The 72,089-nt window shown below is 33.8% G+C and overlaps 4 protein-coding genes across 5 annotated transcripts; 1 reads left to right on the top strand and 3 right to left on the bottom strand.

The window, feature by feature from the left end:
• The first annotated feature begins 28,153 nt into the window (after positions 1 to 28,153).
• On the top strand, positions 28,154 to 47,595 carry LOC114265460 (alcohol dehydrogenase 1). Of its 2 annotated transcripts, none has more exons than XM_028206283.2 (10): positions 28,154 to 28,511; positions 44,277 to 44,413; positions 45,184 to 45,230; positions 45,321 to 45,646; positions 45,737 to 45,819; positions 45,921 to 45,996; positions 46,098 to 46,159; positions 46,647 to 46,742; positions 46,850 to 47,011; positions 47,154 to 47,595. In XM_028206283.2, the coding sequence occupies exons 4-10, from the start codon at positions 45,436 to 45,438 to the stop codon at positions 47,268 to 47,270; spliced, it is 807 nt and encodes a 268-aa protein (XP_028062084.2). In that variant the 5' UTR covers positions 28,154 to 28,511; positions 44,277 to 44,413; positions 45,184 to 45,230; positions 45,321 to 45,435; the 3' UTR covers positions 47,271 to 47,595. The 2 variants fall into 2 exon arrangements, with proteins under 2 accessions (XP_028062084.2, XP_028062085.2); XM_028206284.2 differs by lacking the exon at positions 28,154 to 28,511 and adding an exon at positions 42,750 to 43,182.
• Positions 47,596 to 48,809: 1,214 nt separating this feature from the next.
• Positions 48,810 to 50,167, bottom strand: LOC114265472 (uncharacterized). The gene has a single exon (XM_028206294.2). It carries the CDS (start codon positions 49,496 to 49,498, stop codon positions 48,980 to 48,982), a length of 519 nt encoding a protein of 172 aa, XP_028062095.2. The 5' UTR covers positions 49,499 to 50,167; the 3' UTR covers positions 48,810 to 48,979.
• A 1,886-nt stretch (positions 50,168 to 52,053) lies between these two features.
• LOC114265459 (Pentatricopeptide repeat (PPR) superfamily protein) lies at positions 52,054 to 56,371 on the bottom strand. Its single transcript, XM_028206282.2, has one exon. The coding sequence runs from the start codon at positions 56,161 to 56,163 to the stop codon at positions 53,062 to 53,064; it is 3,102 nt and encodes a 1,033-aa protein (XP_028062083.2). The 5' UTR covers positions 56,164 to 56,371; the 3' UTR covers positions 52,054 to 53,061.
• A 2,244-nt stretch (positions 56,372 to 58,615) lies between these two features.
• Positions 58,616 to 63,970, bottom strand: LOC114265484 (serine carboxypeptidase-like 42). The gene is made up of 10 exons (XM_028206304.2): positions 63,269 to 63,970; positions 62,162 to 62,269; positions 61,970 to 62,062; positions 60,896 to 60,988; positions 60,276 to 60,361; positions 59,885 to 60,163; positions 59,669 to 59,802; positions 59,379 to 59,471; positions 59,166 to 59,283; positions 58,616 to 59,041 (listed from the first exon to the last, which is right to left on the bottom strand). Exons 1-10 carry the CDS (start codon positions 63,498 to 63,500, stop codon positions 58,874 to 58,876), a joined length of 1,404 nt encoding a protein of 467 aa, XP_028062105.2. The 5' UTR covers positions 63,501 to 63,970; the 3' UTR covers positions 58,616 to 58,873.
• Positions 63,971 to 72,089: the final 8,119 nt, after the last annotated feature.

The following is a 72,089-nucleotide window of genomic DNA, read 5'->3' as shown; positions in this document are numbered from 1 at the left end:
CACATAAGCAGACAAAGATCCTGCAAAGTTATTGTACTGCATATCAACCATTAATGAAGTCCCTTACAGCATTTATTGCGATAAGCCCTCCCTGTCGAGACAGAACAACCTCACCATAAACAAGACAAGTTAGAGCATAGACTTTCGGCCATGGCGACAGGTCGGAAGGAACAACGAAATGATTACCAGAAGATATAAGTAGACGTCAAAAACAAGAAGAAGGTTAACCTCTTTATCTCTAATCTGTCTCTACATTCCACTTCTTTTTCTAACTTGCTCGTCGGAGGGTTCACCGGGGGACTCTCTGTTCCCCGTTGAACTCTTGTGCAGGTCTTCTGGTGGGCTTGGTCATTCAAACACTGGTTTGGGAAGCGTGGATCAGTTCGACCCGTTCCCTCTAGAACACACTGTATCATCAAATCTCACTATATATATGCAAAAATTACTAGAGTACTAGTCATATTTGCATGTGGAATTCACCCTTCATATATTGTTTTACTATTGATTGGTGATATATTATGTCAATAATGACGTGATATTACTATTATATGAAATTTTTACTCAAATTTTGTAAAAATTTGATTTATCTTACCATTATATAATTTATTTTAAGACTTAAATATATGACTTTTTTACATTGTCCATGATACGCTAGTTACACGCAATACTTTCTTTTCAATTTTACTCGAAGTTAATTGCAAAATTTTATGTGAAATACTTTTGTAATAATTTATTTAAGTTTTTGTACTTAATATTACTTCAAAAATTATTATTATCTTCTTATTATTGGTTATGGAAAAAAAAAAATTAAAGTTGTAATCAATAGGTGTCCTTTCTGATTTAGTTTTCTGACTCTGCCACTGTTTGTAAATGTGTTATTGTACAATGACATAATTAATTTTAAATAATCATTTAAACAATTATTGTGAGAAATATTTTGTATCCATATTATAAATGATGGCAAGTTTTTAAAAATTAGGGTAAATTACATTTACCTCCCCTGAGGTTTCTGACAAATACAGGGACCTCTCCTGTGGTTTAAATAATTATAGTAACCTCCCTGTTTTACCTGACAATGTCAAGATTCCCCCCCTTTGTCAAATTGTTCCAAACGATGTTACTTTTTCTATAGTAAATTACCTTATTGCCCTTTCTTTTAAAATATTAAAAAATATTTTTGGATTGGAGGACAGGTTTGGAAGAAACAAACAATGTTTGAAACAGTATTTTTTTATTTTAAATATATAATTTTATTTAAATTTTTTATTTTATTTTGTAAATATTTTAATTTTTTTAACTTTAATATTTTAAACTCAAAACACAACTTCACACTCGAATCGCAACCAAATACAAAACTCAATTCAAAAATTATTTTTAAATCTCATAACCAAACACATAACTCGACACTCTACACTACTTTCAAAACTCTATACTTAAATTGTAACCAAACGCATAACAAAAAAATTAAAACATTTAAAAATATATTTATTAAAAAAATAAAATATTTAAAATAAAAACCATATATTTAAAATAAAAAATAAAATTTTTAATATCTAAAAAATATATTTAAAATATTAAAAAGAAATACAACACATAGATGTATGAAATATAATGGACATTAAAATAAATAAATAAATATTTAAAATATAAAATATTTACCCTAAAAAAATAAATTCAAAAAAATTTCAAAATTTATAATCAAACAAATTTTTTCTTTTCAAAACTCAGAACTCAAAATACGACTCCACACTCAAATCATGATTCTAAAAATAATTTTAAAAAATAAAATAACTTTTTTTTGAAATTTTTTTTCTTTTAAAATAGAGTTCTTGAAAAAATTGGTTTTGAATTTTGAAAAGAGTTTTATAAATTTTGAAAATAATTTTTGAATTGAGTTTTGAGTAAAAACATGTTCTGAAAAAAGATTTTTTTTAGAAACATGTTTGGTTCTCTTTTTGAATCACAATTCCAATTAGAAATGTTCAAAAATCTTTTCAAAACTCATAGAGTCTCAACCAAATGCACTGTCACAACCCAAACCCGGTACCCGGAGGTTCAACGTTGCGACAAGATAATAACTGAAATCATAACAAATTAATAGTGCAACGAAGTAAAATAAAAGGATACCAAAATCTTTATTTAAATATAACAAAAATGTATACATTGGAGTTTCTATTCGATTGCAATACCCAAGTTGCACTATGACTACAAAGTGCCTTGTGCCTACCCCATGTACTGATTTCGACACGTCACCTGAAAGTGGTTAACAGTTATAAGCACGTAGCAGAGTGAGAAATATTATACAGTGAGTATGAGGGTACAAAAATTACCATGGATAATTATTTCAGCTAAAACATTAACATAACTTAATTTGAATAAATAACTTATTCAATGCGGCAGAAAACTAAAATATATCAATTATATAAATAAATAATCATAACCATGGTACAGAATAGAACAAAACAGAGGTCAATGGATCCATGACAAACAAAGGACCACAAAGTGGCTAAACAGAGGCCAATGGTTATTATTTAAATCTCCCAAGGCATGGGACTCCCGTGGTGATACTTACAGAAAATAATTGTTTACAAAATCATTGTCAAATAATTATTAAAAGCATATCCATGGGTTTCAATATAAACAAATAGAGTTCAAAAAATAATTAACGTAATTGAAATATAAATATAAGTTATAAAACATAACTCATATAAAATAAATTATAATAATTCAAAATATACGTAATATATTATAATGACCCAAGATATAATATAACTCATCTTAATATTAATATTTTTTTTTTTTACTATGCTGGCTTTACGAGACTCATTTTCCCTAATCCTTTTTCTTGTGAATTTTCTTTTGTATTTGTTGGCCTTTGATTCACCCCCCTTGTATCCTTGAGTTCTTTACATGGTGACTCACCCCTTTTTTATTATCTTCCTGGCTGATTCACTCATCTACATAATAGGATTCGCTCATTTACACAATAGGCTTAACAAGTGGCTTTTTGTTTAGGTGCCCAACGCGTAGTACACATTTCACCATATTTCCTTTTTGGCCCCAAATTTTATCATAATTTTATAATTGTGTTGTTTTGGCTCCAAATAATTATATTAATCATACTTTGAGGAAACCAATGCCGAATTAGATTACACCTTAGCACATACAGCTATGTAATTATTTATATTATATTATTCTTATTATTAAATACTTGCACAATAATTCATAATATAAATTAAATTCCACTTTATCGTATATCATCATAAAATTAATGTTTATTTTATTATTACAAACTATTATTATTATTTGCATTAATAAATTCTCACATGGTCCGATACTCGAAATTAAAATAATTCAATTAGTCAATTTTACCTTATTGAGAATTTTACAATTAAATTAGAATAAGAATTAAGTAAATGTAAAATATTATACGTGGCGCGGTCATGACATACACAACTCAAAACTCAATTCAAAAATTATTTTCAAAACTTATAACCAAGCACAAACTTAAAAAAATACAAACTTATGTTAAATATATTTTTAAAATATTAAAAAAATTTAAAAATTTTATTTTTTTAATTTTAAATATATAATTTTTATTTTAAATATATAGTTTTTATTTTAAATATTTTATTTTATTTTATAAATATATTTTTAAATATTTTAATTTTTTTTGTTATGATTTGGTTACGATTTGAGTTTAAAGTTTTCAAAGTAGTTGTTGGCTTTTTGGCTTTTCGAAGGGTATTTTTGTAAATGTGAGCGTGCCAGCAAAGATCAATCAGTCCTTACAGAAATTGTGATTGCCAACCAATTACCAGACGATTGTGTTTTAGTTCTTTCAGCCTCAATGAAGAGGACTTTTACTGGTGGCTTGACTTAGGGGAAATTAAGAGAAATAACAATTAATATGAAGAACAATGGAAGTATTTCATAAAAATAAAAAACTTACAATAGTCCAAACTCAGCCTCGAAGAGGTTTACAGCAACAGTCCACTTGAATCTACTTGAGACTACTCCTATGAATTGAAGTGCAGTGCAGATATGTAAAGTGCAGGTATTGAAAGTACAGGAATGTAAAACTGGAAAGTAAAATATGAAATAAAGACTGGTATGTATGATCTGAGTTCCGTCTTTTTTCCTGGGGGTCTCTCTGCTATTTATACTTGTCAAAGATGACCTTCGAACTGCTCTTCGAACCGTCGAACTGCTCCTCCATGATCGCTGATCATGTTGCCTTAGAAGTAGCTCCATTATGCCACCATTTGCAGTTAGGCTTCCCTCCTGTATTTGAATTTGAATATGAGTAACCGTTGAAGCCACATCACCTTGCGTTTCTTTACTGATCCAATGTTGCTCAGACCATGTGAGAACCAATTATCATCACCACGTGTACGATCAGGATTGGAGACTTGAATTATTTTCCAATAATACCCTTATTCTGCCACGTGTCGGATTGTAACTGGCTTTTACAAAATATATAGCTAACATTACCCCCCGCACTAATATACCCAATACTTGGTGATATTAGTGGACCAAGAAGCTTTTCCCGCGCTTTTGGATCGTGTATGGAATTCATCTCCAGGAAACATAACCGTCACCTATTTGATGATTATTTGCATTAATTCCCTTTTGATTCTGTTGGATATCCCAACACCTTAGTATTCGAACAGACCATGGCTAAACCAACTCCCCTTTCTACTGATCAAGCATACGAGGAGTCATTGGGTAATGCTGATCCCCCTCGAAAGAACCTCCACGCATTCATTAGCCACCTTTATCCACCTTCCTATATTCAGGTTATGGATGCCTTTGCAAATTATCATCCTTTGGACCACGAATATATTGCCCTTAAGACTTCGATTCGACAAACTACAGCCTTAGATACAAGAAGTTCTTCCTCTGATTCTTCCTTGTATTTCGAACAAACTGCTTTCGATCCCTCGATTCAGCAATTTGCAGCCATGGATTTAGGAAAAAATTCTGCATGGGATGAGGCTACAACTTCTTCATCTCCTGGGGCCTCTGGCTGGACCAACTGGTCAACACCTGAGACTTATGATTTGAGGGAGCGAATCAATCACCATTTCGTTGAATTCACTGACCCTTTGGAATTTCCTTCCTACGCTCGAAGTTCAGTGGTCTATCCTTATGTGCCCATTGACCAACGACGTAGCTTGGAGGAGAACTTGCTTGTGGCTTGGTATACATCTTCTATACCTGCGAAGATAATGCCTGCTATCCGGCGCTCAGAAGAAGCACAAGGGTACAACCCATCATTCTTAGCCAAGAAGGCGAAGATCTGCTCTTCTGACTGGCTTGCTTATATTAATGCCTTTGTTCCTTCCGCTCCCGCGCCATCTCCTATAATGGAAGCATCCACACCTTCTTCTCCATCCTTTGAAGCTGAAGCATCTACATCTTCTTCTTCACTGTTTGAAGCAGAACCATCCACTCCGTCTCCTCCTCCTACTTTGTCCTGGACGGAGAAACTAAGGCTTGCCCTTCCAATGGACAAAGTTTTCCCACCTTACCAACCTCCGTCACCCCTTTCTCCAGCCGAGCGAAAGCAAGCTCAACTTTTGCTCGCGGCTTTCTCCCACCTGCCCTTCAATGTTCTTGAGGATGACATTCCTCTTAAGAACTTTCGATGGGCTTGTGATGTCCTGACTAGGGGTTATGTCCTCAACCCTCTTGCCCAAGCAGAGCTTCATTTGTTTTGGACCAACTTCCAGTGCTCCTTTATTGGCATCGGAATTCCATGGTCACCATGCAATCTTTAGACCAACTTTCGTCTCTGCGAATTCAGGCCCAGTATGAAGCAGAAAACTTCACCGAAGAATTCGACGACTTCAAGAATAAAGATTCTGCATATTGGGATGATTTGATCGTAGATGAATTGGAACAAAGATTGAGGGATGAGGCTTTTGAAATAAAGGCTGAAGAGCTCTATTATGAAGTGAGAGCACATCAGCTCATGCAGCCAACTCTTGAAGAAATAGAAGATATAATAAAGAAAGAACAGAAATTCATTGACCATTGTTGGACTAAATTTCATGATCTTGTTATCTATTCTATTCCTTATTTTTATGAACTTGAGTTTGTACCCAAATGGGGTTATTCAATGTAATCTCTTTATCTTTAATACAAACAAAGTTCTTTTGCACTCGCCATTGCTCGACTCTGCTTCCTTTTATATTTTAAAACTAATTTAGAGCTTCGAATTGGACAACCTCATCCTTCGAATTATATATTCAATCATTTTCTTTTAATGATAATAATGAAACACTAGAAGGAACCAATCATGTCTTTTTCCAATTCATGGAGTAAAATTGACAATTCTGGCAGATATTATCTTAGTGCTTCGATTTCAACAACTTTACTCTTCAACACTAACTGTAACCAATATATGGTCATGGTTGATATAGCCAATCAATTTTAAACTGATCTCTTTGGCTTCGAAGGGCAACCTATGGCAATTCCTTCTTGCACATATAGGAACCAATGATTGGTTTTAGATGTTTCGAACAGTGCCCCTCTTCTTTAAAGAGTCCTAGGGTTTGCTTCGAATGTTGTCACTTTGACTGATAACCTTCAAGCAGGTCTTTGGACTTTTTGAAGTAGACCAATACTTTGAGCATTCAAGCATTTTTAAGCATGTAGTATGCTTCGAAGTCGGCTTCTGCATTTCGAAGCCGTTGTTGTTTGAAATTTTAGCGCCAAAATTTGGCTTCGAAGCTGGCATCAATGTGCTTTTCCCTCCAGAAATTATCGATGTTGAAAGAGATTCCTTGTATTCGCACGTTTTAGTACTTAACGACTTACGAGATATATCCCCGAACACAAAAGTTATTTAAAACCTTTTTACTCTGTGCTCCGGAATTGCTTACGCATTCAAACCCCCTTTAGATTTTCATTTCTCTCTACTCCCTTCTATATTTCCGAAAAAACTCACTATCAATGGCTTCTTCCTCATCAAAAGTTCCGACCATAGAGCGCGTAAGCTCATCTGTGGCTTTGAAACGACTTATTGATGCTGAATGTGAGAAATACAAGGGTGATGAGAAAAGTGTCATCGATGGGCGTATCTTTATCCCTCGTCGCCATGTGCAGCGAGAGTACGTGCTTGGGCCCATTTTCAAGGAGATCCCTTCTGAGCTTCCCGCCCTATATCCTCGTTTGGAGAATCAATGTCTTCTCAATTGGCTCAAGAGGAGACGGCCGCTAAGAAGGTAGAGGAGGAGCTCATTTTTGAATAGTCTGGACCCCAACCTAAAGAGGCCAAGAAGACAATGGAGGAGCGAATGATACCAATTCAAAGGAAAATGAGAAGAAAAATTACTGTTTCTCCTTCCGATTTTACTGAAGATTCTGATTCCGAGACAATTGCCCAAGTAATAGAAAAGAGGAGGAAGGTTACTGCTTTAGCTACCGGCTCGTTTGAAGACCCCATCCATAAGGCTGTAGAACAAGAATATTCCAAAGCCATAGTTGTCCTTGAAAGGGCTGAGGGGAGGCAGCAGCAACAATTCCTAAGAGAGAAGGTCGTTGCCGTTGATGCATTACCAAAGGAAATGGCAATAGAACAACAGACTATTGAACTATACACTGGAACAAGTAATTTTCTTCATGCCTTTATTCTTTTCTTGTCGAATCTTCAAGACTGAGACTTGACATTACCTCACATTTTCTTCTTTTTGCAGCAACGACCACTGCATTCATCTTTCCAGCGAGACCTTCCCCAATTTCAGTTGAAGTTGACCAGATGCAACGCGTGAAAACCATTCAAATCATGCTCCCACTTTCTAAGCCTATATTCAATACATCTTTTCCGAGTCCAAGTATCCCTGCATCTCTTTTCCTTGGCTTAGAGCCATACCTCCCTTTCTTGACTCTTGATCTGCCTCAGTTTGCTTCTTCGATCCTCGCTCTTCCTCCTACTGCTACTTCATCTCACATGGCAGTTGATTCTCCTTCAGAGGGTGCTGATAGTTCCCCAACTCTTGGTTCATCATCTTTACCCACTTCCAGCGCCTCTTCACTTGATTCATTGGTGATTAAGACCATAGAGGCTGCCAGAAATGCTCCACCTATTTCTCTTGTTCCCATGTAGTCCTCTATGCTTTTCACTACTACACTTTCTGCACCCCTCATGTCTATGGATGAGGTAGACATTTTCGAAGCCAAACTGGCTAGTTTCTCCGACACACCCTCTACCTCTCCATCATTTAATGCCGAAGCTGAGCCATCAGTCTTGGCTGACTCCTTGCTGGAAATTTTTGAGAGTTCTTCCTCTAGCAGCAAGCCTTCTGCACCTTTGATAGATATGGGCACATGCCTAGAACTGCTAATTTCTTTCTCAAGAATTCCCTTCGAGGCTCTGCAAAGGCCAATAATCAGAGATGGGTTCCTTCAATGTTGCAAAATCACTGAGCAGTCCGGCATGAAAGTTTCAAGTTATCTACCTCAGGCAGCAGCTAATGTTGACTTCTACCTCAACATTTGTCATGCTGCTAAGGCTGCAGACGAGAAACTGGCTAAGGATCATAGTTTTGTTTCTCAAGTGCATACTGAAGTATCAGATCTCAAGGAACAGCACTCTTCTGCTTCTCAATTTCGAATTCAGCTGCTGGAGAAGAAAGCCCAACTTGAAGAGGAGCTAGCTGCAGTAAACCAGGCCTTGGTTCGAACCGACACCAAATTGCACATCACCAATCAAGAGTTGACTGATCGAAAAGGAGACATGGCTGCAACTATCCAATTATTTCCGTTACTTAGCAATAGAAAGTCTACTGTACAAAAACAATTAAGACATTGTAATGATTTCTGGGCCAATCTATGGCACAACGTATTTAATTCTTTATAAAAGAACAAATCTTGTGCATCATTCGAATAGCCTTGTGTTTTTGTATTATCTTATTCCTTGTGTTTCCCAAATGGTTGGAAAATAAGGTTTCAGATACCTGCCATTAATCTTTTTGGGATGTACATAACCATTTAAATTTCTTAAATGATATGCTCCAAAAGGCAAAACTCTATGAATTTGATATGGCCCTTCCCAGTTAGGTGACCATTTGCCAAACTTATGGCTTTTAATTCCTATTGGGAGTATTGTTTTCCATACCAAATCACCTTCATCAAAGCCAATGTGTTTAACTTTCTTGTTGTAATTCTTGGCTGCTTTCTTCTTCTGTAAAAGAATGCTATTCAAAGCCAGGATTCTGGCTTCATCTATGCCTTCTAACTCCAGGCACATGCTTTGATGGTATTGCTCGGGATCTAACTGATCTTGGCATTTTACCCTCAAAGATTTAATATTAATTTCCACAGGTAACACTGCATCATGCCCATATACTAAGGCATAAGGAGTAATTCCTGTGCTTGATCTTGGGGAAGTTCTGTAAGCCCACAAAACATCCAACAGAAGGTTGTGCCAATCCCTAGGATTATCTTCCACAACCTTTTGTATACCTTTTTTCAAGGATTTATTGGATGATTCAGCTTGACCATTGGCTTGTGCATAATAAGGTGTGGAATTAACAAGACTAATTCCAAATTCTGCCACAAAAGATCTCACCATCTTCCCATCAAACACAGTCCCATTGTCTATAGTTATGGTTTGTGGGATGCCAAATCTATGGATCAAGTCTTTAATGAACCCAATGACCTCTGTTTGATCTACAGCCTTATATGGCTTGGCTTCAACCCACTTAGTGAAGTAATCAGTGGCCACCAGAATGAAACAATGATGTTTCGAAGAAGGTGGGTGTATTTTGCCAATCATATCCATGGCCCATCCTCTGAATGGCCAAGGCTTCACTACTGCATGTAAGTCAGTTATGGGCACATGCCTTATTGCGCCATGTTTTTGGCATGCCTGGCAACCTTTTGCATATTCGATGCAGTCCTTAAGAATGGTTGGCCAATAATAGGAATGCCTTCGAAGCAACCATCTCATCTTTACACCAGGCTGATGAGCGCCACAGATGCCTTCATGAACCTCAGTCATGGCTGTTAATGCTTCTTTTGGGCCCAAACACTCCAGCAATAAGCCATCTCCCCCTCTTTTGTAAAGAGCATTACCATATATCATATATTGCATGGACTGCAATTTGACCTTCCTGCTGGCCTTCGAAGATGGACCAGCTAAATATTGCATTATTAGATGCCTCCAATCTTGTTCTTGTAAGTCATTATGGTTGGCTTCCAAGACCATATTCCTTTTATTCAAAGGTTGTATTAATTTCTGGTATGTTGTCTGACTTATGTCCCTTTGAGAATTATCCTTTCTCTTGAAGTTCGAAGCCTTTTGAGCCACATCATTAGCTCTAATGTTCAAGAATCTTGGAACATGGGTTACATTTGCTATTTGAAACTGAGAAAGCAAATGTAATGCAGCAACATAATATGGCAAAATACTTATGCTTTGACACTTGAAAATCCCTTTCACTTGATTAACCACCAATTGAGAGTCTCCAAATATGTCAACTGCATGTACTTGTAGCCCAATAAGGATTTCTAATCCTACTATTAAAGCTTCATACTCAGCCTGATTATTAGAACAAGTGGCTTCATCTACTCTGAAACCATGTGTGGTTTCTACCCCTTGTGGAGATCTTATTACAACACCAATTCCAATTAAACCATTGGCTTTCGACCCATCAAACCACATCTGCCATGGCTCAACATTAGCCATACCAAGCTCCATTATCTCCTGGCTCTCTGTTTGAGATGGATGATCTGCCAAGAAATTGGCTAAAACCTGTCCTTTTACTGCCCTTTGAGGGACATATTCTAGATGAAATTCTGATAAGGCAAGTATCCACTTGCCAATTCTTCCCCTCAACATTGGTCTAGATAACATATATTTAACCAAATCTGTGGTTGCAATTACCAAGACAGTTGTAGGCAAAAGATAATATCTTAATTTTATTGCAGCAAAATACAAAGCAAGACACAGCTTTTCAACAGCTGAATATTTACATTCACAAGAATTTAAAAACCTACTAAGGTAATAAATAGCTTGCTCCTTGCCTTCTTCGTTGTCTTGGGCTAAGAAAGCTCCCAATGAATCCTCTGCTGCAGCTATGTACAACTTCAAGGGCTTGTTCCCCTTTGGTGGCATCAGCACTGGAGGGTTAGCTAAGTAGGCTTTGATACCTTCGAAAGCAATTTGATGCTCTGCTGACCACACGAATTCTTCTTCAGCTTTCAGCCTTAACACGGAAGAAAATACTTTAGTTTTTCCTGCAGTGTTAGAAATAAACCTTCGAAGAAAGTTAACCTGTCCAAGGAACTTCTACAATTCTTTCTTACTTGATGGAGGCCTGGCTGCAATGATGGTTTTGGCTTTGTTCTGGTCAATCTGTATTCCTTTCTTGTGTACCACATAACCCAAGAAGTTTCCAGATGATACGCCAAAGGCACATTTAAGAGGGTTGAGCTTTAATTTGAACCTTCTCATTCTTTCAAAGGCTGCTTCTAAGTGAAACAGGTGCTCTTCCATGGATTGGGATTTAACCACAATGTCATCAATATAACATTCTAAATACCCTCCAATGAGGTCATGAAAGATAGTGTTCATGGTTCTTTGATATGTAGCTCCAGCATTCTTTAGACCAAATGGCATTTTAACCCATTCAAAGGTGCCAATATTCCCAGGACATCTGAATGCTGTCTTGTGGATATCTTCCTCTGCAATGCAGATTTGGTTATAGCCGGAATGCCCATCCATCATTGACAAGACTTGGTGACCTGCTGAACTGTCTACCAGCAAGTCCACTATAGGCATAGGGTACTCATCTTTGGGAGTTGCCAGATTTAAGTTTCTGAAATCGATACATACCCTCATTTTGCCATTCTTCTTGACTACAGGCACAATATTAGATAGTCACTTGACATACCTGGCTGTTCTAATAAAACCTGCCTTGAGGAGTCTAAGGATCTCTTCCTTGACCTTCTGAATTACTTCTGGACTCATCCTCCTTGGTTTCTGCTTGTAAGGCTTGAAATTAGGCTTCATGGGGAGCCTATGTTCCACTAATGACCTATCCAATCCTGATAGTTCATTATAAGACCATGCAAAGCAATCTTTGTATTTCTTCAGAACAACCAATAGCTGGTTTCTGTCCAGAACATTCAAACAAGCACTTATATAAGTGGGTTGTTGTACAGAACCTTCCCCTAGATTTACTTCTTCTAAAGGGTCTTGTGCCTGAGGACTTACCAAAGCTTCTTCCTTGATTTTTTCAACCTTCGAAGTAGCCTTCTTGCTTTGTTCTGCTCCTAGGTTCTTTAGTTCAACATCCTTGCCCTCCTCCTCATAGACAAAATCTGTCCATAAGGCATCCTCCTCCTGTATCTCCTGGACTTTTGTCTCAATGTCCAATGCACAATATTTCCCAAGGGTCAAAATTCTGACCTGTTGTTGTTTCTGCTTGCAGCCGAGTATCATGGCCTCCCTTTCTTGCTCCTGTACTCTCTGGATTATAGCTTCTACATCCATGTTGAGAATTTAATCAGAGCCAAGGATGTGGCTTCTTGCTTTTCACTTCTTTGCCTATAACCAGGCATCATTGTCATCCTTTAGAACGACCTCTTCATCAGCACTTTCTTGGACTAAGTGCTTCAAGTGTGTCACTTCCTCATCAGCCGTCACTTCGGCTGAACCGTCATCTTTCATCAGTATACTGAGCGGTGTCACTCCCTCAATATACAATTTAGCCTCCGCAAAGTCTGCACAGGCTATGAAGGGTTGAGGATCTGCATCGATTTCCTCTATCTCTCCATTGCCTAAAGCCATCATGATTTTCTGATGCAAAGAAGAAGGCACACATTTGTTAGTGTGGATCCAATCCCTTCCAAGTAAAGCATTATATTTAGCATTACTCTCGATTACGAAGAATGTTGTCATGCAATCCCTGGTTCCCACACTTAAATTAATGGGTAGAATCCCCTGAGCCATTTGCTTATCTCTAGCAAAACCAGCGATGGTTGTGCTGGTTGGGATCAACCTGGGATTCATTTTCCCTAGTTTCTTCAAAGAAGATTTTGGCAACAAGTTTACTGCTACCTCATTGTCTATTAGGACTCGATTCAGTTGTATCCCATCGAAGAAAGCCTTGATGTACAAAGGCTTAACATGTTGTGTCATGGAATTCGAGGGATACTCGAATGGATACGATAGGTTGATGCTTACCACTTCCTCGCTCTCATATTCATCTTCCATCGGGGTAACCATTTCGAAATTATCTTGCACCATACTTGCTTGTGAGTCTTCACTAGAGATCTGAACTGGATCAGCTTCCTGCCCCTCTTGATTCTCATCTCCAGCTTGGAATTCCTGTGGTAGTATGTGTACCATGTTCACTGATACTGGGGGAAACGAGCCAAACTGGATGGCTGGCTGTACCTGCTTCCCCTCTTGGTCACTTTGGTCGACTTCCTCAGAAACATCCTGCATGATGCATTCTGGTATTTCATTGCTAATTGATCCCTTCGAAGGATCTTTCTCAACTGGCTCTTCAGTCAGAAACGTTTGTTCAGCCATGAAGGCTTCGAACATCTCTTCTTCCATCATTTCTTTCTTTTGGCTTGTGCCAATCTCTTCTTCTGTCTCACTATCACTCTCCATCAGAGCCTTCTCCAATCCAGCTAAACTAGCCTTCTCTCTGGCTGTTAGTTCGGCATGAACCTTAGCCAATTGTTCTCGGCTGCAGACCACTTTGATCTGTGGAACCGGCTTTGGAGCATGGTCTGACTTTGGGTTCTTCCTTCCTTCCGTTTTGACTGGTGAAGAATTTTCTCCACTTTCCTTCAGATCTTTCTGGTACTGGGTGTACCTGCTCTGAATTTTTCTCCTCTGTGATCTTGAGATGACTGGGACCATGTCTGGTTCCCTCGTCTTTGGGTGTTTAAGCAGCACCCAGTTATTCGGAGCCACCATAGGAGGCTTGATCATCCTGCCTTGGTTTAAAACATCTCCATAAGCAAGCACTTCTCTAGGTTTGTTTTGCATTACAAACCAGTCCGAGACTCCAGGCACCCACGAACCTACTGATCCAGATGTGGAACTGTTTCTTTCTACCTTCGAAACCGCCTTCGAAACTGGTTGTGAAGGTAGATGCTTGTTCCTGACTTCATGTCTCGAGTCTGTTTCTGGCCTTTGATGAAAGTGGCCACTTTCAGTTCTGCGTGAGGTTAGTCTAGGAGGCCAATCCCTGGCTTTAACCCCGTAACCTGAACTCTTCCCCAATCTTCTTTCAGAATGGTTGCTTTCTACTCTGTAGTAGTTAGGTGGTCTAGACTCATACAAGGACCTCTTGCCTTTAGCATGCATTCTGTCCACTGCATGTTCAATCATTGATGGTCGCTGCCTATCACTACCTGGATACGGCCTTTTGTTGTAAGCATTGGTTGGCTTAGAATGTCTTTGAACATCTCTGTAGTATTGCTTTCCATCAATTGGAAGCCCCCTCAACCATTTATGACTCAGTCTGCACCTGGGACACATCATCTGCATTACAGCTGCTTCCAAGGAATTGTCATCTAGTGCTTCTTCGTCAGATTGCTCCTTCTGATGTGAGAAACCTTGTCCAATAGCTGGTGGGTTTCTAGTCTCCTTCTTATCAGTTGTCTGGTTGGCAGTATGCATTTGCACGTTGACCTCTTCCAACTCCTGCAGAGATAGATTCTGGAAGTTTGGTACAACTACATTAGCTGTGCCTTCTCCAACTTCTGGAAACGGGTTACTATCAATCCCCATGATCTTTTCTGTTTTGGTTGGGAATTTCAGACTTCCTTTCCGAATCTGCTCCTGGATCCTGTCTCGAAAAACAATGCAGTTTTTAGTCGAGTGAGACCAAGAGTTATGCCATTTACAATATATTTTTCCTTTAAGTTCATCTGGAGATGGCAGTTTTACTCCCTTTGGTAACTTAAGGAAATTGGCTGCAAGTAGATGGTCAAAAATGTCATCTGCTTTTGCCAGATCGAAAGAATACTTTCTGTAGAAATCTTTCTTTTTAAACTGTTGGTCGATGGTGGTGTCTTTATGAATCAATGCTTCACAAATTACAGGTTCTTTGCCCACAATCTCTGCTGCATCGATTTCATAATTGGGATCTCTATAATATGTCTTATACGAGGCATTATTTCGATCTTGTTCTTCTTCTAATAATGCTTCATATCTAGACACCTTATAGGTTAATTCGACCAAATCCCTGAACTCAGTTGAATCAAACTTCTTTCGAAGCCTGAACTCTAAACCGTTTTGAGCCAATCTTACAAACTCTGGCTCTGGGAGAATGACTCTCATTTATTCCGAGCCCTTTTAAATCTGGCAATAAACTGAGTAGCCTTTTCCTCAGGCCTTTGACTCAATCTAGCCAAGTCTGCCATGGAAACTTCTGGCTCTGATTGGAAGAATTGGGCGTGGAATGCCTCTTCCATCTGTTGCCAATTTTGAATGGACCCAGGTGTAAGGTTGATGTACCATACGAATGCTCCTCCAGTCAGAGAATTTGGAAATAATCTCAGTTTCATATAATCATGATTAGTGAATTCACCGCATTGAGCAGCAAATCTAGCAATATGCTCTACAATTGACTGATTTCCAGTTCCATAAAATAGAGTAAAATCTGGTATTCTGAATCCTCTTGGGTATTCATGTACCCTATCTACCCATTCTGGGTATGGTTTTCTGTATATAGGAGTCTGGACCCCCCGAGCCATTGGTCCACATATCTCCCTAACAATATCAGCAATCTGGTCTCTAGGAACCAAATTTTGTGCTTGCTGAACCACTACTGGAGGGACAAACACAGGGTTTGGTGGGCAAACTTGTGCCTGTGGTCCTCTTGGTCCATAAGGTTGCATATTTGGGACTGGGTGCCCCTGTGGTGCAGGTTGCTGTTGGGGGTGTGGGTAACCCCTTTGAGCCTATCCTGTGAAAGGACCTGCAAAAGGTGTTGGAACAGATGTTGTATCCCTTCCATTTGTGGGAAAACCTTCCAACCCCCCGGGTATGAATTCGAATAAAGGATTATTATACCCCCTAGTACCAGGTATGGCTTCGAACATGGGATTTGTAACCGTTCTTATGCCAATTTCTTGTATTTGGCCAGGTCCACCAATTTGTGTGGCTTCATTGTTGAGTACTGAGGCATTTTGGCCCGCTGCAGGCCTCGAAACAGGTTCATACCAAGACTGAGACGATGGTCTTTCAAAGTTTTGGGTACTAGTTTGACCATTAGAATGTCCATTAACTTGCATAGGCTGTTTATCTCTAGCCAATCTTTGCTGAGGGACATTTAAAACCTCCTCCGTGTGTCTTGTGTTTGTTGGTTGGTGATTATTCATTCGATCCAAGAAGGATGTTGCCCATTTTTCCATTGTGTTCATTAGTTGTTGTCCCATAACATCTACTAAGCCATCCCATGGATTTGTTGGCTGAGTAGATGGAATGGTGGATGGTCCAATCCCTTGGTTTCGTCCAATACTATGAGCATATGGTTCTTGTCCAGAAGTACTGGTATGTTCGACCAAAGGTTCTGATAACATGGGAGTTTCCACAGGATGTGTTACCACATTATCCTCTGGATTAGGTATTTCTACCTCTCCTTCTACGCCTTCCTCCAAGCGTTCATTTTCTCCTTGTCGTCTTCGTCTAGCCATATTTTAATAGTCCCACCGGGCGTGCCAAAAATATATGTTGGCTTTTTGGCTTTTCGAAGGGTATTTTTGTAAATGTGAGCGTGCCAGCAAGGATCAATCAGTCCTTACAGAAATTGTGATTGCCAACCAATTACCAGACGATTGTGTTTTAGTTCTTTCAGCCTCAATGAAGAGGACTTTTACTGGTGGCTTAACTTAGGAGAAATTAAGAGAAATAACAATTAATATGAAGAACAATGGAAGTATTTCATAAAAATGAAAAACTTACAATAGTCCAAACTCAGCCTCGAAGAGGTTTACAGCAACAGTCCACTTGAATCTACTTGAGACTACTCCTATGAATTGAAGTGCAGTGCAGATATGTAAAGTGCAGGTATTGAAAGTACAGGAATGTAAAACTGGAAAGTAAAATATGAAATAAAGACTGGTATGTATGATCTGAATTCCGTCCTTTTTCCTGGGGGTCTCTCTGCTATTTATACTTGTCAAAGATGACCTTCGAACTGCTCTTCGAACCGTCGAACTGCTCCTCCATGATCGCTGATCATGTTGCCTTAGAAGTAGCTCCATTATGCCACCATTTGCAGTTAGGCTTCCCTCCTGTATTTGAATTTGAATATGAGTAACCGTTGAAGCCACGTCACCTTACGTTTCTTTACTGATCCAATGTTGCTCAGACCATGTGAGAACCAATTATCATCACCACGTGTACGATCAGGATTGGAGACTTGAATTATTTTCCAATAATACCCTTATTCTGCCACGTGTCGGATTGTAACTGGCTTTTACAAAATATATAGCTAACAGTAGTGTGAAGTGTCGAGTTATGCGTTTGGTTATGAGGTTTGAAAATAATTTTTGAATTGAATTTTGAGTTATGTGTTTGGTTACGATTTGAGTGTAAAGTTGTGTTTTGAGTTTAAAATATTAAAATTAAAAAAATTAAAATATTTACAAAATAAAATAAAATATTTAAATAAAAAAATAAAATTTTTAAACATTTTTTAATATTGTAAAAAAATAAATCCAAAAATACTGTTCCAAACACTGTTTGTTTCTTCCAAACCTGATCTCCAAACTAAAAACATTTTTTAATATTTTAAAAGGAAGGGCAATAAGGTAATTTACTATAGAAAAAGTAACGTCGTTTGGAACAATTTGATAGAATGAGAGAATCTTGACTATGTCAGGTAAAATAGAGAAGGTCACTATAATTATGCAAACCACAGGAGAGGTCCTTGTATTTGTCAGAAATCTCAGGGTGGTAAATGTAATTTTTCCTAAAAATTGTTGTTTCAAACCGAACAGTAGCGTTGTATTGGATTGGTTTGATTTAATTTTCAAATTTTAATGATTTAATCGTTAATTTACTCTTAAATTAAACTAACCTGAATAACATATTTAAGCCTCCGTTTGGGAAGTGGGTTGACTTTTTAGCTTTTTGATTTTTTTGACTATTTTATCCTAGGCTAAAAAGTTTGGTTTGGGAAGGACTTTTTGGCTTTTTGGCTTTTTTAGCTTTTTTTGTGAGAGAAGAATGTAATGATTATGGGTTGGATGTGATGTTTTGTTTTTTGTGACTAAAATAGCCTATTTTGTCTTTTGTGGCTAAAATAACCAAAAAAGCCCCGTTTAGCTCTTGCCAAACGGAGACCGTTTGTAATCTTTCACCAACTGTTTCATCTAATTTGATTATAAGTTTGAGTAAGAAATTTAATTTGACATGAACTATTCTAATTCTTTAATCAAATTTTCATCAGTATCTTTTTAAAAATTGTTTCTTATACCAAATTTTTATTTTCATCAAATTTGAAAGAAAAAAATCACCTTCAATACTTCATCTTTTTAAATTTTAATGAAATTCAAATTTAATAAAAAAAATGACTCCCCGAATTGAACAAATATTTGCTGAAAGAATTAAAGATAATTTTTAAATATTCTTTTTTTGGAGTATTTATACACAAGTCTTAATTTATGATTTTATACTCTATTAAATTCTAATTAAGATTTTTTGGACCTTCAAGTCCCATTAAATTTTTAATAGTCGGAATTACTCTTTAAACAATAATTGTCCATCATTTACGATTATCTATAAAGGAATATGATAATTTGATATTTATTTTGATTTTCAAAACTTTAAAATATCAACTTTCAAATTAAAAAAACTTTTAAAAAAAATTATGCGCACAAAAAAAAAATTTTGAATTATTTTTTTGTGCAAAACTGAAAATTTTATATTTATAAAGGATTATGATGATGGAACATTGATGTGCAAAATTTTAAAAAAAAAATTAAAAATGAAGAACTAATAATGTTTTTAGTTTTAAAACTAGAAAAAATTGATAACGTTCTCAGTTTTATTGGATAGTTGAATCCAACCAATAAGTAGTATGGTAAAAACGTTTAATCTCATACTGTCTTTTTTTCATCAGTTAGTGAAACAATTATCTGTATAGCGATCCTGCTTCTTCCTTCTTTGATTGTTGTATCCGGACTTAGGTTCCGTGGAGTTGGTTGTTGTATATATCTTGTTGTTATCCTTTAATTCCATATATTTGAGTTTTAGGATGTATTGGGCGTGTTCCGAATAGGTTGGTTGAGCTTTAGTTCCATTCCTTGTCGCCTAGATTTTTGGTGGTCTGCTCGAGCGGGTCCCTTTGCGCTCGAGCGGAGTTTACACACTTTTAGCATTTTGTGTCTTTGCAAAACTACTGCAGGTGCGTTTTTCACGCTCGAGCGGGTCGTGCTCGAGCGGGCCTCTTGGCGCTCGAGCGGGTGTTCAATGTCTGTAAAAGTACTGGACGAGTGTAATCTACGCTCGAGCGGATTCCTCTTTGCGCTCCAGCGAGTGTGTTTTGCAGTTGTGTCTTGACGCTCGAGCGGTCTTTTTGCGCTCGAGCGGGTCCAGTTTTTTTTTGTTTGACGCTTGAGCGTCCTATTCTCCGCTCGAGCGGGATAGTCGTATATCAGATGGCAGCTGGGTGATTTTGAATCACTTTTCACATTTCCTTTCTCTCTCTTACTTTTCTAAACCCACTTTTGAGAGCTCCTCTCTCTAGAATATACCTTCTCTCTAGGGATTGATCTAGCTTGAGTGATCTACTCCCTTAGTGTCTTTGCAAAGAGTGTAGAGCTTGGCTTGGGCTTCCTATCAATCTGAAAATCTTGGGTTTTGGAGCATTTCGTGATTTCTTCATCATCTGCTTTGAGTTTCATCTCTTGAGGTAGGGATTCCTACTCATCTTTATGAGTTTTAACATAGATGTTGAACTTTTTGTATAAATGGTTTGATTTGGGAAGTTAGGGTTTGAGATGTGTTATATTGGAAAGAGGGATTTTGTTCTTTTGATTCAAACATTTGTGTTTTGGGTCTAAAAAGGTGGTTATTGATGTTGTTGATAATATTTGGACCTTTGGGTCAATATTGAGAAAAGGGGGAAAATGCCATGTTTTGGTATATTTGGGTCATTAGTGTAATTAATGACATTTATTATGGAAATATGAAATTGAGTTGGAAATAATGTAATTGGCTCATTGTGAGATAGAATGGTGGAGTTGGAATTATTAATTACTCACCTTGGAAATTGTTGATAATCTATTTGTTTGATGTAATTATTATCTGTTTAGAAATTATTGCTTTGGGCTATCGGTGGAGGATAGTCTTGATTGTTGTAGACAATGCATGATGATTAGGCGAACTAAAACTAATCAATTGAATATGTCATCAAATATGACAATTGGAACAATACATCGAATTTATGTATTGATTGATTATGTATATGATATGTGTTTACATACATTGTGTTGTGTGGGAGGAGATAGGAGATGTACTCCACGGTTTAGGGAAAGATAGGGGATGGACTCTTAAACCGGATATTGTTTGGGAGGAGATAGAGGATGTACTCAATTGATACAACAAATATGTGTATCTATTGAAGTATTGATATAGCGAATATGTGTATCTATTGTGAAGTATGGAAGTCTTTTATACAACAAATATGTGTAGCTATTGTGAAGTATGGAAGTACGGTTGATATGAGATGTAATCTCATTTATATTGTTTGGCAAGATTCTGAGCCATAGTTATGAATTGAGAATTGGATAAGAAATGGAAAATAGAATGAGACATGGACACATTTGTCATATAATTGAAATGGGTTATGAATTGATTTGTGTGAATTAAACATTTATCAAATGCTAATGTTTTAGTTATTGCTCATATTATGTTTAACATATCTCTACTGGGCGTTGACTCACCCTATATGAGACATCATTTTCAGGTACAGGTGTTATGCCACCTCCAATGACGTAGCTTGGGAGGCTTGAGGATGTTGGACTCTTTTTGTTATTTTTGTTGTATTACATGTATATCAAGCTAAGGGCTTATTTTGTGTAGAGTTAGTACTCTCCTTTTGTAATCAAGTGTTGACTTGGAAAGTTGTAAGCCTACAGGGCATTTAATTTTGTTGTCAACATGTAATACCTTTTGTAATGAATACTCTGATGAATGAAATTATGCTTTATTCTCTTATGTCCAAGCATGTCAAGATTGTATGATTTATGGGTTTATTTTGAGGGTGTTACAATCTGGAACATTATTATGTAAAACTGATAATGTTCTTAGTTTTAAAATTTGAAAAAAACTGATAATATTCTAAGTTTTAATAAATAAGCCTTATTAATTCAAAAAATTTTAGATAGGACATGACTTACCATAACATTTGTAAATATGATTTTTAGGTAATTAACTCATTTTTTAAGGATAAATTACAAATACGCACCTGAGGTTTGCTTAAAATACAGATTGTCCCTGCGGTTTGAAAAATTATAAATTTCCCATTATTAGATTTTTTTATTTAACATAATTAATTAAAGAAATGAAATTCATAATTGTTCTCCTATACAATAATAAAATTACTTAAATTATTAATTGAAACATATTTTTAACATCATTAAAAATTATTAATTAACTTGATGATTTATTACTAAAAAGTGTAATTTGTTATGAAATTAGAAATCAGGGGGTGCAATGTAATTTTTAAAACCACATTGATGATTTCTATTTTAATCAAATCTCAAGGGATGTATTTATAATTTATCAATTTTTTTATTAAATTTAAATTTGATTAAATAAAAATAAAAAGGAATAATGTTTAATCTATTAAATTTTACTCCATCTAAATTATCTATAAGATATTCTTCTTTACTCTATGGAGTAAAATTCGATAGATATAACAATATGGAATAAAAAATGAGTGACATTTTTATAAGAAACCCACAAAAGATTACATTATTCGAAACGTTTTGCATGCACTAAAACCAAAGCTCATGATAATTTTTTAAAATTAAGAGTTCTAATTTTTGAGTTTTAAAGAAAATTTTAATGATGTTGTAAAGAGTGAAGCTCACATGTGATATGATATGTGTGCTTATATTTTTGTTTTTATTTTTGATTTTTCTCTTATCATATCATTAGAACTTTCTTTAGAGTTTCAAAATTAGAGCTTCCTATCATTGTTGTTCTTTTGTGACCAAGATGTGAAGCATTGGCAAGAATAACTAACAAAAAAAATAACTATTTCAAGGAAATTTTAATATATACTATTTTAAAAAAAGTATATTATATATATTTCTAGTTATGTTATTTTTTTTAGTTATAATTAATTTTCTTCTTTAGTTATGATATTATTTTAATTATGATCTATGAATTTTTCAGTTATACTTCATGTTGTGTTTAATTCTGACATTTTTTTTTTTTTTTGAAGTTATGATTCAAAAAATTGAAATTATGTCATTTTTTTTAGTTATAAAATATATATGGTACACACTCTTTAAAAAGTGTGTATTATAATATTTTCCTATATTTTATTATATAAAAAAAATATGATTTGCTTAAATGATTGTGGCCACAGAATTCACCATTTGGTCAACTTAACTTTTTATAAGAATAAAATACACAAAAAAAAATTTATACATTAAATAATTTGAATTATTAATTTAGCTCTGTGATGTGGCTATAGAAATCCAACAGAATGCTCCAGATGGAGAAGCAGATTCCTTAGAAAAAAAACTCATATTTGAAACTTTTTGCATACACTAAAACCAAAGGTCGCGATAAATCATTCTCATGTTGCAAGAATAACTAAAGAAAATTTTAATGTAAAAAAGATATTAATACATTATTTTATTTATAAAATTAATAAATTATTGATGAAAAAATAAATTAAGTATAATGTACTTAAGAAAGTTAAAAAAAGAAAAAAAATTCTAATATAAATATAAATATAGATATAGATAGAAAACATTTACTATACACACCCTCTTGGGATGTACCATATATGCCTCTCAGTTACGACATTTATAATATTTAGTTATGACCTAATGTGGTATTAATTATGATTTGATTATGACTTAATTATACACATTATAGTGTTAGTTATGACTCCATATAGTGTTTGTTATGATATTATTTAATTATAATTCAAAAAGATTTTGGTTTTACATATTTTTTTTTTAATTATAACTCTAAGACCGTGTTTGATTTATGAATATGGAGAGGAATTTAATAAAAGAAAAGAAAAAATGTGTATGAAATTAGGTGAAATGTAAATATATTTTATTTATAAATCTTTTTTATACAGACTAAAAGAATTTAATTATGATATGTGTATGAAATTAGGTGAAATGTAAATATATTATTTATAAATCTTTCTCTTTCTAAATCTTTTTTTTCTAAATTCATGAACTAAATACAGACTAAAAGAATTTAATTATGATATTTATAATAACAGTAATGCTACAGATACAGTACATACATAAAAATCTAAAAATTATCTAAAATTTCACATCAATAATTTAGATTATGTGAATTTTACACTTCATCAATTTAATTCTTACCATGTATACTCATTCCTAAATAGATTAAGAGTCCCAAATTTTGGGACCCTCATTTTTTTGTTATAATAATCAACCCTACGCTACACCTATCGGAACTGGCATATAAATATACCAAAAGCATAAGCGTACTAGTGTGTTTTTATCAAATTTGAGAAGAAGTCGGCGCAATTAGCTAAGTAAGAAGCAAGGAATCCCATGCTATGAATAAACTTTAGAAAAGCAATGGAAAGAAATCTATATATCATATAAAAAAAATAGAATTTTTAATTTATAAATTTTGTGAGGGTTTTAATATCTCAATTTTAATTTTTTAATTTTATTTTTATAAAAAATAACACTTATTGACTTCTCTCATACACACCCTGTTCAATTTCTCCCATACCTATTGCGGCATTTTTCACTTCTACCACATAATTCTTCACTTTTAACTTCTCCCATATCTATTGTAGCCTTTTCCACTTATATCGGCAGCACATTTATCTATCTATAATACATAATTCTTCACTTATTTTTTATACTAGAAGGACAAACCAAGATAGAAAGAAAGTTTCAAAGCCTGCAAGTAATATTTTCATTTATTTTTCAATGGTTCTTTTTTTTCATTTATTTATTTTTATTATGAGAAAAACAGAAAGTTTCAAAAATTGTAAATAATCTTCTCATTTATTTTTCAATGGTTCCTTTTTTTCATTTTTTTTATTATGAGAAAAATATGATTGTAGTTAGATAAATATGAACAGTCACAAAGATAGCATAACAACTGTAAAATAACTAAACTTAAACCCAAATACTCAACCATTCTTTTCTAGTGTTCGGCATATCTATACCCCCCAAAAAAAAATTGTAATTTGTATTTTGTCTAGCAAAAAAAAAATTATAATTTGATTTTTTAAATCACTATGTTTTTTTAAAAAAAATTATTGTGTTTTTTAACTATCGATTGACTTAATTTGTGATTCGATTTTTAACTTACTGTGTGTTTTGAAAGAAAAAATGGATTATATTCATTAGGTTTACATAAAATACCAATTATTGATGATGATTAGATTGTATTTTTTTAACTCACTGTGTTTTTTGAAAAAAAAAATTTAATTGTGTTTTTTAACTATCAATTGACTTAATTTGTGATTTGATTTTTAACTCACTGTGTTTTTTGAAAAAGAAATGGATTGTATTCATTAAGCTCACATAAAGTACCCATTATTGATGATGAATTATTGATGATGATTAGATTGTATTTTGAAAAAAAATAATAAATTGTAATTGATCTCTTTAACCATGGTTTTTGAAAAATAAATTATTGTGTTTTTTAATTATCAATTGACTTAATTTGTGATTGGATTTTTAACTTACTGTGTTTTACTTCATTATATTTTTTAAATATCAATTAACTTAATTTGTGATTGAGTTTTAACTCACAGTATTTTTTGAAGAAAAAAAATGATTGTAAATGATTGTGTTTTTTAAATATCAATTAAAAAAATTTGTATTTGTTTAGCAAAAAAAATTTATAATTTGATTTTTTAACTCACTTTATTTTTTTTTAAAAAAATGATTGTGTTTTTTAACAATCAATTGACTTCATTGTTTTTTTATTATGAGCAAAAATGTTATTATGTTTTCTTACACTCCGTTTTGATCACATTTTTTTAATTGATTGTATTTTTTTTCACTCCATTTCGATCACATGATAAGGGAAAAAAATTTGTTTGGGTTGTGACTATCTCTGTGTTTTAACTATCAATTAACTTAATTCATTTTTTAATTTGATTTTTAACTCAATGTGTTTTTTAGAAAAAAAAATGAATTGTATTCATTAGGTTCACATAATGTACTAATTATTGATGATGATTAGATTGTATTTTGAAGAAAAAAAATTTGTAATTGATTTTTTTAACTCACTGTATTTTTTGAAAAAAAAAAAGAGATTATATTCATTAGATTCACATAAAGTACCCATTATTGATGATGATTAGATTGTATTTTGAAGAAAAAAAATTGTAATTGATTTTTTTAACTCACTGTGTTTTTTTTTTTAAAAAAAAAAATTGGTTTTGTTTTTTAACAATTAATTGGCTTGGAAGAAGTTTATGTGTTTTTAACTCACAAGTTTTGTGGGAGCTTCAATATCTCACTCTTAATTTCATTTTTTTTATTTATAAAAAGAAAAATCTTAGTACTTATTGACTTCTCCCAAGCCTTTTTGACTTCTCTCATACATAGCTTTTCAACTTTTCTCATACCTATTACAACTTTTTGTCACTTCTACCTGTTGTACATCTATCTATCTATAACACATAATTCTTCACTTATTTTTTATATTAGAAAGACCAACCAAGTCAGGACAAACCAAGATAAAGAGAAAGTTTCAAAACCTGTAAGTAATCTTTTCATTTATTTTTCAATGATTTATTTATTTATTTGTATTATGAGAAAAATGTGATTCTAGTTAGATAAACATGAACAGTCATAAAGAGAAAGTTTCAAAACCTATAAGTAATCTTTTTATTTATTTTTTAATAGTTCTTTTTCTTTCATTTATTTTTTTATTATGAGAAAAATGTGATTGTAGTTTTTTGGGTGAGTAAAATGTGATTGTAGTTAGATAAACATAAACAGTTACGAAGATAGTATAACAACGGCAAAACAACCAAACTTGAACCCAAATACTCAACCATTCTTTTCAAATGTTCGGCATATCTGCGCCCAAAAAAAAAAAGATAAAAAAAAATTGTGTTTTGTATTTTGTCTAACAAAAAAAAAAAAAATTATAATTTGATTTTTTTAACTCATTGTGTGTGTGTTTTTTTTTTTAAAATTATTGTATTTTTTAACTTTCAATTGACTTAATTTGTGAGTTGATTTTTAAGTCAATGTGTTTTTTGAAAAAAAATGGATTGTATTCATTATGTTCACATAAAGTATCCATTATTGATGATGATTATATTGTATTTTGAAAAAGAAAAATTTATAATTGATTTTTTTAACTCACTGTGTTTTTAAAAACTATATATATATATATATATATTATGCTTTTTAACTATTAATTGACTTAATTTGTGACTTGATTTTTAACTCACCATATTTTTTTATTAAAAAAAATGGATTTTATTCATTAGGTTCACATAAAGTACTCATTATTAATGATGATTAGATTATATTTTTTTAAAAAAATTGTAATTGATTTTTTTACTCACTGTGTTTTTTAAAAATAACTAGCAATTGACTTAATTTGTGACTTGATTTTTAACTCACTGTGTTTTTTATAATAATAAAAAAAAGAATTTTATTCATTAGGTTGACATAAAATACACATTATTGATAATGATCAGATTGTATTTCGAAAAGGAAAAAAAAAATTGCAATTGATTTTTTTAACTCATTTTGTTTTTTTGAAAAAATTAATTGTGTTTTTTAACTATCAATTGACTTAACATTGTGATAAAAAACAATACTGGTTCAATAAACGGGCAGAGTTTATCTTACGAGGTCAATCATCATATTTGAAGAATATGAGATCAAAGATAAGAAATTATAAAATTTATTATAAATAACTTATTCTTACATATTCAAACACAATGTTATAATTTCAAAATTTTATAGGATAATGGAGATAGAATAATTAAAGATTATATTGTCTCATGCCAAGACCGTGCCTATATATTTATCATACTTATACCAACAATACTACGTCAATTAAATTATACACTGTGCGTGACCTTTATTTTAAATATAAATTGATCTAAAAAATGTCTATATCTTTTAAAAGATAAAATATATATATATAAAAATAATATATAAGTATAATATTTTCATTTTATAACATTTTATAAATACATATTGTTTACCAATTATAACACTAATTAGCTAAGGCCTCGTTTGGGAACAGGCTAATTTAGTAACTTTTTGATTATTTGGCTAAAATATGAGCTAAAAAAAACTAGTATATTTGGTATGACTTTTTGATTTTTTACGAAAAGATGTGCAAAAAGTAGAGAGAAAAGAAAATATTTGACTTTTTGATATTGATGATTGACTTTTTGACTAATTTAATAATTTTTTGACTTTTTAACTAAAAATGAGAGCTCCCAAACGAGCCCTAAGTAAGAACTCGGTGCAATTAGCTAAGCAAGAATTAAGGAATCCCATGCTATGAATAAACTTTAGAAAAGCAATGGAAAGAAATAAAAAAAAGGAAGGGCAATGTGGTAAATTACAATAAGGGGGCCGCGTGGCAATTAAAAAGGAGTTGTAGTTGGGGAATGGGAAAACGGGAAATGCTAGGTGTTATGAAGAATTTTCATGAAAATTGTCATGAAAACCATCTGCACCGTTAGATCAGGTATGTGTCTCATGATCCAACGGTGCAGATGGTTTTCATGACAGTTTTCATGAAACGTAGCAGAACCCATGGGAAAACACCAGAGAGTAAGAAGAAAACAAGAGGAAGGATTTTTTTTTTAAACTTTTCTAGAGTGGTGCATTGTGTGGTTGAGATTTAATGATAAGTTACATTAATTTTTTAATATTAAATTTCAACCACACAATACACCACTTTAAAAAAAATTTAAAAAAAAACAATATAGAGAATCCTCGGTGAGAAACACAAAGCCAAATGCGACAAATGGCTCTGTCGTCTCTCTCTTTCTTTTCTCGTATTCCTCCTCCCACATTTTATCATCATTATCATTATTATTATTATCGTTGTTCCGGTCTGTCCTCAGCAGCAGCAGTACTGAGTCGGTGGTGGTACGCTCGTCAATTGTCATCCTACCCACCAACACAACCTTTCTCTCCGCAACGTTTTCAAAACAAACAATTCAATCATTCTTATAACTCTCATTACTCATCATACATCTCTACGAAACAAGAACAAGAAGGAGAGAAATCAAGAAAGATGGCAATGTTTCCCTCTACTGGTCAGATCATTCGTTGCAAAGGTACAAATGTTTCTCTCTTTTTGGGCTCTCCGTTTCTCTCTCCATCAACACCACTTTCTTTTTCTTTTTCTTTTTCTTTTTCTTTTTTCAAATTTATCTTTGAATTTAAGATTTGAGAGGTGATATGTGGCATTTGATCTTTTCCATTATATGTATAATCACTATAAAATAAGATTGTAAATTTATAATTAGTTTAAATTAGAAAAGATTATTAACTCACCGTTTGATGGTATAATGAAATCTCTTTATTATAAAAATATAATGGAGGAAATCATAAAGTCTGATTTGTTGAGTGATAGAAAAAACAAAAGCAAAATTTCAAAAATTAAAAATAAAAGAGATTGATCAAAGTTATTTATTTGAATGTGATTTATTAGAACTCTGACTCGAAAAAAATTTGTTTGAAATCAATTTAAAAAATTTAATGAATGAAGGCCAAATAAAATTTGAATTTCATTAAAACTTTCAAATCAAGCTGATGTAGTTAGTCATTAAGTCATTTAACTTTTTGCCTAAGAGCATATCCAAGAGAGGAGGCAAAAGAACATCCAAGACATTTTTGTTAGTGCCATTGGTTTTCTTTTCGCTAAGATCATTTCTAATATTTCATCAAATTCATTATCAAATTTAAATTTGATGAAAAAAAATTATTTTTTCTTCTCCAACAGTTTATTAAATCCGTTATCAAATTTAAGATTTCACTTTTCCTTATCAAACTGAGGACCAATGTGTATTTCATGAAATCACTATTCATTGATGTTAGTTTTTCACTACCGAATGTCCTTCAAATGTCCCTCGTATGACTACCTCAAGGCACATTTGTAAAAAAATTACACTGGCCGGTCGACTGGTTGGTCGTCTGCGCCGGTCAACCGATGGTTTGATGAAGCCACAAAATTCTCTGTTTGAGCACTTAATATCAAAAAGAGGCTTTATTCAAATTTTTACTCAAATTTGGTGTAAGAGGGCTCGTAAGAGGCAAAGTGTCTGATTTTGGTTCTCCACATCTAGCTATTCTTCATTGAGAGGCGAAAGAACTTCCCTCTGAAATTGCTCTCTCCATCTGTTTGCTCCCCCTATCATTTGAAAGTATTTTTTATAAAAATAATTTAATATATTTTTAAAAAATGATTTAATTATATATTTTAAAAATATATATTTATAAATGCCACGTCAACAAATACAACATGTCATAAAAAGAATATTTATTCATTTATCTATATTTATAATATTTTCTTTTAAAAATTAGTTAAATTAGTTTGATTGATTAACTAAAATAAAGAGTATCTTTAGAATGCATAGTAGCTGAACTATTTTTTTGAACTAGGTACTAGCTACACTAGTTAAGCAAAATAAATAAGGTACTTTTCTATATACTTGTCACGACCCCATTCCGTCCTTAGTAGAATGGTGCCGTGATGGTCAGTAATCCGAGATTACCAAAGGCCAACTTACAAAAATTCACACACAATCAGAGTATACATATGGGGCTTACATGTACGGAAGCAAATTTAAATCTAAATAATTCATAAGAGCTGTGCATAGATCAAATGAAATGACATACATCTTAACATGGTTTTACAACTTGAATACAAATAAAATATTGTACATGTTACATCTTGATCAAAAGGCTTCTCCAGCCGAAATAAACAAAAAGAAATGAGTTACAAACTAAGAAGCATAATCTTCAAGATGATGCAAAACATGAATCAAAACATCTTGCACATAGCATCTTAGGCGTCACGACCTTCTTGCTCGTCACCTACATATATATAAAGAGGAGGGTGAGCTTGGATACTTAGTGAATGATATTAGTAATAAAGGTTTGAATGAATGATATCCGAGATCTTTATCAAAACAATACATATCATAGCTTGTAACAAAACATGAGATGAATCAAGTTCATCAATCAAATTCTTTCAAAGCTTCTTGGGATGTTTAATAACATCTACATAATACAAATGATGACATTCCTGACAAAACAAAGGAATAACCGACCCAGAATCGATTAGACAAACCCATCCGTACAAAACCGTCGGTGGTACCATCCGTATATGACCGTCGATGGCAGAAATATCTCAAACAAAGGTGCTACTTAAGCTTAACATCCCCTAGCACGAAATGACCTTTCAAGAATGTCATCAAAACAAACATAATACTTAGTACAAAAACTAGTGGATAATCATTCATGCTTGATCAAATACTTTTCCAAAACAAAGCAAAGCAAAGCTTTATCAAAACATTATAACATAGCTTGATTAAAAATACCACTCACATAGCTCTTCGGATGTAGGAATTAAGGCAAGGATCCAAGACCTACAAATACATAATAAAAGTCCACTGAATGACTTCAAGAAGACAAGAAGGAATGCTCAAAGATGGTTATAAAATGCACTTTCAAAACAAGTTTTACATAAGGGTAAAGATCCCGGCATTTCTTTCCAAAACCAAGTCAAGACAAAGCAAAACATGTGCTGGGAGTTAAAACACTGTTTTTCTTCTAGGGAAAACATGTTGGGAGTCAAAACACTGCTTTTCTTCTAGGAAAAACATTCTGGGTACCAACCAGGTCTTGGAATGGATGCACAGAGATGATCTAGGCAAAAGTGGCTTAGTTGGGTGAACTCAGGGGGTCTTGGCCGAGGTCCCACACCTCTTGGTCGAGGTGTGCAGCTGCCTGCCGAGATGTTACAAGGTGCCGACAAGGGTGTGTGGTGGTCGGCCTAGGTGTGTGGTGGTCGGCCTAGGTGTGCGGTGGTCGGCCTAGGTGTGCATGCAAGATAGGCTAAGGTGCAAGTGATCATGCAAGGTAGGCCAAGGTGAGATACGATGCTTGGCCTAGGTGTGAGATCTAAGCAAGAGTGGGTCTCAGTGACCACACTTAGGCAAACGAAGTCTGGAAATCTGGGTTTCCTCTTGAAGAACATGAAGAACATGAATGCTAAAATCATAACTTCTATTCCAAAATCTAAGATTTCATGAGATGAGTTCAAAAACATGGACCTGGGTACCCGTACTTGGAGATTTCATGAAAACAAACACGAAAACATGGATCTTGATACAAACTTTCGGATCAAAACATGATTTTTCTTCAAGAACACATGTACATCACTTTCTCTTTCTAAAACAAACTTTAAATCGATGCATGGCTCATAAATCATGCTAGATCATGCAATGTGATCAGATTAACATAAAGAATAATAAGAGTAGATCAAGAATCTAACCTCAAAACACGGATCTTACGGTTCAAGGTGTGAAGATCAAGCTTGGAATCTAGCTCTCTCACTCTAAGAACTTCTTTCTTTTTGCTAGAGCTTCTCTCTCTTCTAGGGCAAAGATATAGCAAATGATATGTTTTCTCTACTGCTAGCTGACTTAACCCTCTGTTGGGACACGTGGCAACGTCTAGTTGGATCTCCTCAAAAAGGTGCCAAAATGACAAGACAAGAGTATGACAAAGTGTGTATAACAAGTAAGGTGGCATGGGCACTCTGACAATGCAATGATCTCGGATCAAGACATAGGCTTCGGCAAGTAAGGTCTCAATAATCTCGGCTAGAAAGGATAACACTTGACCTAGCTGTGCCACATCTCGGTGTAGGTCATACCAGTCTAGGAACAAGATCACTAGGTGCAAGGATCAAAGATCTAGGACGCCTAGATGATAGCATCTCGGCCTAGATGATACACATCTTGGCTTAGGTAATGCACACCTCGGGCTAGATGATGACATCTCAGCCAATATGCCTAGGTGATGGTGGAGGTCAACCAAAGTGGTTCCAGGATGGTCCTAGGTATGAGCGGTTCAAAGATGTGACCTAGGCTTGAGACAGCAAGGATAGATGACCTAGGCTTCAGATGACCTAGGCTTAACATCACCTAGGCTTGACATGGCCTAGGCTTTAGATGACCTAGGCTTGGCATGAGCTAGGTTTAAGATAGCAAGCAAGGAACAAAGCATGCATATAACACTTAGGCAAAACACATAAGCACCAAACGAGACAGGGACCTTTACTTAGGCAAAATAAGTCAAAGTCTATAAATGCAAGCTTAACAAGACAAAATCATGCAAATGCACATGAACGTGGCTAAGACAAGAATGAGGGTTATTACAATACTTTTGCAAGGCATTTTATCTCTTACCCTTGGAGTTGCACTAATCCTTGTTAAAGGCCTTAGTTGTCGTTTGGCTATGGCTTTTTTAGTTAACTTTTTTGAGTTAAGACTTTTTTAGCTTGAAAATAAAAAGTTCGTTTGGGTTGACTTTAAGTTTTTTGATTTTTGTGGGAAAAAAAATGATTATAGTTTGAATATGATTTTTTGTCTTATTTAGCTTATTTTGTCTTTTATGCTTTTTTAGTCCCAACCATTATTGCCAAATGAAACCTTAAAATAATAATGTCTTTTGTATACCAATAGGCTATGTTTGATTCACAAGACTAATAGTGAAGGTATTAATAATCCCATCAAATTAGTGTGGTATTCACTATCCAATTAGATTAATAGGATAAATTATCCCATTGTCCATTGTTTGATTTGCGTTGGATTAGTAGGTAAAAGAGTCATTTTATTTTATTTCCCAATTTAGGATATATAATCTCACTCCTACCCCATTACTAATAATTCTACAAATTTGTTGGATTAATAATCCTGAAACAAAATTTCAAAACAAACACAGGATTATTGGGTCCACAAATTAATAATCACAATCTCATACTCTAATCCTGTCAATCAAACATACTCATAGGGTACACTAATCACAAATATATATATGCCGCTAATATTTCTCAAACACCCAATAATATAACTCATATTCCACTATCTTCCAACAAATGTGAAAGGTATCATATGGATGTACTCTATCTACGTACAAAAATCATTCCTTATATAAAATACTATACTTAAGGCCTCACAGAATCTTGAACAGTTATTGAAATCAAATAGTGTTATTCATTTAGAGGGTGTTTGAGATGATCAAACAAGTATATTTTTTGACATTTGATAAAAATATATATTAAAAAAAAATAGAGAGGTGATATGAGTCAAAAATAAATAAATAAAGAGACAAAAAAAAAAATACAAGGATGCGAAAAAATGCCTTAGGCTTATTTTGGAAAGTGTGTTAAAAGTCACTTCCTAACTTTTAACCCACTTCCCTCTCCTACAAAAAAACTAAAAAAAAAGTCTAAAAATAACTTTTAACCATCTTCCAAAAACACCCCTTAATCTCATATTATAAAAACTATAGAAAAACAATAACAGAAGTAAAAAGTGAGGATAGCCCCGTTTGGTAGAGTTGTGGAAAAGTGATTATAGATTATAACTTAACAGATTATAACTTATAGTTGTGAGTATAAGCTGGTAACCTGTTTGGTGTAACTGTGTGATTAAAGATTTAAGCAGCCAAGTAGTATTTGGTAAATAAGCTGTAAAATAACTTTTTGCTGTGTAATTGTCCCTTTTGCCCTTATGAACAGAAAATTTTTAATTTTTTCATTTTCTTCTCTTTAAATTGTGAAAAAAGTTATTTCATTAATGGAAGTTGATTAATTAGTTCCTAATTTGGTACATTTCATGACCTCAAATTTATTTTCTTACTTTTTTTTTATTTTTTAAATGTTTTTTGTAATAATATTGAGTTGAAAAGGAACCAAAAAAATGTTATTACAATAAAAATACAACAAATTACTATTAAAGCAATAAAAATAAAACTTCATACATATTTATAGATCTCCTAATTTCGTCGTCAAATTGACATACAAATATTATGTCTTCTCACTTCCATCTCGTTGTCATCACAGTCAACATCATTTCCATGGCGTGCTTGTTGAGACGAAGATCCTTCCTATTCATTAGGCACATAATCCGCGAATCTATCATAAGAGTCAAATGCAATATCGCGGAACTCACTTCGTCGGATGAAATTATGAATTGCCATTGTTGCACAAATAAGTTTGACTTGGGTCGCCCAACTGTAGTTTGGTGGGATATCCTTTATCATCGGCCATCTTGCTTTTCAATCCCCAAATGTTCTTTCTATTACACTTCTAAGTGATGAATGTGCTTGGTTGAATTTTTCTTGTGCATTTTGAGGGGGTTGACCATGTTCAAATTGAGCTAGACGATATCTCTCTCCTTTGTAAGGTGCAAGATATTAAAAATAATAAGAATAACAACTTGTGTCAATGGGGTTTTCAGTGAACAGCTATGAAATTTCTCATTTTTCGCTTCTTAAAGGTCAGTCATCATGCCCCAAACTAGAGACAAAGTAACACAAGTATCAAGCTTGAATGACTAACATTATCTCAGAAGTGGGACTAGAAGTTTTTTATTGTTTTCATTGTTTTCATAATTAGATTGTTTTCATTATTTTTCATGAATCGAAACTGCAGTTTTGAAATTGTTTTCAAAACTGCAGTTTCATTGTTTTCATTATTTTTCATAAATCAAAACTGCAGTTTCATTGTTTTCATTGTTTTCATAATTAGGTAAAATTTAAAATATTTTCTTTTATGAAAAATAATTTATAACCTAATTTAAGAATAAAAATCAATCAGAATAATGTTAAACTAATAGTAATGTTAAAATTATAAGTTACACTAATAATATTTTAGTTTAAAATAACCCCTGCAGTTTAACAGCTTTAGGTAGAAACAAAAGTTTGGAATAAAAATGTGAACCCATAAATTTGTTTTCATTGTTTTCATTCCATATTCATCCATAAATCAAAACTGCAGTTTCATTGTTTTCATTAAATTAGTTATGCATTCCATATTCATCCAATATTCCCCTGCAGTTCAATTGTTTTCATCCAAAAGGATCATACTGTCCAATTAACTAAAAGCCCTCTAAATTTGTTTTCATTGTTTTCATTTTTCTTTGATTAATGTATGATATTACAATCAAAACTAGCCAATTAAGCAACAAAAAAGGACCAAAAACATTTTTAAAAATGTGAACCTACAAACCATTTCTAAAAAAAAAAACTCTAATAAATATGTTAAGGCCCCCCAACCATTTCTATTTTGTAGAGGAAGTGGTTACTTGTGGTTATTCATATTTTAGATGATTTTTCATACACTGTTATAAAAAATGATAATTTCAGGCTTTGATAATTTGCCCTACAAATCTGCCCCTTTATTTTTTTGCCCTAAAGCCAAGTTAACAGGCTAAATGTGATACGTCACGGGTAGCATTTTAGCAAATTTTTGAGTGTTTTGTATTATTTGTTTTTGAGAGTGTAAACACAGATTTTGGGAACTGAACTGCAGACTTTGAACCACAAACCAAAATCGATGAGAGAGAGCGAGAGAGCAACCAGAACCACAAACAAACACAAATCTTCATGGGTTTGAACACATAGCAACAAAAAACCAAAAAAATCCTAAATCGATGTATATATCTAATATATGTATATCTATATATAACAAAACATAGGGTTTAAGGTTTCAAATCTTACTTTTTGGTGGAGATCAACGGAAAATATGGACGATCGCCGACGATTTTGATGTGTGGAGCAGTCGGCAGCGAGAAGAGAGGAGAAGAGGAGCAGCGCCGTTTGAGAGGAGAGGAGAAGGGGAGAGTTAGGTCTGAGATGAAGAGGTATGCTTATTTAGTGGCATTTTCGTTATTCCTTAAGTTTTGAAGGGGCATTTAAGGCATTTTGCCCCTCACAAAACAGCTGCGCTCATAAGCTCTATTTTTAAGCACCTGCGAAGCAACTTTGAATTTAAGTTGAAATTTGGCTTAAATTAAGCCATAATCTATCTTCATAAGTTGTACCAAACACACCAATCTAACTTAAGCCAAAAGCTGTTTTAAGTTGAAAATAAGTTTTACCAAACGCCACCAATGTGGTAATTTAGAGGAGTTATGTTAAAGATCTTAAATAATTTATCAAATTTTTTACTAAATTTTTTTTATATATGTGTGAAATATATACAAATGTAAATTTGTGTGAGTTCCATGTAAAAATTTAATAAAAAAGATAATAAATTATTTAAAATTAAGAGCATTTAGTAATTTAGAGTAAGCACGCGTGGCAAGTAATAATAATAAGAGCATTGATAGAAATCTCTTCCAATCACCACCCTACACATACGTGGCGGGTGCTGATTGAAGGAGAAGAAAGAGAAAAAAATAGAAAAAAAAAAAATTGGCCAATAAAAAAGAAAGGGAATCAAAAGGGATAGGAGAGAAAGGAGGTCTCAAATATTTTTGTAATAATAAAATATATAATTGGGGAAACGGGAGCGCCGTTGGAATGAAAGATGGCAGCCTGCAGGCAGGAAAGCAAAAAACGAAAGACATTCTCCATCTCGTGTCTCTCTCACATAGTTAACAATATAATTTATATTTCATTATTTTTTTAATCATAAAAAGTATCATATAAATTACATCATTTTATTATTATTTTATATCATTTTATAAAAAATTAAAAAATATATTTACCCAAATCATTCCAAACACAATGAAGGCCTCACAAAATGTTACTGAAATCAAGTGTTATTTATTTAGGCCTTATTTGTCGTAATTTAAAAAAAAATAAAAAATTAAAAAGTTATTATCTTATTTAAGTCATATTATCTTATTTAAATCATATCACTTCAAACACAACTCATATTTTATAAAATGTCAAAAAGTACACTTATTTAGATCATCCTAATTGTTAGAATAGCTTTAGGCTTTATTATTATTAATTGTATAGCTTTATGTTAGACTAGACTAGCTTTAGCTTTATATTATTAAATTGTATAGCTTTACCTTTTACTTTCGGTGGTAATGGTGGTATCCAATGCCCATTTTCTCTCTATAAAGAGAGACTTCATTCTCTTTGTAAATTAATCAATATACAATCAATATACAAACATTTCAGAGTCTCTCTCTCGCTCTATAGCTTCTCTCACTCTCTCAAACTAATCTTTCATGGTATCAGAGCCCAGTGTTACATTTCTGGCAATTTTCGATTTTGGTGTTTAGTCCCGTACACAGTGGCATACATCAAATCGCTCGGAATTTTCTCACGATTCCAACGGCACCTAGCCCGTTCTCAGAACACCCTCCACGCGCCCACACGCGCCGCCTTTACCTTCTGCGCGTCACCAGCTCCGCCACCACTCTCACACGCGCCCGCACGCGCCATCTGTTGCCACTCACCTCCGCCACGCGCCTCCACGCGCCCACACAACTGCGGCTGACGTCAGCCCTGCCACTCCCGTACGCCGCGTCTGCTATTGTGCGCCTTTCGTGCGCCGCTTCACTACATTGCACCCGCGTGTGCCAAAACGGCTATTGTGCGCCGCGCCTGCGCCTGTTCGCTATCGTGCGCCGCCGCCTTTCTGCTAACGTGCTCCTCCCTGCACTCTGCTAACGTGCGCCGCTGACATCATCGCTGACATCATCTCTGTCCAGCAGCCTTTTCTGGCTATTTTCGACCTTCCGGACTCACTGGTACACTCTGTTTTACCAAATTTTGCTCCTACAGGTCTCTTCCTGTTGCTTTAATCCTACTTAACTAGTATTATGGATCGTCTTGACACCTCTCATCCCATTTCCGTTATTCTGAATGGTTCAAACTATGTTCTGTGGGCCCAAGCCATGTCTTCCTTTCTTAAAGGCAAGAAGCTCTGGCGAATTGTCACCGGGGATGTGACTAAACCAGTCAAAGACAGTGCCACTACTGAAACTCCTGTTCATACTGCTACATATGAAGACCGACTTGAGGAATGGGACAGTAAGAATTACCAAATCATTACCTGGTTTCGTAATACCTCTGTTACCTCTATCAGTCTTCAATTTGGCCGGTTTCAGCTTGACTCTGTAACTACTCCTGCGAAAGACATCTGGGATTTTTTGAAAGAACGATACCAGACTACTGGTCTTGCCCATCAATATCAACTTCAGAACCAACTTCACCGCATGCGCCAAGAATCCACTCAGTCCATTAATGACTTCCTTTCTCAAATATACTCTGTTTGGGATCAGCTTGCTCTTTCAGAACCAACCTGGCATGACCCCGAAGATGCAGTTTTATTTACTAACCATCGCAACTAGCAAAGGTTGGTGCAATTTCTCATGGCTCTTACCCCCTCTTTTGAGCCCGTACGTGCCTCTCTACTTCATCGCCATCCCTTGCCCACTCTTGAACAAGCCATTTCTGAGTTGCTATCAGAGGAGACTCGTCTAGGTACTCTTCAAACTCATCATGTGGACTCTGTTCTTGCCACTCCTCCGTCCCGGCCATCATTTACCCAGCGGACAACTGCTTGCCTCTATTGTCAGAATCGGGGCCTTCCTTCAACCCATCTCCTGGTCAATTGCCCCGTCAGATCCTGCCGCTACTGCAACAAACTTGGTCCTGGTCATCTGCAACAGGATTGTTTTCGCAATCCATCCCGCTCATCCTCCAATAGCCACTCCTCTCGCGGTGGCTCTTCCCGGGGAAGTTTTCATCGTTCCGGCAACCAGTCTCATCACACTGCTACTTCTACTTCCGGGAATCAGTCTTATCACACTGCTGCTGCTGCTTCCGGGAATCAGTCTCATCACACTGACACTGCCCCCTCTGCAGGGTTCTCTGAGTCACCTGCTCCATCTACCCCTCACTTTTCTCCAACGGATGTAGAGGCCATGCTCAAACAACTTCTCTCCTCATCTGGTACACCTCCTCCTACTGCTTTGTCTGTAATCCCAGGTAACTCTTCTTGGTATTTTGACTCTGCCTGTTGTAATCATATGACCTCCAGTTCTACTATCTTTTCTTCCTTATCTTCATCTCCTCATATTCCCTCAATACATACTGCTGATGGTTCCCTCATGTCTGTTCGTCATGTTGGTACTGTTTCCACCTCTTCTTTATCTCTACCTCACGTTTATCATATCCCTGCTCTTACCTTAAACCTTATTTCCATTGGTCAATTATGTGAACTTGGTCTAACTGTCACCTTTTCTGCTACTGATTGTTTGGTACAGGACCCTCAGACAGGGCAGACTATTGGGATCGGTCGTAAGCGTGGACGTCTCTATGAACTCATTCACCTTCATGTTCCTGCCTCTCCTCAGATTGCTGCTCCTACATCTACTTCCTTATTATCTCCCTTTCATCTTTGGCATTGTCGCTTAGGGCATATTTCTGTTACTCGTTTAAGGTCTTTGGTTTCTAGTGGACAGTTGGGTCATGTAATTCCTGATAATTTCGATTGTATACCCTGTCAACTTGCCAAACAACCTGCTTTATCATTTAATAAGAGTACTTCTGTTTCTCTTGCCCCTTTTGATCTTATACATTCGGATATTTGGGGGCCCTCCCCTACTACTACTATGGGGGGATCCCGCTATTTTGTTGTTTTTATTGATGATTTTTCCCAGTTTACTTGGCTTTTTCTCATGAAAAATAGGTCTGAACTTAAACACATTTATTATCGATTTGCACAAATGGTTCACACCCAATTCTCCAAAACCATCAAAATTTTTCGCTCTGACAATGCTATGGAATATCGGGATTCAGATTTCCTTTCCTTTCTTCAGCATCATGGTACACTGCCTCATCGTTCCTGTGCTGGCACGTCCCAGCAAAATGGTCGCGCTGAACGGAAACATAGGCATATTCTTGACACTACTCGCGCTCTCCTTCTCTCTTCTTCCTGTCCTGAAAACTTTTGGGGAGAAGCTGCCCTCACTGCTGTTTACACTATCAACTGTGCTCCTACCCTTGTCATCCATAATCAAACTCCCTTTGAACGTCTGCATGGCACTCCTCCTCCTTACGCCAATCTCCAGGTTTTTGGCTCTGCTTGTTTTGTTCTACTTCAATCCCATGAACACACCAAGCTTGAACCTCGCTCTCGTCTTTGTTGCTTTCTTGGGTATGGCATTGAACATAAAGGCTTTCGCTGTTGGGATCCTCTCTCTAAACGTCTTCGTATCTCCCGCCATGTCGTTTTCTGGGAACACCAAATGTTTTCCTCGCTATCCTCCTTTCACTTACCCGGCCTTTCCACTACTGCACTGTTTACTAATCCTTCCATCGATCTTTTCTCTACTGATTTTGATACAGGTTCCTCCTCCATCGAGACGCCCTTGCTCACCCCTGATCCTGTCCAGCCTGCTCTACCTGAAGGTCTACCTCTTGTTGCCACACCTCCTTCTCCACCGACTCTTCCTCCTACCGATCCTCCTACGGGTCGACCCCGCCCGGTAACTCAACCTCCTATCCATCTTCGTGATTATATTGTTGGATCTGCTGCCTTCTCTACTTATGAACCTACCTCCTATCGTGAGGCTTGTACTAATCCTCTTTGGCAGCAAGCTATGACTGATGAACTCCATGCCTTGGACAAAGCTCATACTTGGGATCTTGTTGATCTTCCTCCTGGCAAGACTGCGATTGGCTGCAAATGGGTTTACAAAATCAAAACACATTCTGATGGCTCTATTGAACGCTACAAAGCTCGTCTTGTTGCCAAGGGTTTCAACCAAGAATATAGCATTGATTATGAGGAGACATTCTCTCCTGTTGCTCGGCTTACCTCTGTTCGCAGTTTACTTGCTGTTGCTACTGCTCGCCACTGGGGGCTCTTTCAGATGGATGTCAAAAAAAATTGGCCAATAAAAAAGAAAGGGAATCAAAAGGGATAGGAGAGAAAGGAGGTCTCAAATATTTTTGTAATAATAAAATATATATTTGGGGAAACGGGAGCGCCGTTGGAATGAAAGATGGCAGCCTGCAGGCAGGAAAGCAAAAAACGAAAGACATTCTCCATCTCGTGTCTCTCTCACATAGTTAACAATATAATTTATATTTCATTATTTTTTTAATCATAAAAAGTATCATATAAATTACATCATTTTATTATTATTTTATATCATTTTATAAAAAATTAAAAAATATATTTACCCAAATCATTCCAAACACAATGAAGGCCTCACAAAATGTTACTGAAATCAAGTGTTATTTATTTAGGCCTTATTTGTCGTAATTTAAAAAAAAATAAAAAATTAAAAAGTTATTATCTTATTTAAGTCATATTATCTTATTTAAATCATATCACTTCAAACACAACTCATATTTTATAAAATGTCAAAAAGTACATTTATTTAGATCATCCTAATTAAGCCACCCCTAATCTCATACTAAGGCCTTATTTGGGAAAGATTTTTTTTGTCTTTGTGACTAAAATTTACAAAAAGATAAAATAAATTAAAATAGTTAATAAGACAAAATGTCCAATTAAACTCATAATCATTTTACTTTTTCTCACAAACATCATATCAAACTATAAAAAAAATCTAATTATCTTTCTAAATATAAAAATTTTAACCTACTAAAACAACTAAAAATTAAAATAGTCTATTAGATCACTTTGTTTGGTTTCACTTTTCTAAAAACACTTTTCAAAAAATTTTACTTTTTTATTTTTCGTGTTTTTTTGTTTTTACTGAATTTTTAAAAATATTTGAAGGAATTTTTAAAATTTTTAGACATACCTAACTTAGATGTATCTAAAAAGTAAAAAAATTATGAAAAAAACTTTTAAAAATTCACTAAATATCAAAAATACAAAAAAATACGAGAATTCAGTATTTTTTTTATTTTTATGTATTTATTAATTTTTTAAAATATTTTTTCACAATTTTTTTACTTTTTAGAGTGCATCTAAAAAAGTAAAAAAAAAATGTTTAAAATTTAAAAAATATTCACTAAAAACAAAAAACAAAAAACACGAAAATCAAAAAGCTTAATTTTCAAAAAATTTAATTCAAAAAACTCAAACCAAACACACTGAACTTCCCAAACGCTCACTAGGAGCTGTTTGGGATGTTCTAAATAAGTACATTTTTTGACTTTTTATAAAATATGAGTTAAGTATGAATTATATTTGAAGTGATGTGATAGAAAGGTGATATAACTTAAATAAGATGATGTGATTTAAATAAAATAATAATTTTTTAACTTTTTTAAGTAAGGACAAATCAGACATAAATCAATAAAAGAAGTAAAAGGTGAGGACAATGTGGAAATTTAGAGGTTGTTTGGGATGACCTAAATAAGTGTACTTTTTGTCATTTTACGAAAAGATATACAAAAAAATAACAAAGTAATGTGATAAAAAAAATATAAAAAGATAAAAAGATGAATTATTTTGATCTTCTCAAACTTGGCGTTATAGCGAGGACAATGTGGTAATTCAGAGTAAGGACGCGTGGCAAATAATAATAAAAAAAAATATAATAAAAAAAGAAAGGGGGAAAGAGGAGCGCCGTTGGAATGAAATTATAAAGACAGCAGAGAAGGCAGGCAGGCAGGAAGCAGAAAAGAAAGATAAATGGCTCTCTCCATCTCCTGTCTCTCTCTCCAATCTCCTCCTCTTCCTACGTATCATCACGATTATTGTGCCGGTAGTTGGTCAACAGTACTCACTCGCTGCGTTCATCAATTCTCTAGTACAAGTACTATATTTACCACCTCACCATCACAACAACCTTTTTCTTCACAACCTCATTTTCAAATTCACAACAAAAAAACAATTCTATCCCAACAAAAAATCTCATTACTCATCATCATACATCTCTGCCAACCAACATCAACAACCACCACAACAACAACAACAACAACAACAATCAACAAAGATGTCAATGTTTCCCTTTACTGGTCAGACCATTCGTTGCAAAGGTTACAAAACTTTACTCTCATCTGATCTTCTGTTTTGGGGTTATTTTTTATTTTATTTTTAATTTTATTGGGTTTGGATTAAAGATTTGAGAGGTGATTTATGGAGTGATAGAAAAAGCAAAACCGAAAAGTAAGAATTAAATGTATTTTCAAAAATTAAAAATAAAAGAGATTGATCAGACTTATTATTCTGAATGTCATTTAGGTTTACATTTTGAATCATTATAGGTATAATATAAACACTGTTCAATCACACAAAAAAAAAAAAAATAATCTATGATCATATACATCAAAGTTGTGACATCCACTATTAAACACTGTTTTCACTCAGTTGCTCCATTTATATTTCTTTTATTGTCTTGTTTTTTATAGTTTCCTTTTACAATTAATTTTCACATCAGCTGAATTTAGAGGGGTTTATTTATTTATTTTCTTGATATGTTGTTTCATTTAATGTGTTTTTTTAAATCTACATTTATTTCATAATACTTTCTTGGTTGATAGTCTTACTCTGCGTTTAATTTTCACAAAGGAAATGGAAAAGGGAAAATAAAGGGAATACAAGATATATAAAAAATTAAAAAAAAAAATTGTTATGGAATTGTAAACTTAAATATTTTGTTAGTGGATATGAGTATATTCTGATTCGGATTCCTATCTTCAACTACAATAGAATTGGGTAGAAAAATAAATATGAAGCATGTTCTGTTCTTTATTCGGTTGTCTGATGAGAATTTACGCAATGTGATCATACAGTTATTTCACCAATTTTACCTTCTAAACTCACTTTTTATTTATTCTTCTGAAGAATCTATTGTCAAGCATTTTCACTGATCTTGAGTGAAACTGTAACATAACATGTAACAAAAATGTCATGGACTATGAAAATTTATTTAAAATCTTGCCCCAAAAGCGAGTATGTGGTGTGGATTTAAAGTTAATAGAATATGGGTCACACGCAGTGAATGTAGACCATTGATTTCTTTTTTTGGGTGTTTTTTTTTTTTTTTTTTTTGGGTTTATGGTATTACTGAAACTGTAATACATTGATGTTTCCATGGCTGATTGTTGAATATTCGTTGGTTGTGGTGTAGCTGCGGTGGCATAGGAAGCAGGGAAGCCACTAGTGATAGAAGAGGTGGAGGTGGCACCGCCGCAGAAAAAGGAAGTTCGTCTCCAGATCCTCTATACTTCCCTTTGCCACACTGATGTTTACTTCTGGGAAGCCAAGGTATATTGAATAAAGAAAATTTAGTTTCCAATGGAAACATTCATATATGTATAATTCATAGTAACTCTATTTTGTCCATTGCATAAATCACAGCAACAAAATCCTCAAAACTGTAGAACAATTGAATCCCGGAATGTATGATAATACTTGTGATAATCTTGCATATATTGTTTGTTTACGGTTTCATTTTCTATTTTCACTTTTCGAAAAGCACATGAAACTTGTTTGGTAATTGTTTTGTTTCTGAATTCTAAAAACAACACTCTTTTAATAGAAAGTTAGTTTCAGATTTTAGATTACTGTTTTCGCACAAAAATTAAAACAATGTGAAATTGACAATTGTTTTCAAACTTTTTGTTGTTTTGTTTTTGGAAACATGAAACTCTAAAACAAACCACTTTTTTTATAAAAACTATTTTCGCACTTAAAAGAGAAGGCTATATGAAAACGATGGGTACTTTCAATAGAAAAATGAAAATTGAGCTGAAAACAAAATTGCAAAATGCATTGAACTGATGTATTTGTCTTGCTCGATTTTATTTGAATCTTAAAAAAAATTTCTTCCCTAGTTCTCTCCGAGGTTTAGTTTTCATCTGATAGATTCCTTAGGATTGATTGTTGATTGTTCTATAGATCAATCCGTTGTCTCTTAAGACCATTCTGTAAATTAAACCCGGACTCTGAAGCCATCAGTTGTGCTGAAATTTACCAGTAGTAGTTTGGATTTGTTAACAGTTGATTGTGACTGAAACGTATTTTTTATATTGCAGGGACAAACACCCGTGTTTCCTCGCATATTAGCTCATGAAGCTGGAGGGTATGAATAACCATATTAAATTTCAAGGGCTTGGCTTTAGATATGTACTACTTTTGCTAATGACTTTCTTTGTGTTTTCATGGAAATTAGAATTGTGGAAAGTGTAGGCGAGGGAGTGACCGATCTCCAACCAGGAGACCACGTCCTCCCTGTTTTCACTGGGGAGTGCAAAGAGTGCCGCCACTGCAAATCCGAAGAGAGCAACATGTGTGACCTCCTCAGGATAAATACTGATAGAGGGGTCATGCTTAGCGATGGCAAAACAAGGTTCTCCATCAATGGAAAGCCCATCTATCACTTCGTTGGCACTTCCACATTTAGTGAATACACTGTCGTACACTTTGGCTGTGTTGCCAAGATTAACCCCAAAGCTCCGCTTGACAAAGTTTGCGTTCTCAGCTGCGGAATATCCACAGGTACGAAAAAAAAGAACAAAAACTGTGTAACGTGTTTAGTCTATAATATGATGTTATCTCACTGATTCCTTATGCTTTTTGTGTTTGAAGGACTTGGTGCAACTTTAAATGTAGCCAAACCACGAAAAGGTTCAACCGTTGCTATTTTTGGATTGGGAGCTGTAGGCCTAGCTGTAAGTAAATCTTGTTGCTTTCTTGTTTTACTGTTTCTCATTACCCGTAAGATTGAAATCTTATGAATTATCTTTTGCATCATTTTCGGCAAAATTGTCAGGCGGCTGAAGGTGCTCGTATTGCTGGAGCTTCCAGGATCATTGGAATTGATTTGAATGCAAATAGATTCGATGAAGGTAAGTTTTAATGATTAATAATTGCTATTTCTTGTTGGCTTTGCTCCCCATCCTAATTTCTCATCTGATTCTTGATGATGGTCCTAATTTATTTCCCACAGCTAAGAAGTTTGGTGTTACCGAGTTTGTGAACCCAAAAGATTATGACAAGCCAGTTCAACAGGTTAGTTCCAAACCATTTTCATATTTACTGTCACGTTAACCTGTTGTAGAAACAATTAGTTGAGACTAACGAAACTATAGGAAAAAGTCAAAAAGCGTTTGACGCCACTTTGTTGCCATTTTGTAATGGCGCAAAAATGTAAATTGGGCACCAAGTAAATTGACAACCACTCGTTTAGACAAATCGTTTGGACAATTGTCCAAACGTATCCCAAACCCCATATGCGATCGTCAAACCTGTGCGAACTGTCACCAATTGTTTCATTTGGATACGGTTTGGTGACAACATTTGGGATTGGAACCATTTGCAAAAGTGTAATTTCCTAAGGTGCAAGCAAACACGCTTGTTATTGCATATCAAAGCTAACTTTGCATAGGGAAATGACCCTCATTGATGTAGTTGAGTACTTGAAGTGTTGATTTGAGTTTTAAAAAAATCACTTCTTTGAATTATTAGTTAGTTCTGAGATTTAAATTCTGGTTGTCAGGTGATTGCCGACATGACTGATGGAGGAGTGGACCGTAGTGTTGAATGTACTGGAAATGTCAATGCCATGATCTCTGCATTTGAATGTGTTCATGATGTAAGCAATTGTTTTCGAAACCAATCCATTGTGTTCAATCTTAAATGTGTAAAATCAATAACTTAGGACATTAATTTACTATCTGAAATTGGGGTATTCCTTTGCAGGGTTGGGGAGTTGCTGTGCTCGTTGGTGTGCCAAACAAAGATGACTCATTCAAAACTCATCCTATGAATTTGTTGAATGAGAGAACTCTCAAGGGCACCTTCTTCGGGAACTACAAGCCCCGCACTGACCTACCATCTGTCGTGGAAAAATATATGAACAAGGTAATCTTGTCTCTAATCATTAAAACGTCTAAAATTGGGGAATTTAACATGATCCAAAGCCTGGTAGTTTAATTCAATCCTGGACAAATTTATCCATCTGTATAATCAAAGAGTGGTAACTCACCTTGTCTTGATGCTGCAGGAATTGGAACTCCAGAAATTCATTACCCATGAAGTTCCTTTTTCGGAGATCAACAAGGCATTCGAGTACATGCTGCGCGGTGAAGGTATCCGCTGCATCATTCACATGGGAGCTTAGAACATCTGTGAAGTGGGGGTGTGTGCTGCAAGAAACATATTTGTCTTTTCCAAGTTCAATTTTTCCAGTTTGAAGTCAGTTTTGGGGTAGTTGGTGCACACGGAACTACTACTTGGTGAATATCTACTTAAATAAGTTTAAGATGGTCTGGTCTATGTCACTTTGGTTTGTGTCTATGGTTTCTATGTGTATATATATTTTTCATCTTCACTTACTTCAATCTTGCCTTCTTATTTTTATTTTTATGTTATCAAGTCATTGAATGATTTTATTTTTGTTTTTTTCTTTTTCAATCTGATAAAATGTGATGAATGAAGTTTGAGAATTTGAAGTGCATGTTGAATGAGGAGGGTGTCACTGGCCATGACATTGATATTGAAAGACACCCTTTTCAGGAAGTTTCTACTCAAGCATTTTGTAAATTCACGGACTTTGTAATGAGTACATTACGGTTATATTTCTCTGTATAGATGTGATCCACAATGGTAGGCTCCATATATATGGAAGAGAGAGAGGTACGCATTGGAAAGGGGATCAAAAGCAACTGGTCCGGGATAAAATATAGGAAATATATATCGGATACACAAAATACCACTAGAAATGGGTCCTACCATATGGGTGGCTTCAAAATTGGCTGTGGCTTGTGTTATTCATTCTTTGCCACAAAGGGACAAATGTCCAACATGTTAAGTAATGTCGTTTTCCTTTTCCTTTTCTTTTTCCTATTTAAGTGCACTTCAATTAATGTCTCTATAGGCTTTCTCATCTTCACATTGACACTTTCAATCAAAAGTGGATCTCACCCACTGTCACTGTCAGTGCTTTTTTGTTTTTGTTTTTGTTTTTTTTTTTTTTTCAACCTCATTAGAGGTGTGTTTAGAGCCTCTAAATTAGAAGTCTCTAGCATCACTGCACTTTCAATATCAGGATTTGCTAGAATAAGGGGACTTTCAAAATAAATGGTGTATTTGATTCTTCCAGTAAGATAGGATTCAGGAAACCTCCATAAGCAGTATGTATCCTGGTGTGGACAAAGAAATTAGCAGCATGAATAAGCGAGCCCCTTTCTCCTCGGTCCACCACGGCAAAACGTAAGACAGATGGCAACAGTTCATCACAGAAGAAAGGACTCACTAAGTCGGTATCACTAACAAAAATTAATTTGATAGAACAGAAAAAAGGATTCTGTATTTTTCCCACTTCAGTTGCTACTGCTGAGCAGAATGCATCAAGTGACCATAGCAAGATGGTTTCAAATGATCCAGAAAAACTGTTTTCAAATTTTCCAAAACTGTTTTTGTGCAAAAATTAAAACCATTGGTGATTTCAAACATCACATTATTTTTGTTTCCAAAAACATGAAATTTGAAAGAAAAAAAAATAGATACACACATGCCCTAACTAAACATGCCCTAACTACATGTCAAATGTAGACTACTTCCTGAGTGAATTCAAATAGCTAGAAAAGTTAACTAAACATTCATTCATGTAGTCAAGTTCATGAGCAGCTATAATCGCAGCTCACTCTCGGGGGTTCGGTTTCCATAGCAACAAGGAATATAATATAATAATGATAATGGAAAATACAAAAGAACAAATACAAAGCCATATCAGTACATGCCAATCCAATTGTGTTTATTACACCATATCTATACAAATGAGCATAAAGTCTTCAGGTTGAAGAGAAAAGATCATAGAGCAGTCCTTAATCAGGGTTCGGGTCCCAGATGGTGTTGACTTGAATGGGAAGTGGATACTCCTTCCTCAATGGCACTAGGATTGTCGTCTGCAGATTTAAGTTTAGCATGTGTACCTTTAAATTTCTCCTCCTTGCGGATCTCTTCATCAACATCCACATCATCATCAATCGCTAGCGTCACAGCTTCTGTTCCACGAGGTCCCTTCACAACAGCCTCCTTCACCTTCAAGTGTTCATGAACATGTACAATATCGGTTTCTTGTACCTTCTCCTTCTTCTTCTTCTTCTTCTTCTTGATGATGCAAAAGAGAGCAATCGCAAAGAATGCAAGGAGAAGGAGACAACCACACGAGACAAAAATGATAATTATAACAGTAGAGCCACCATGGTGCGGTGACGACGGAGGTGGTGGCGGAATGATATGAGGAGGTGGAGGAGGAATGGTGCGAGGTGGTGGCGGGGGTTTCACTGCCGGAGGTGGTGGGGCAGGAAAATGTGGGAAGTCAAGGTCAGGAAGAGGAGAGGCCATTTGGATGTTGTGAAAATTCACGTTTTGGAATGGCTTGATGTGGTGAAGGAAGTGTTTCTGGGTACCTATTTGTAGTGAAGGCTCTGATAATGTTGTGCCTACAATGCTTCCAAGTTTCCTGAGACTTGACACTCATGCTACGATATGCATAGTTGTTTTCATTGATTGTTTTGGAGAACACTTAAAATCTACATGTTAGGAGGCTTTTATTCCTAGACCATAAGATATGAATATTTGGTTGATGGATGGTGTGTCTTTGTGGGAATGTAGGTTTCACATGTCACTAACTTTCATTCGCTTTAAGCAATCTCCACCCGTAAAATTTGGGAAGGACTGGTTAGAACTGTGCTTCAATTTTCTTGATACTCTTATCAAAGTATTTACATAACTACATTGTAATGGTTTGGTTTGTACAGAATTTTCAAGAGCTACTTTATCTTACAGGTTTGAGTTTTAATTTATAGGTAGACCAATGAAAAAAAAAAGAAAAGGAAAAAAGGGGCACTGAAACAGGCAAGGATAGTTTTCAGCAATTAAACAAAGCGCTTACGGCTATGCATTACAATTTTTTATTTTCTTTTTCAAATTTATCTACTTTTAAGTATAGGTATAAGGTCACTAAACAAACTTATTGGTAATTGAAATTTTACAGAAACCCCAAGAAAGTGATGCTTCAAGTAATGGAATTTATTTGCACATGTTCAATGCACAATAAATAGGTGGAAATGAACTAGTGGAACAAGGTGACTAGAACCCACAACAACTATTAGAGGAAGAGGGGGGGGGGGGGGGGGGGGGGGGGTAATTGAGGAATTTCCTGGATAAAGTTGGTAACTTAACATAACACCCAAATCTCTGCAGGGAAGGAAATTCAAATTACAGTATTAGAACATTCACAGATGAACTCCAGAATGCCGATAGATCATACGTAATAGCAAGAGAAGAAAATTTACTTACAAATTTCTATCTTCATTGAAGGGTAATCCTGTCCTGTGAAAGCAGATAAGAGAAAAGTATCTCATTCTAAATAAGCTACAATCAGGAATTGATGCATTGTCAGTCCAGGTACCCACTTGTGGCATGAGCTTCACTCCGGAATGCATACATAGGAGTAGCATGCAGTACCATTACCAAAACTGTGAAATTTTTCACTACATAATGTGTGATGTGATGTCCGAAAATGGGCTTCACTCCCTGCGTTCGGTTTTTGACAATGACCATCAAGTCACTTTGCATGTCTGTTGGGTTTGAATCGTTCGACCACTGGTGCAGATAAAGCATCATTCTCAGTCAACTTTCATATAGGCTTATTTGCATGTAATGTAGTACATACATAAGCATAACAAGGGGGGAAATAAATAAAGATGGTCTCAAAGGAAAACAAATAACTCACTGTATGGGGCGGTCTTTTTGCACAATAACATAGAACAACAATAAGACAAAGAAGACTTGCACAACTGACAAAGCTTTCATATCCCTGGGATATATAAAATCTGAATACCACACCAACTAGTTTATCCATGTTCTTCCAATGATTTACTTGCACAACCAAAAACCATATTCTCTCTGTCACTAATACCAATTTTGAGGTTGCATTCCCCAAAAAAAACCATTCATAAAACACAAGTGGGGAATGACATGAGTGGAAGATTTAATTAGCTTTTATACTCTGATCATATAATTTCAGTAGCTTGTCACAATAGGTGAAGAAAACCACTATTATTCCAAAAGAAAATATCATAATTATCTTAGCATGTGTTGGCACATTAATTTCAACCAAATTTATGTTCAAATTTCAAATTTAGTCAATCAGTTAATGACACACATAGAGCCTATGATAGGATTGTTATAGGTAATCACTTCCTAAAATGATCAAATTGATCTATTGAAGTGCATAAATAAAACGACGTCTTATGTCAGCAACATTATTCAAGATACTCAGATGACAGGTGGAGCCAATGAAAGGTGACACCTGTAGAGCTTACAACAAAGACACCACACAGGATGAAATCCAAAGGATCAATACGGTTAATCAGATATATGATTAATCAGATATGGTTACACCTAAATTCAAATGGCGTTATCATTCAATTTGAAATTCAAATGGCATTATCATTTAATTTGAAATTCATATTGAAGATGAGGCACTCTTATCACATAGATGGCCCTCTATAAATATGAGGACCATCACACAAGAGAGGGGACGGAAAATCAGAAGTTAGAGAATCAAAGGTTAGAGAGAGAGAGAGAGAGAGAGTGAGAGAGAGAGAGAAATCAGGAGTTAAAGAAGTCTTCACAAGAAAGAAGAGAAGAAACCCAAAGAATTCAAGAGCCTACCCTACAAACGCATAATGGCGATGAATAGGTAAAGGGTTCCAAGCCCAAGAATTGTATTTTGTATTCAAGGGTTTAAAACCCACAACAATTTCAATAAAATATTTCTTTTCCTTATATTATTTATGTTATTTTTCTTGTTCTTCATTAATCGGAGGTTTCATTTAAATAAAATGTGTAATTAACGATCTGGAATACAGGTCGGAAATAGGAACCTGCTATTTAAATAATCAAACATTTGTAACATGAATTTTGAAATATGTTGAAACACTTCACGTTTCAAAATTTGTGTCTACAGAATGATCCAAACCTAAAGAAAGAATGGTTTAAAAAATACACAAGAAGCCACGTTAATTGCCAAAAATCATTCAAAGAAGCAGATCATTATACCAGGATAGGAAGGAAAATTTCTATAACCCAAGGCAAATCAAATTGGATGCCCTTAATTGTGGGTTCATCTAAACAATGATGTTTAAGTACGGTACCACCACAACCACCCACATCCACCATTGAATACAGCTCTTCAAAGTCTGATATATTTCCATAATCTTTTTAATGAACAAAACATTGCATTCTCTCATTGAGGCTTTCAGAAGCTCAAGCTACCCGGCATCATTCCCAACCATAATCATTGCCCTTTGGGGTGCTTCTCCTTTGATGTGAAGAAGAAACTATATTTACTCTTCACAAAAAAAATAGCATTTAGGAGTTGAATTCCTTGATAGTCAACTCAAAAGGGTGACAATGTTCAGGGCCTTGAGGCCCAGCCCTCCAGTGTGCCAACTAATAAAACTGTGTAACAAAGAGATGAAGAATCTCCAGCAATTTGAATAGCTAAATAAGAGCCATAAGAAATTTTCTTGCTCCAAAGTCCTCCCAAAAGAAGAAAAAGTGATTTTGATGACTCATGCAGATCCAGACCTTAAAAAAATGGAGTTACTTGCATGATACCCTCACTCTCTAGCCAAATTGTCCTCCAGACTTGAGCACATGAGTTCTACACAAATTTATCCTGTGCCACTATTCACCAACTAGAATCACTGGATGGCTTGGTCTCTGCTTAAGTGACTCAACAGGAGAAGAGCCACACTCTTAGTCTTCTATGTGGAGGGGGAAAAAATACAAAATTCAATTTTAGTAACAAACCCTCCCACCAAAATCCAGCTACATTGAGCGAAACTCGTCATACCTTTTTCTGTCATTGTCCTCCTCATAGACGAGCTACTCTCTTAGTCTTCCATGTGGAGAAAATACTCAATTTTAGCAACATAACCCTCATCTTTCATCAATGCTGTCAAATCTTTCAACACTGCATGTATTTCATCAGAACTGGGATGAAATTTATCCCCTGCAACAAATACCTTCGTCTTCTGTCCCACTACAATCCAGCTACATCCAGGGAACTTCCTCGCACCTTTTTCTTTCATCATTCTCCTCACAGAATTAACCCCATCCCAGTTCCCCGATGCAGCATATATATTCGAAAGCAACACATAGGGAGAAGAATTTTGGGGTTCTAACTCGATGAGTTTCTCAGCTGCCCATTGCCCTCTTATGTCATCCCCATGTATTCTGCAAGCGCCAAGGAATGCGGCCCACATCATAGCATCAGGTTCAAATTCTTGTTTGTCGATGAACTCCTGTGCTTCATCAAGAAAGCCCCATCGACCAAGAAGATCGATCATACATGCACAGTGATCTACTCTTGGTTGAATCCCATAGCAATTAACCATAATATCAAAGATTTGGCGGCCTTCAGATACCCTTCCTGCATGACTACATGCAGTGAGAACTCCAAGGAAAGTCACATCATCGGGCTTCACATGGGTCTGTTTCATCTCATCAAAGGTCCGAAGTGCATCTTCTGCATACCCATTTTTTGCAAATCCTACTATCATTGAGTTCCAAGAAATAACATCATTTTTACTACTCATTTCGGTAAAAACAAGCACTGAACTTTTCATATCCCCACATTTAGCATACATGTCTATCAATGCGCTACCTGTTAACTCATCCGAGTAAAAACCAGTATGGAAAATGAGAGAATGGATCTCTCTACCATCTCTCAAAGAAGCTAAGATGGCACATGCTCTAAGGACACTCACAAATGATGCTTGGTCTGGCATGGCATCAAATCTTCGCATTTCTCGATAGAACTGCAAAGCCTCCTCACTAGAATCATTTTGTGCATGCCCTGAAATGATCGCTGTCCATAATACCACACTCTTTGGAGTTGAGAACTCTGAGAAAAGAATATTTGCATCTGTTTTTCCATGGGAGTTCATATACATGCCTAAAAGAGAGACACCCAAGAAATCATCATCATATAAAAGCCCAGTTTTCAGTATAAAGCAGTGGATTTGCCTTCCGAGATTCAGAGTAGAAGGTCCACAACATGCATCCAAAAGACATGAAAAGGTAACTTCGGATGGCTTCAAACCTTCAGAGAGCATAAAATGAAACAGGTTTACTGCTTTCTCTAAATTGTTTTGAGCATATCCAGCAATCAGAGCATTTGTGGAAACCAAACTCCGCTCAGGCATGGAAACAAAAACTTCACATGCAGTGCCAATGGCCCCACACTTGGCATACATGTCAATAAGAGAGCTTCCACTATAAAGGCTAGTTTCTAAACCATATTTGACCGATAAACAATGTACTTGCATTCCTTTATTAAGAGATCGAAGATTTGCACAAGCACTGAGTATACTAGCCAAGGACACTTCATCAGGTACAATACCATTGGAGTTCATTCTCCAAAACAGTTTAAAAGCCTCGTCCTCATTTTCTTCCTGCACATACCCAACAATAATTGCATTCCAAGAAACATTATCACGATTCCTCAGGAGCTCAAATTGTTGCCTTGCTTCATCTAGATCCCCAGTTTTAGCATACATATCAACTAATGCATTTCCAACAAATAAGTTTGCTTCAAGTTTGTTCTTGATTATACAAGAATGTAATTGGCGCCCCATTTCTAAGTTTTTCAAGCAACCACAAGCACTTAGAATGCTAGTATAGGTAAATTCATCAGGATGGAAACCCAAATTCCTCATACGAAAGAATAACTCCAAGACTTCAGAGGTATAACCATTCTGTGCATGACCTCCAAGCATTGCATTCCACAAAACAACATTCTTCTCATCCAGATAATCAAACACCTCCTTTGCAGCTTCCATTTTCTGACACTTGGCATACATGTTAATTAAAGAACTTCCCACGTAAACATTAGAATCTAACCCCTGTTTTGTTGCCTGAGCATGAACCTGGAAGCCGTAATCAAGATTCACCAAACTTGCAATGGCACTCAAAACACTACCCAATGTGGATCTTGTGGATTTAACACCAGCTTTCCTCATATTTTGGAAAAATTCGACAGCTTCCCATTCATAACCTCTCTTGGCATGCCCTGAAATCATCACATTCCATGCTACAACATTCGGGATTGGTATTTGGGAAAACAAGCGGCGAGCATCATCAAGCCTCCCTAGCCCCATACAGGCACTTATGACAGTCACAAATGCCACCTGATCCGGGAAGTGACCTAGCTTCTGCATATCTTCAAACAATTTTAGTGCCTCCTCAGGCAAATCAATTTGAACATACCCAGCAATGATTGCAGTCCAAGAAACTGTATCGGGGTCCTCAGCGCAATCGAATATCCGACGAGCATCAATCACGTTATTAAATTTAGAATACATGTCAATAAGAGAACCTTCACAAAAGGAACTCAACTCAAGCCCCATCTTAATAACATCACAGTGAACTTGTTTCCCAAGCTCAGCATCCATCAATCTAGCACAAGCAGACACAACAACAGCAAAAGTAAACTGATTTGGTGACACCCCATGATTCCTCATGGACCCAAAATTCCGAATCACCCGTTCCAACAATCCCTGCCTCGAGTACATCGACAAAACCGAATTCCAAGCCACTACATCTCTGGTTTTAAGCTCATTAAACGCCTTCTCAGCAAACCCCATATTTCCACACTTGGCATACAAATCAACAATGGAATTCCCCAACTGCCCATCCGATCCGAACCCAAGTTTCAATCCATGTGCATGGACAATCCTACTGGCTTTTGAAGCAAAAGCAAGTCTTTCGGGCATTTCGTCGAACAGCCTGCGGGATTGAATTTGTTTGCATTGTTGCAGACATATATGAAGGAGATGGGTATACATAGGATGCTCTGAATTTGAATTAGCTTCAAAGCATAGAAGTGGGTGACTTGTTTGTTGTGGGATTGTAGTGAAATTATTGGGTTGGTGATGAAAAGAGTGAGAGTTTGGTTTGTGTAGCAGTACTCTGAAATGACTTGTGTGACGCATTGAATGGGAGGCAGATCGGGCATGACTCTCTCAGCCTGGAGGCTAAAAAGGTAACTGAATTTGAAAGGGGTTTGTTCGGTTTGGTCGTTGGCTTGTGTTTGGTGGGGTTTCAAAATTTTAGCGCCAAATCATGCATTTGACTGTTGATTTAAAGTAAAAAGACATAGTTCTAGATATGTTTGTGTTATTTGTTTCAATTTTAAAACTTTTGACAGTGGGTTGTGTGTTTTTTTAATTTTTTTTTTTTCTCTTTATTTTTTTTTTAATTTTTTAAAACATATTTTGTTATGTTAAAAGTTGTAACAAGATCCTTGTATCAAAATTCTTGGAGCCAAATAGAGGATTAAGATTTTCTATAAAATACATCTCTCTTCATATGATCTGAAGATACATATGTATCAAACTACTTGTACCCAAATAAAGGATCAAGATTCTCTACGGAGATACCTCCCTCTCCATATGGTCTGGAAATATGCATGCCGATCGTTTGGTTGGTCATCCAGATGGATGTCGATTGACACACTAATAAATAAAGATGACAATCGTGATTAACAAGTGCGACTTCGGTCATCCGAACGATCGTCAATTGATACACTGGTAGATAAGGTGTGATAGAAGCAATCGTTCGGGAGGTTATCTGGTCAGACGTTCGGGAGGTCATCTGGTTGGATGTCTATTTTATGTAATTCGAGTGTACAATCTCAATCGCAATATGCTTCATTAATGAGGTAGCAAGATACTTCATTAATGAGGTAGCATAAGTTCTTCATATACGCAGACTATATAAAGAAAGAGATATCTCCATTTAGAATCTTGATCTCCAAATAAAACCACACAGATGTAAAAAAATATTTATTCTTGTTGTGTCTAATTTTTTTTGCATAGGAAACTTAATAGTTGCCTTATACTATTTTCCAAAAGTCAAAAAAAAAAATTATTACAAAAAATTAATTTTTTATTAAATAGTCAATTTTCAAAAAACATACCATGCCAAGTGTGTTTGATATGACATTTATGTTTCGTTCTTATTTGATATAATATAATATTTAATTAAATAATTAATTTTTGTTCCGTTCTTGTTTATTTTTCGATGGATCAGAAAAAATATGACATTTATGTCATCATCAAGGGTGACCATTGGCTTGGTGGCCTACTCAATTCGCCTAATCTGGTCCCATCAATTTGCCCAATTTGGTCCAATATGTGCAGGAATAGGACAAGTATTGCCGCCGTAATATTGGATTAGACTAAGATTTTGACTGTTTTATATTTTGGATTCGGTTTGCTATCAAAATTTATAATTCGGCCAGGTCCAACCTAACTCATCTATTTATAAAATATTAATTTTAATTTTTATATTATTTAGTTACATAATAAACTTGAGGGAAAAAAAAAAAAAACACTATACAGCAAACTAGGAAAAAAATATATATATATATATATATATATTATTAAGATGGTGAAATTCATTTAATAGTCTTACAAGATAATAATAAATAAATAAATAAATAATATGTCAAATTTTATAGATAGACTTGAGATTTAAAAATTCATTTATATCACACTTGAAATAACTATATTATATTTTATAACTCAATCGATATCTACTGCTATCATCAATTCTTCTTTACATATGCCTACCAGTCTTCTGAAGTTTGATCTTCCAAGTTTATTGGAATTTGCCAATGCAGTTCGATGCATTTTGTCCAAATCACAGGAGTTTTACATGAATATAGAATTTAGTGAAGCTTTTTTTTTTTTGAAGATGGAAAAATATATGACTTAATATATTGTATATTCAACAATAAATCGTTCAATAAAGTATATCAGAATATAAAATAGATCCAACCACCATGTAAAAAGGATACAAGTCTCCACATAGGGAGAAAAAACAAACCTCCATGTAATAGCCTCCATGAACGGAGGAAACCTCTACACAGAGAGATATTATTACAACACCAAAAAACAAAATATAAAAATAAAGCAAAAATGATCGCCACCAAACAAAAAATACCAATCACTTTCATGTTCCATTCATCATCGCAACTAGTAACTTTAGTATCTTAATCCCCACCTCTACGTTACAAATTAAAACATTATAGACCTAAGGTGGTTGTCTAACGTATAACGATACATTTAACAGTATCAAATCTTGGTCATGAATCAGATCTAAGACAAAATCTAAAAGCTTTCTTAGTAATAAGCCGATGATGGAGATAAGAAGAGCGGTAATGGCTAGCATGGTGATAGAAACCGCACGAGAAGAAATAGAGAGGAGATGAAGGTTAAAAGCCTCACCCTCTCCCCTAAAGAGCAGAAAAAGATGAAGCGGCTAGGGTTTCTTAGAGAGAGAAGGGGAATAGGGTTTCTTAGAGCTATTTGAATTTAGTGAAGCTTGAAAAACCTAAAACAAAAAATTGAACAGCTTAGGGCTCAAATTTACCATAACAAATGAATGCAAAATTCAAGCAAAGTTCATGATTCACAACCTGTTGATTTTGAATCAGTACATTCAAATAGCTCTGTGAACTAATTTCCATTTAATCAAAGCCAATTGGGTTTTCAATTGCATTTAATGAATTGTAAACAATACTTTCTTTCTTCTTTTTCGTTTTCTTATTGATGCTGGAAATTAACATTTGGCAAAAGGGGACATCAAGAAAATGTGAAAAACAAATCCAAACATCGTTGATGCAGTTGCCATCTTCTGTCATTCATTGATTGAAGGGCTGGTTGTATTTGGCAATCTCCGACCACGAACAAATGAACTGAACAGGTGCAAAGCTCTTGATGGCTGTGCATAGGGCACCATATGAGCTGCACCCCTTACAGTCGCAAAAGTTAATAAATTTCCGTACTCGGTCACCCAACCTCCCACCTATATAAAACAAGAAAATGATCAAGTAGATTACACTTGTGATAGGAACACAAAAATTTCAGAGAATTTAAGTTTCAAGGACTTGTGTGTGAAATTGATAGAGAAACAAGACAGCAGTAAGTACCTGCCCTTTGTGAAACCAAGCTCCATATGGGACTGTGATCTTGAAATGTAGATCATGAGCTAGTTCGCGGACAAGTGTGCGCGAACCGAGTAATGGCACGACAGAATCTTGATCCCCACTACATTTGGGTAAATGTGAACACCATCGTATTTGTGATAAACAATGGCATACAAGGGAAATTATTTCTATTTTCATTATAATCAACAGTTATACCTGAAAATCCAAACTGGGATGTGATTTTCGATTATCTTTTTAAGCAAGGGCAGGATATTAATGTTTCCATCAGTGCTGCTGTAGTTCACAACACTGTCCAGTGAAGGAGAAAAATCAGTATACTTAAGTACTAATCTTAACTATCTTGACATAACATGAGAGATCAATGACAAGCTTTGGTAAATTGGTAAATAATACTGAATTTTTACACGCTTACTTTATGCATAATTCATTATTTCTCTAAGTTGGTCGAAAGCTCATTGTAAATACTGCTTGGAAAAAATACTTACTCACTGCACATAGACCAGTCATATGCTAAGTTGGTTCTATTTGCATGAAGAGCCTTCTGAACCTCGGGAAGGTTGAAATAGAAGCGCCTTTCATAGCTCATGCACACATCAACCCCAACACTAATCTTGGTAGCCTTCAATCAGAAATTTCATCTTTATAATTCTTCGATGAAAACAGTTAAAAAAACTGGTGAATGTAACGGAAAAAAAAATTACCATTTTTCGCAATCGTAGCTCTTGCTGTACTAAAGATGGATAACAAACATCAAGGATCACATCATAGTTGTTGATATAATCACCTACAATGCTGTTTGCTTCAGATATAGCATTGTTACATGAATCGGTGACATTGTGTGGAGAAGTGAAGGTATAATCCTCAAAAGCACAGTCACTCATGATGGTGAGGCCAATTTCATCAGAAATCATTCCATGCGACCAAAAAAATTCATATGTTGCTGGAACATCGCGATCAAGTTTGAGAAGTGGATTCCCAATCTAATCAAAATAATGAGAAAGAAAAAAACAAATATGTGAGAAACCGCTAGATATTAAGTAAAATTTACTAATAAAAGAAGGCTGATGAAAACCAGTATCGAGTTGTTCTTACAGCAATGCTTTTCAGGTTGAACTTAAAACCGTTGGAATGTGCATTATGGTCAAGAATGGCAATGGCCAACTGTGGTATGTAATGCCCTGCAAAAACACATTAACATGTACATGAAACTGTTGACATGGATTATAAGGGAAAACAAAGTAAATAGCAAACAGAGTTACTACAACATTGATCACAACCAGAACCAGAAATAGATTGTTATTTTGTTTTTAGTTGGATAATTATGTTTTCATGAGCAACCTTCCAAATTAATGATTCAAAATGTTTACAGAACTAATCATATCCTTATCCTTTTTTAATTTTAAATTAATCGATCATAGATAAAAACACCAAATTGGCCAGACTTCCTTTTGGTTTTGTGGGAAACCAAACCAAACAAGAACTATGAGAAAGCATGCTGTTTCTGTCATATTCAAGAAGCATAGCATCATTGACAACGAGGTACTCGTACTCTTGTCTTGCGGCCGTGGTTTTGAGCATTTTTCTGTTACAATTTCTGGGCTCTACTTATCCAAACATCAAAAACAGCTTTAAAAATGTGTGTTTTCGACATAGTATTCATTGAAAAAATAAGTCCATTACCAGACTTAGGAGTTTCCATTGTACTTTCTTACCTGCATAGCTTTCTCCTGTGAGGAACAAATCTCGGGATTTGAATTCTGGAAACTTCTCATACCATTTCATCATGAACATATGCATATCACCAGCTGCCAAAAACAATCGACACATAAATTTTTGAAAAATGTAAGACACAACATATGGGGGTTAAGATATATAGTTTCATATATTTATATGTCATGTATAAGAAAAAATACTTATTATATGACTCATATATGCTATTTAATTCAAAGACAATAAAAAATGCTATGTAACTAATTTCTGAACTCTAAATGAGGAGAATAGGTATAATTTTACATTGGTTTTCTTTTATCATTGGATTTCAAGTTATTTTGTTTAAAATTATATTCATCATGTTTGGTTTCACTTTTTTGAGTTATTTTTCAAAAAAAATGATTGGAAAACTATGTTTTGAAAATGGATGTGTTTGGTTTTCCAAAAAATGCATTATTGTAATTTCAAATTTCCCTCCACAATTGGAGAGAGAGAGAGAGCTGCTTCTAGAATACATTTAACAAAATAAAAAAGAAAAAAAATTGTCACATCAGCACTAGTCCCGTGTTTGTATTATGTATGTATGTACAAGATAGGTCCGAAAAAAGAGAGCAAGACAGAGTTTAGTAGTAGTAGGAGTAGACTAATAGGCTGTAGTACCTCACATCTACTGAGATCACGTGCAGAATCATATTGAAAAATAATCCGAAACAGAGATTCTAAACAACCAAACAATAACTCTAAAATTTTCAAAAAAGTAGGTCCGAAAAACCGGAACCAAACAAGTTGATTGTATTTCATGTGAGTCTAAGCGTTGAGCACATTTTTACCAAGTATAATTTAAAAAAAAGACATGTTTGGAGGTGTGTCTGGCAACAACAGTTGATAAGTGTCTCATGAGTGTCGTGTCCGTGTTTCTTCTATCACATATAATTGCATAAAACTTTCTGCTGTATCACATATTCAAAATTTTGCAACTATTGACACATTTCATCTTCAACATCATCTATTCTCAGAAAATAACACTTGAATTAGTCAATTTTAGTGGTAAGATGGGTTTGGGATTATATTCTTACCCGTGGAGTCATCACCACAGACATAATCCGAAGTTGTATTGGAGTATGACCATCCTACCCCTGCTGGAGACTCAACAAAAAGGAGATTTGATGCTACAAAAGGTAAAAACACGAATTAAATTAGTAAACTGAATTAACAATAATCACTAGAGAGTATAACCAAGTCCAAACAGCATTCTATGCATATTCTACCTTTATTCCATGACATCGAATTTCTTCTGAGGCCCCGGCCATCGCCTTTAGGGAAGAAAGGACCCAACTCTGTAAAGGCACCCCCACCAATTGAGGAGCAACCTGGGCCTACACACAGAAGTTAAACCTTAAAATTCGCACCGTTCAAGAGATTCCAACTTCACAAAACTGGATAAGTTTGCATTTTCCCTCGACTTGCACAACATTGGATAACACATCAATTAACCCATTAAAAAACATGTACTTCTCAGAGGATTAGAATATTGTTAAAGCTTAAAATATATATATATATATATATATATATATATATATATTTCCTCCACATTTCACTTTGTCATGGTAATTGAATAGCTTGGTGGTTTTCATGACTAGAATGTAGGCCACATTCACAGAACATGTCAACTCAATTTTACAAACAATTTTTCATTTTTCATTTAAACCTAAAAATGAGGTCCAATTGCCAAGATGTGTTTCTTTGGGCTATTTTTAAGATTCTAACTGTAATAATGGTATTAAAATTTGAAAATTTTCTTAAATTCTCTGGATATCAGATGCAGTTCAGAAGCAGAATCATCTGAAATTGAAGTTTATCAATTGAAACTTACAGCAAAAATTATATATATAGAGGGGAAAAAAAATAAAAGAGTGGAAATCACTAAGCCCAATTGTTAATATATATATATATATATATTTTCAGTAGTGAATATAACAGTAATTGCTAGTCTACCAATATATCTACAGCCACTACAGAAGACCAAAAAAGCAACAGTTCAAAGATTCTTGAGTAAATTAGCAAAACAAGAGTGAGTGAATGTTCAAAACAAAAGGCAAAAGGGGGCACAAGACCAACAACCCAAAACAAGAACAGCAACCAAAGGGTTAACAGTAGAAAGAATTTACCAATAAAGCAGACAAAAAATGTCCCTGTAAAAGTAAACACACTTGGGCAACATGAAAATTTACAGAACTAGCAGTTTTGTTTGTTTGTGAAGAAATAAAGAGAAAGTGAAAGTGAGAGAGAGGGGGGGGGGGGGGGGGGGGTTGACTTCAATCAATCAATGTACTTGGCCTAAAAAGCAAGAAAATGAAATGAAAAAGAAAACCAACCTCCATTGAGCCAGAGAGTGAGGGGCTTATGAAGAGAGTCCTTTTCAGCTTCAACAAAGTAGTAAAACAAACTCCTCCCAGCTTTCACATCCACATCAACATACCCAGCATACTGCCTGAACCCAACATTTGGCTGCCCAGGCAACCTCACCACCAGATCTTCCTCTGGAAACCCATTCACACCAAAAACCAAACACAAAACAACCAACCCACAAAACCACCACATACCCATCTCTCACCAAACTCAAATTTCAAGATTCTCAAAGAAAGTCCACAAAATTTATCCACTCTTTCTGAGAACTTTTTTTCTAAATATATACAACAAAAACAAAAACAAAATAAAAAAGTGAGATTTTTGAAATGGTAAAAGAATTCTGGTGAGAGAAGGCACGTGAATTGTGGATTGCTTTATCTAAAAGGTATATGGTATAGCTTTCAAGATCTAAATTAAAGAAAATTTACATATATTTGGACAGCTTTTGAGAGACGGAGAACTATATATATATATAAACATATGATATAAAGCTTGCATATATATATGTATGTACGAGGGAGAGGCAGTAAATTGCAGGTTACTGCTGGGGGAGTAATACTTATGAGTCCTTTGGCATATATGCTGGCTTTTTGGCTAAACATACGTTTGATATAGGATATATATATATATAGGGAGAGAGAGAGAGAGAGAGATGGGTTGTTGCTGTTGAGATCCAGTTGGCATCTTATAAGCTGCTAAAGTATAACTGAGCCCAGTCAAAAAGGTCAAAACCAGAACGATTGGAGTATTTTTTTTTTTTTTTAAACTAAATAAATATATATTTAAAAAATTACCTTATTATGTTAAGATAATTACATGTGTAGCCTACACATATGTTGGATTATTGTCATTTGAGAGTTTATGTACATTCTGTGTATTAAAATTTTGTATTAATTATCTTTGTTTGATTTGAATTGATTTTTTGAAAAAAAATTGATATACAAGTTTACTTTTTAGACTCATTTTATAGATAATGATTAATTGATTATTAGAGAAAATATGAAAGAGGGTGTTACCTTTAATGTTCTAATTAGGAATGTAAGAAAAATAAAAAAAACTAACCAAACCGATTAAGTCGGATCAAACCGACTATATTTGGTCTGTTTTTTAACAAGAATCGGTTTGTGCGGTTTTTAAATTTGATTTTTTTTTGTATTCGGTTCGGTATCGGTTTAAGCATCTTGTGCACCGATCTAAACCGAAACCGACCGCTTCAACATATATTGTATATATATATATATATATAATCTAATAATATAACGATATTAATAAGTATAATAAATTATTAACCTTAATTAATTAACCTTATCATCTTTATAACCTAAGTTTGTAACCTCTTATTATATAAAATCTTAACTCCAACTCATTATTCTTGAAACTTTAGTATTTTTAAACTTTTTTTTGTTTTTATTTTTGTTAATTTAGGAATTGAAAAGTACATATTAAATGAATGGATTGGATATATTTGAAATGGTAGACAAATAACTAATTTAATATTTTTATATAGATTAATGATTATATTTAAACGTGACTTAAGTTTGAAAAATTCTAAATCGATTAAACGCACCAAACCGAACCGTTTCAATCGGTTCGGTTTTGTGCGGTTTGATGGGAGAAGTGGTCTGTATCGGTGTTCAAAATAATAAAACCGATATTATCGGTTCGGTGTAATTTTTTACGTAAATACTGACTGTACCGAACCGATTACATCCCTAGTTCTAATTGATTGTCATATCACTCAATTTGAAAATTGGGTCTAATTTTTTTGTCTTGAATAAAAATACTCTTTTTATATTCTTTTTAAATACTTTTTTTGAGAAAATTATTTATAGGTCCTATTATGGGAATTTATTTAATGTGAAGTCTTGTGTAATTTTTTATAGAGTTTCAAGTCCTATTAGATAGGAATATGTTCCATAAGGTTCTATGAGTTATAAATAAATGGTATTAGTGTACTATTATACCCCTTATTTATTTTCATATTATAGTTTATTTTATCATTCAGTATATTACGTTTTTGGAGGCTTTTAGGAAAGTGGATTGTGCAGGCTATGTCCATGGGCGGGAATGTTGTCTTGATCGCAGATTCTGATGGATTTTGAAAATGTTGCTTGTTTGGATGACGATATAACCAATACTGTTGTCAAGGTTAGAGGTTGTGTTTTGTTTGTTTCCGTTGATTTGGACTCCAAGTGATTGAGGGAATGAGGTATGGTTTTTGCTTCTCCAGTTGGTGAGATTTGTTGTTGTATTGTGTCAATTGTACATGTTTCACTGGCCCTGTTTGGTGCAGCTTAAAAACTGCTTATTTCAGCTTTCAGCTTAATTTAAGCTATTTTGATGTGTTTGGTTTAACTTATAGCTTATAGCTTATTGAAAGTCAGAAATCAGCTTATTCTTTGAGTAGGGCTGAAGATGCTTAATTTATAAGTCAGAAATCAGCTTATGTTCATAGTTATAAGTTATAAGCTGTTTAAGTATAAGTTATAAGCACTTTCCCACAGCTCTACCAAACAGGGCCACTGTCATATTAACTTATATGGCTTTGACAATCTATTACAGCCATTCATTGGCATACTTTCATTAGTCTCCAATGACATTATATTTAGGTTGTAATGTTAACCCACATCCACAACGTTGTTATATCTTTTATGTGTTATGTTCGGTTGTATTTATCTTTGAATGTGTGTTGTGTCGTTGTTGTATTCAGTATTTTCATACGTGTTACATTACATGCGCAAAATTACTAGGTTTTTAATTTTTTTAATTGAATGTGGGTTAAACCCTGTCGTATGATATCGAAGTTACGGTGGGTTGGAAGTGATGATGGTTCAATAAATGGGTTAGGTTGGGATGTTATATATTACATTTAAGATGTGTTTGATTGGGGGGATAAGGGGAGACTATTTATTGTGCGGATTGTAATTCAGGAGAAGCATCCAATTCGACGTTTATTTTTTTTTTCAGTCTGTCGGACTCCTTATCCCCCATATGGGGGACTATACTATCCTGGAGAGGTGTGGGACAATTTTCATAGGACTATTTACTGTTAAGATTAGGTGGTGAAATGACCATTTTGACCCTCTACTATTTAATTATGTATTATATTTAGTAAAATTCAATAAAATTTAAATGTCTCAATTTAAAAATAAAATAATTTTATTTAGCTTTTTGTTGATGTTTTATTTATTTAATTTTTTTAAAATAATTTATTATAGATATTTTATTGATGTTTTATTTTAAAATTTTGCTTATATTTTATTTAATTTCATTATTTAAATTTTAATAACTATTTTATTTAATTTCATTACTTAATTATTATTATTTTAAAAAATAAATTTATTTAAAATTTTAATTTAAAAAATAACATATATTTTTATTGATATTTTATTTATTTTATTTATTTATTTTTTTAAAAATAAATTTATTTAATTGTGTACAAAATAAAATAAAATAAATTTTCATTTAATCTAGCTAAAAATAATTAAAATATTAAAGATATGTTTAATATTGCTATTACTTAGTAAAAATTGAAAAGGGATAAAATAGTTTTTTGCTCATTTATTTTATCCAGTCCATCCAACCAAACATTTGATTTATTAAAAATAGTCATTTTCAGACATCTAATCTCATGAAAAAACAAACACGGGATACACATCCAATCCAACCATATAGTCCAAGGGATTCACAGTTCTAAGATTCAAGTCTGATAAATTCTAATTCCCTTTTATCCAGTCTGTCCAATCAAACACACCCTTAGGAGGTTACATTATTCATAATTCAACGGTGGAGTGTTGGAATGTCACATTGGGTTTGGGATGAGAAGTATATAAGAATATCACGGTGGGTTTGGGATGTTACATATTACATGTTACATTTATATTTTCAATTTTAAATTTCCAATCATATAGATATGATCACAATCTATTGTAATATCGGATTACCTATATATGGTATTGATATTAATCAAGTTATTTTGAATTTCAAAAGCATATGGAATGTTACATTGGGTTTGGAATGTTACATGTTACATTTACGTTTTGAATTTCAAATTTCCAACCATATAGATATGATCACAATCTATGGTAATATTGAATTTCACATATACAGTATTGCCATTAATTAGGTTATTTTGAATTTCAATTTTCTAACCATCTAGATATGATCATAATCTATAGTAACATTAGATTTTCATATATGGTATTATCATTAATCAGGTTATTAATTAATTAAAATTGGGGGTAGATGTGTCCACAAGAAAAATTACAGGACCTATTAGGTCATAAGTTTTTTCATAGGACCATATCTTGTATAAGTCTTCCAACTAGGACTTATAAATAATTTACCCTTTTTTTTTTGTCTTTTGTCAATTTTTTTAATATTTGAAGTAAATTTTTACTTCTTAAATGCACTTAAAAAAATAAAATATTTATGAAAAAATATTTTAAAATTTTAATAAATATACAAGAATATGAAAATGTACTAAATTTTTATTTTATTTTTTTTTATATTTGATGAATTTTTTAAAAAAAAATTATAAATATTTATACTTTTTAAGTATATTTAGGTTAAGTGCATCTAAAATTTTTTAAAAAAATATTAAATCATTAAAAAATTTGACTAAAAACCAAATAAAATAAAATAAAATAATTTTTTTTTTGAAATGTGAATTTAATTTTCTAAAACCAAACAAGGTGTATAGTGTTTCTAGCTACTAGCATTATGTGTGTGTGAGAGAAAGAAAATGAAAATATTTTGAAGCTCTAATTCTTGAGTTCTAAAATCAACTCTAATGAGCTTGTAATGGGTCCCACCCACTGTGATGTGACATTTTGGTATTGGTTTGTTTGTTTTTTTTTTCTTCTCATTGTCATGTCATTAGTGCTCTATTAGAATACCAAAATTAATACTCTGATTACTGCTGGAAAGAAAATATCTACCATGTATAGTGTAATAATCAATTTAAGAGGGGAAATTGTATGGTATGCACCACTTGCTTCATAAGCACTACATCATTTAAGAATATCTTATTTTGTAAACAAATTTGATAAACTTTGAAAACAAAATACGAAATTCGATTGATCCAAAATTATAGGATTTACAAGTTGTAAGTGAGATTAATATATTTTTTAAATATAAAATTCATAAGTTTATACCAAAATAAAAAAATTTAAGCTTATTTTACTAAAATGCTCAAACCTTGAGTTTTTTTTTTTTTTTTTTTTGTGGTAATTGTCCCTTAATTTTGTAATTATAAAATTATTTACAAAACATACACGATAAATTATGCCAAAATTGTAGGGAAAAATTGCATTTCAATGGAGCAGTGACAAAAAAAATTATATTTTCGTAGTGGTGCAACTCTCCTGTGTGCATGACGTAAATTTATTATCAATTTTTTTTTATTTGTAATGTAATTATTTTGTCACTATCTTATCTATTTACAATTTCTTCAAATTGTAGCAAGTAGGATCCACCATTAAAGAGATTAATCCACTCAAGTTATTTCAGTTCCTTTTTTATGATCAATTCTATAATTAATTTTATAATTATAAAATTATATACAAATATAGACAATAAATTATACCCAAAATTGTAGAAGGTAGGACACACTGTTAAAAAGATTGGTCCCCTCAAGTTATTTCACTTCTATTTTTTTAAGGTAAGGCCAACTATCAAAGAAGTCCACTCAACATATTTCACTTCTATTCACCCAAAAAAACAAAGAAACGAAGAAAGAAATTCCATTTTTGTGATCAATTTTATAATTATAAAATTATAAAAACAAAATATAAGAGTTATTATTCTTATTCTATTTTATTTTAAATACACTTCTTTATTCTTATTATACATAGTTACATTAATATCCTTTCATACAAAATACACTCTCTGAAAAAATTAAAATTTTAAGAGTATGAATAATAAGGATAGATAATAAAGTATATTTAGAGAAAAATAAAAGTGAAAATAGCCGCTCATAAAAATATATATGATAAATTATACCTAAAATTGTAGAAGATAGGATCCACTATGAAAGAAATTAGTCGGCTTAAGCTATTTCACTTTCATTTTTGTGATCAATTCTATAATTATAAAATTATATACAAACATATATGATAAATTATACCTAAAATTGTAGAAGGCAGGACCCACTATTAAAAGATTAGTCCACTCAAATTATTTCACTTCTAGGATTCTATAATTAATTTTATAATTATAAAATTATATACAAACATACCTGATAAGATTGCTAAATGCAGAAACACAAACATAAATGATAAATTATACCCAAAATTACAGAAAATAGGGACCACTATTAGAGGCATTAGTCCACTCAAATTATTTCACTTCCATTTTTGTGATCAATTCTATAATTATAAATTTATATACAAACATATACAATAAATTATATCCAAAATTGTAAAAGGTAGGAACCACTATTAAAAAGATGGAAAATTTACCTATAATCGAGGAATATTGATCCGTTTAATCCCAATGATTTTTTTATAAATCAATTAGTCTTATTGATTTTAGAAATGTAAATTTAATACGTTGTTTAAAAATTAGATTTACAATTATATCCTTATTCCTATTATGTTTTCTTTTCTTTTTTTTTTTCTTTTTTGCTAGAAATGTAACATACACAATTTATGGAAATCAAATTTGGGATGAATTTTTATATGAGAATTTTTTTTATTTGGAAAACATTTCAAAATGTGTACAAAAATGACTTGAAATATGAGATTCTTCAAACATTCCAAAAGAATATAGAATTCTTCAAAGATTTCAAAACAAGTACAAAAATTTCTTAGTAAATTTTTGACAAATGTATAATTTCAAACTGTAATAATCAAACGTAACACTAAAAAAAAACTCCTTAATATACTTTTTCCAAGTGTAACTCCCATAAAAACTCCTTAGTATACTTTTTCCAAACGTAACTCCCATAAAAACTCTTTAATGTAACACTTCTAATATAACACACACAAAAACTCTTTAATATACTTTTTCCAAACATAACACTCCAATGTAACACCAAAAAAAAAAAAAAAAAAGGATGTGGGATTATTTAAACCACTCCAAAAAGAGTACAAACATTTTTTAGTAAGTTTTGGGTAAATGTATAATTTCAAACTATGTGTTATATTTGAAAAAAATACACTAAGAAATTTTTTTTGTGTTTTTGTGTGTGTTACATTGGAGTATTACGTTTGAAATTACATTAATTGGAATGTTATGTTTGAGAAAGATACACTATGGCCATATTTGTTTGGATGGACTGGATAATGGGGGATTGGAATGCAACGGATTGTTAGTCTTGGGATAAATAGTCCCTAAACTATTTGGCTGAAAATGACGTGTATATCATGCTTGTTTTTTCATGAAATTAGATGTCTGAAAATGACGATTTTAGTAAATTTCATGTTTTGTTTGAAAATTATGAAAAGTTATAACTTCTTAAAAGATTATTTTGTCTTTTTGAATTATTTACAATGACAGTGTAAAGTATATTTTATTTTATTTTACTAACTACTTTTAATTTTATTTAAATATGACATTAGAAGTATATTTTCATTTATAATTTTGCTAATAGAAAAACAAACTATTATATATCACAAGATTAATTTACATATGTTAAAAAAAATCAACATGTTTAAAAAAAAATTAAATGAAGAAAAATATGTTGTATATTCTTTTCCTATTAAATATTGAAAATATATTTTCTTTTATTATTTTTATAATACCAAAAAATAAAAAGAGAAAACAATTATATATTATGAGATTAATTTATAATGTTTAAAAGAAGTCAACATGTTTAATAAAAATATTTTTTAAAAAAATATTCTATACATAAGGGTCAATTTCGTCATTTAACTGACTAATCCGGAGGTTGGTTCAATCCACCCATTTCTATCCACCCCCTTCCATGGAATAAAGTTATCCCATATATAGGGGACTATTAGTCCGACTTTCATTTTTCTATCCAAACGTTGCATTAATTATTTCATTGGATATGGAGTCCAATCCCATAGTTTAATCCTACCAAACAAATGCCTTCTAAGAAGTTTTTTTTGTGTATTACATTTGAAAAATTTTTACTAAGAAATCTTTTTGGAGTATCATGTTGTTATGTTTGGAAAAAGTATATTAAGAAATTTTTTAATATGGTACATTTGAGTGCTACGTTATTGGAGTGTTACATGTAGTGCTAGGTTTTTATTCGTAATGTGAGATTTGTTTAAGGAAAGAAAATTCAAAACTTCTATAGTGCGGATTGTCCAAATATGTAATTTTATATTTGGAGAAACTCACTTTTATTCCTAAAAAATTAAACCCAAATGTGTAAGTAACTACCTTTTGTGTAATTTTCACGACTTTTGAATTCATAAGAAAAAAAGGAAAGACTAAACAGTTCATAAGATTACATTTTAGGATTTATTATTACTTCACCCATTTTAGTCCACTCAAGTTATTTTATTTTTATTTTTATGATCAATCTATAATTAATTTTATAATCTATATATTATATAAGAAAAATGTGATTTCTAGTGAGAAGGCTTGTGAGAGCTCTAAAGTTTCATTCCGCAATTGCTAATTTTTTTGATTTTAAAAATAATTCTATTAGCTAACAAAGTAATTATAAATTCAAAAACAAAAACCACTAAAAATTTTGAATTACAAGTTCCTAAATCTCTCCGCCCAATATTTCTCTCTTTCCTAAATTTCATCTGATAACAAAGTAGCTATATATTAAAAAAAACATTATACATTGAAAAAAAAAGAAGA

Source organism: Camellia sinensis, chromosome 6 (assembly GCF_055761805.1).
Source record: "Camellia sinensis isolate YWXY chromosome 6, ASM5576180v1, whole genome shotgun sequence".
NCBI lineage: Eukaryota > Viridiplantae > Streptophyta > Magnoliopsida > Ericales > Theaceae > Camellia > Camellia sinensis.
Note: the sequence above shows the minus strand (reverse complement) of the source record. Positions and strands in the feature narration are given on the sequence as shown.

Excerpts from the sequence above, each read along its gene's own strand:
- LOC114265460 (XM_028206283.2), top strand. The coding sequence starts at position 45,436 with ATGTGTGACCTCCTCAGGATAAATACTGATAGAGGGGTCATGCTTAGC. Across the intron at positions 45,997-46,097 it reads TGCAAATAGATTCGATGAAG|CTAAGAAGTTTGGTGTTACC; the intron begins GTAAGTTTTAAT and ends TATTTCCCACAG. Across the intron at positions 46,743-46,849 it reads CATTTGAATGTGTTCATGAT|GGTTGGGGAGTTGCTGTGCT; the intron begins GTAAGCAATTGT and ends ATTCCTTTGCAG.
- LOC114265472 (XM_028206294.2), bottom strand. The coding sequence starts at position 49,498 with ATGGCCTCTCCTCTTCCTGACCTTGACTTCCCACATTTTCCTGCCCCA.
- LOC114265459 (XM_028206282.2), bottom strand. The coding sequence starts at position 56,163 with ATGCGTCACACAAGTCATTTCAGAGTACTGCTACACAAACCAAACTCT.
- LOC114265484 (XM_028206304.2), bottom strand. The coding sequence starts at position 63,500 with ATGGGTATGTGGTGGTTTTGTGGGTTGGTTGTTTTGTGTTTGGTTTTT. Across the intron at positions 62,063-62,161 it reads TTCGATGTCATGGAATAAAG|CATCAAATCTCCTTTTTGTT; the intron begins GTAGAATATGCA and ends TACCTTTTGTAG. Across the intron at positions 59,042-59,165 it reads CTTGGTTTCACAAAGGGCAG|GTGGGAGGTTGGGTGACCGA; the intron begins GTACTTACTGCT and ends TGTTTTATATAG.